General features: G+C 39.2%; 2 protein-coding genes across 4 annotated transcripts; one reads left to right on the top strand and one right to left on the bottom strand.

Moving 5' to 3' along the window:
- Window positions 1-20,151: 20,151 nt before the first annotated feature.
- On the top strand, window positions 20,152-32,309 carry RB195_015040 (uncharacterized protein; the record flags this gene model as incomplete). Its single annotated transcript, XM_064205561.1, has 7 exons — window positions 20,152-20,279; window positions 28,063-28,217; window positions 28,594-28,648; window positions 29,666-29,772; window positions 30,061-30,189; window positions 30,286-30,417; window positions 32,188-32,309. 7 exons carry the CDS (start codon window positions 20,152-20,154, stop codon window positions 32,307-32,309), a joined length of 828 nt encoding a protein of 275 aa, XP_064061442.1.
- A 1,863-nt stretch (window positions 32,310-34,172) lies between these two features.
- On the bottom strand, window positions 34,173-46,325 carry RB195_015039 (uncharacterized protein; the record flags this gene model as incomplete). 3 transcript variants are annotated; one of them, XM_064205560.1, is made up of 13 exons in its annotated part: window positions 34,173-34,352; window positions 34,977-35,000; window positions 35,089-35,145; window positions 36,191-36,318; window positions 36,385-36,494; window positions 36,705-36,832; window positions 37,449-37,550; window positions 37,653-37,749; window positions 37,860-37,960; window positions 41,015-41,076; window positions 44,513-44,727; window positions 45,916-46,017; window positions 46,099-46,169. In XM_064205560.1, 13 exons carry the CDS (start codon window positions 46,167-46,169, stop codon window positions 34,173-34,175), a joined length of 1,377 nt encoding a protein of 458 aa, XP_064061441.1. The 3 variants fall into 3 exon arrangements, with proteins under 3 accessions (XP_064061441.1, XP_064061439.1, XP_064061440.1); XM_064205558.1 differs by having other exon boundaries at window positions 34,981-35,145; window positions 46,099-46,325; XM_064205559.1 differs by having other exon boundaries at window positions 34,981-35,145.
- Window positions 46,326-71,733: the final 25,408 nt, after the last annotated feature.

Here is a 71,733-nt window from a genome sequence, read left to right as displayed (position 1 = left end):
CACGAAAATTTTAGATTTCGAGTGTCATCGATCTAATCCTGTCGACCTCTTGTGGGTAATAGCATTACTTTACCGAGAATCATGCTATTGAGCACAAATATTCTTCTTATCTCCATTAAATAATGAATATTCGAGATAAATCTCACCGGTAGACAGAAAGCGCATTTGTGCAATTGTGTGGACGTTTTGCTACAAAGTTCAGGGCAGAATTGCCAAAGCAAACTCATGTTCCACGGTCCGTGCATGCGGAAGTGGGATACATGATAAACAATTATGAACCCATTCATGGAAGGTTCGTCGTTCCCGATGACAGGGAATTAGTTACGGTGTAAAGGATGAAGTGCTTGGCGTACACGAATACTTTCCGACAACGCGTTCGACTTAAAATTAGAATCGTAAAGGTTTACGAGGTCGTATGTGTTAAATACAATGAGTTGCGGGGGCCAGCGAGCGTGTTTTGCCACCCTCGCAGACGAATTTCATACACCGAGAGGAAGAAAAGGAACAAAGAAAGGTGTTAGGAGGTGTTGAGTCACTAATCACGCAAACCTGACAGCGACATCTCACCGCTACACCACACCCGTCCAAAAATTAATAAGTAAAAGTTTGTGGTTGATGTAAGCAACGGTATCAGAATGTATATGCACGTTATTCATGTCGTGGGTGCAGCCGTGAGATTACGGGGGACAGGGAATCCTAGTACCACATTGGTGCAGCCAGTCCTGGACATGGCCCTAATCCTAACACACTGCCAGAAGCTGCGCGAGAGCGCAGCAAGCTATTGAGGCCAGTGCATCGAATCGATTAAGTTGCATGCCAAAGCAATACGTGATGCTGACGCATGCGGAAGGATCCCGCCTCCCGCAAGGACGACGCTTCAACTTTTCCGAAGCGTCCGCCCACCACTCGGTACTCATTTGTATTGTTTTGGAGCTAAATCTCTTCGAGATAAGTGATACTTGATGAGTAGGGCGCATTTGCTGGACATTCTGTCAAATTACATCTCTCCGTATGTGGAGCTGTAATGAATTCGAAAGCAGCTCCTGCAGTCGAGTGATGATTGATGCCTCGTTTTCTGGAGTACCATTTTTTGGCACTGTGAGACATCACTGGTCAAAAGTATTCTTTTTCTGATTCCTCATGCTGATCTACTCTACTTTCTTTTGTTATAAAGACTTCCAATCTCTCCTATAAATTCAGAAGACGTTCCTATAGACGCAATAGCATATTTTGCGTCCTCTTTTTCGTCTAATTTCGCACACTTGGTGGCGTTCTCGAATTACACACTCCCTGCAGCGAAGCTGTCATCGTGCTCATCCTCGCCTGTCGCTGCTTTAAACTTGTCCATTTCACTCAACGGAACGGCCCTATTCCATATCACATTAAGAGAGGGCGTCCTATGGCTACTAAAATAACCCACACATTTGCAACGATGCAATCGCATGCGTCCTTGGAGATTAAAAAAAAACAATCGTCGATTATATCTAGAAAATTCCCGCAAACACAATAGCGATCGACTAGAAATTGAGTGTACCACTTTTTAGTTAGGAGCAGAAATTCATGTGATGATTGTTCGCAATCCCAAAATCTCTGGAAATGTCCGGAGTGCTGATTTGGTCCTCGTATAAAATTCCATGATTTTAAATGGGATGAAATTTGTCGAAGTCCTCCCTAAGAGTTTCATTGTTAATTCTGCGCTTTGAAATAGCTTTTTGAGAAATTCCACATTTCTTGGCAATACAGGAACTTCTTCTTTGCGATTTTTATCCATATGAGCAGAGAAATGACTAAAAGAATTGGCCAACTTTTGGCAACTATGGAAGATATGGCACATAATGAATTCGCATTTATTATTCCAAGGATTTCTATGGATACGTACGAGGTCTGGAAAGATAGTTCAATCAGGAAAGAACTGCTTTGCTTGAGAGTTACCGCTGAGATTTTGATTTAGGTGGCGTCACATTATTCTTCAATCTTGACTCTTCCAAGCAACAGTGTGAAGGGAAAACCGTGACCTGACAAATACAAATAATAATCTTGACACAATCTGTTCAACGCTTTTTTACGCTTGCTCCGAATTGCTCAATCGTGTAATCAGAACCTGATTAGCTGCTGCTTTGTAAATGTTGCTAGATTTCTTTAACATTCGTCAATGTATTCGCATTCAGGATAACCCGTTTAGCTGCTCACCTGCGTAGTGATCCAACAAGTTCCACAAAAATCGAAAGATCAGCAAGAGGAACTAATTGGTAGCGTAACAGTCCTGCATCATATATAGTGGGCGCGGAATATGTTGATCCGGGTGCACGTGACGCATCTGCACCATCACACGATGGTCTGCTTGACATCTCCTTCTTTCTATTCTGTCTCTAGTCAAAATTACGTTCTCCTCTGCTGGTTAAACATATTTGGAGTTGGATCAAAAACATTCCTCTTCACACAGAAAACTCATCCTGCGCACATAATTCGATGGAAAAGGATAAAATATTGTAACTATTTTCGTTTTTTGTCACGGTAATCATTTTATGAATCCTATCTAATTTTATGAATTTTATTGTTCGACATCTATGGTGAGGAATAAATCAAAGCCAATTCGCTACGAATTTGTTACTAGTTGTGCATTACTATTATTATTACTATTAATTAATAACTTCTAACTATTCAAACAGGAAGAAACTTGCGTTTTCTCCTCCGCCTTCTTCTTCTTTCACAGACTGCTGAACTCCAAGTCCAGGAACGGATCGATTCTCATCCTCTGCAAATCTAAACTTCCACCCAACAAATCTCACACTCAGAAATCGTTTGAAGCTATTTTGTTTGTTTTTTTTTTCGCTCACTTATTCCGCAGCAAGTTCTTCCATCGATTTCTCTCTAAAATAGAAGATACGAAAAATTAGCTTATTCGTGGATAGGTAACTGAAAAACATTCTTTTGGAACTGAGACTGTACTCCACTTCGCTTTCAGATAATTTGAAACCCTTGCGGTCAATCACTCTTAAGCACATGTTATGGAAGTTTTTCTTCGAATTGTAATAATGTTATCTAAATATCGGCGAGTTTTCTCATTCCATAAGACCTTTTCGTTTCTTGGAATTTATCAGGACTTTCTTCTTCGCGAACGATGTTTCGGTTCTTTCCCATCCTCTTCTTTTTCTTCTTTATATCATCTGTTTTGATTTCCACTAATGTATTGTTCTATCGCATTCGTAGAGAGACCCGGAATATCCCAGCCGTGCCGGTTATTGTGTCCATAGGCAGCAATAAACTGCTCACTTGTAGTACGTTCTATTGTTCCTGACTGCAATGCAGAAACGCGTTCGCTCATGACGCCATTTGTTTCGCGTCTGTGCCCCCAGGTGAATAGATTTTCATTGCACCTTATTGACGCCTATTTCACTTTTCACTGCTCCATTTCTTTCGAATATTGCTGTGGTAAATATCTTCTTAAGCTGCTAGACCGAAGGACCACGTTAAACAGCGTTGGCAGCACCTTTTACCGCGTAACAACGAAGTTATTTGAAAATGTTCAGGAAAATGAGGTCTGCGTCATAAAATAATCGAGAAAGTGCAAGGGCATTGTGTAAGAAAGCTTGAGGCTGAAAAAGAATCTCAAGTCATCTGAATGTAAAGGAATCTGGTTCCACAGCTGGTGAATGTGATTTTAGCCCTATTTTTCCAGCACTGAAGTAATAGATGTCCATGTATACAATAGAGCGATAGAAGTGCGATAAAGCGGGGTGCTAGAATTTGTGATACACCCCACGAATCTGAGGTCGTACGGATTTCAGGTGGAGTATTCGTATGAGGGATAGTAAATTATAGAGGGGACGGTGATCCGTCCATTTGTTCCTAATTGCAGTAAAAAACGGCCCGGAAGATGCGGCGCCGCACAAGGCTGGCGCGCTCCAGTCGAACTCCCTGAAGGAAATAGTGCGCCAGAACGCCTGGAGCCGTATCTTCCGGGCCGTTTCTTTACGGCAATTAGGAAGAAATGAACAGAATCACCCTCGTCTCCGTAATCTACTATCCCAGCCATCTCAGATTCGTGGAGTATGTACGTAGGTATGATTTAATCCTCATGATTGTTCTGAGATTTCACATTATGATTTTTGAAGTGAACCGAATTACAGTTTGGTTCGGACAGATTCAAAGAGAGAGAACTGGACCACTAGCACTGTGTTTGGATAAATGATCCGTAAATTACGCTGCAGATGTGCGGGCAGTGCGTAACAAAACTTGGATCAGATAATTCTCGAAGAAAATTGTCCTCAGTCCATTATCCGAGCATGTGTAGAAGAAGTTCGTAAGAGCAGCGACAAAGACAAATCGTTGAGTTGTGGTTGATTTTTTTCGATTCTTTTTTTTAATTCTCTCCTTTTAACGTTGGAGTTCCATGGTTGAAATGGAGTTTTGTAAGTGGTAGTTTCCGAACACAATGCATACATAATTCCTGACAGAATGAACTAAGAAACCTTCTACTTTTGTTCTGACGGCAACCACAGTTTCCGATATGAAGCGTTTCCAGATAAGTGGTCTTTTTGAAGGCACTAACGATTACTTGAAAGTACTTCCATCGTTCCTCAGTTGTCGCCTTCCCCAAAGAACACTCCCTTTCCAGTTTTGTAGACGACTTCCATCCTGTTCTTTTCTTTTTGGCTCAGTTAAAGAGTATTTGTGATCATCCTAATCTTCGTAACCTAATCCACTATGAAAACATCTTATTTTAGTTCTGCTGTATGCTCAGGTCCTGTTGGTCTTCTCGGTTTTAACCACGTAGTTCTTCGTTGCACTTCATCCATCCTTGATGCTGCTTCTAAGTGCTCTTCCGAATTCAGGAGAATGCTCCTTTTTAGTGTTGTGCTACAAATTCCATGCATAGACAGCCAGGTACATTCCTTGTTCCATGAAAGTTCCCTGAAGTCATATACTGTTCGCTGGTGGTTTTTCTCAAATTAAGCGTGTTGGGGGTTATTTGGAGAGGGCGAATCCAAAGATTTTCAACTGTCCCTCTCAACTACCTGTGCATACAATTTGCGCTGGTCCGGGGCCCGGGATAGAGTTTGCGTGCGCGCCAGTATTTCAACCCTTATGCAACAATATAATTACGACAACGCAAGGAATGTGATCCAATCAGGGCGCCGCAGAAACGAAGAATGCATTCCCTGAATCGAGATGCGCCTCAAACGAAGCACCTGATTCACGTTTTCCTGCTCGGACAAGTTTTCTTTGCTTCACTTGCGCGAAGCCTATAGTTCAAATGAAGCCCGATTTTTTTTTGCAATTAGTACTTAATCCTACTAAAAACTACGTCCTCCAAGGAACAAGTCAAACTGCAAATCTTTGTCCAATCTTTGCAAATCTTTTCTTTTGAAAACTGTTTTTGAACACATTTTCGAAAAGGAGTGGAAAGACTGGAACATTCCAACTTTTCCTTCAAGACCTGCATTGGAACGTATGAGAATCTGCTCGGGAGTTTGTTAAGTTTTCAGTTTTCGGAACCTTAAGCGGTTGAAGTGTCAGTGCAAATTACACACTTATGGGTCTTTCCAAGAACATTTTGCAAGTGAGTAACCTTAGTCCTGTTACTGTTACCGTCTTTTCTCTGGATAAATATTTTCTTAAATGATCAGAGTGAATCAGATCAGAAGAATAGTGAATAATTGTTATTAGGTTAAGGTTTTAGGCGGATACGTGGCACTTTTGTTGGCCTGGAACAGTTATCATCCTTAAACCGTTGCTTATTGTGTAGAAAAAACATGGCAATTGAAACAAAGTAAAAACCAATTAAAGTCTAAAATCATTTTCTTCATTCAATCAGTAGATGTGAGAATTCTCTCGCAGTCGGTAAGATATTCCGTTGTCTGCACACTCGATCGGAGGCTCGAGTCACCAAACCCTTCATCCTTCCGGGGTCGACAAATTGGTACCAAACTTGTCTGGGAGGATGAAAACACTGGCTTGACACATCGGCCCCCGGAAGTCATTGTTCACGCCAGTCACACGTTCGCCAAACCTCAAACGATTCTGAATTGAAGTGAACGTGGGGGCGCATCCCAGGCGGATTGATTAACGCCAGACACTTTATCCTTTATCCTTATAATATATTAATCTCGCATAACTTTTGGCTGAAAGAGAAGGAATATGAAGTGACGACCACATTTTTCCCAATGCAGGAAACATTCGGAAAAAATACTGTCTACACTCCAAAAGGCTCTTACATTTCTAACTAATAAAAACCACGGCCTAATATAAAGAGTTGAGCTAATCAAGAACCAAAATTTGTCTACCCGTAGCCCCCTCCAGCTATTCATTTGAAGTGTCCCCACATAGATTGAGGGTCCTCTGTAGAGGCCTTCAAAAATCGAAACATCTCCCCTGTGGTAGCATTTGGCGCTCTCTTAAGTTCATCAGCGTTTGTCTGCGGCGCGACGGATCGGCGCCGAATCAGAAGATTCATTTGAGCGTGGGATTCCAAAACTTTTGCAGGATTCTTCGCCGACTTTTCAAATCTTGAAAACCAGTTGACTTTGTTGCGTATCAGTATAGAAAATTGAACTATGTATTGTTGGTTGTTATAGTAAAATTCAAAATGTGTCCTCGTGTTGAATCTCGAATGTTCTTTTCATTTCCCATAGACATCTACTAGTGTAAAAAATTTATGCGGTACGTACCCAAGTCGAGTTGAAAACAGGGACAATTTAATAAGAACTCCGAGAAACCGGAGAGTTATATCTGAATAACTTTTAAGGTAAGAATTCATGCATTAAATAGAATTAAGTAGAATCAATAGTGCCAAGAATGCAGCAAATACGAAAATGGTAGCATAAATTCACAATATTCCAGTCTAGGGGTTTTTGGAATTTTCAGCTTCTGAATTTGTATCCATCTTTGAGTGACTTGATGAGATCGCCGTAACGTGCTCACAAATATAAGTACATCTATTTCGAAGTAGAATTCGTGAAGTTTTCGAAATTGAATGTTTATAAGCTGTTTATCTGTCAAAATTAGTGAAGATGTTAACAATTTCTTAGAAACCAGGTCCGTATAAATTTTCAAATTAGTTGAGGATTGTCTTTTTCGTTAATTCTCGGAATTGACTGTCACTAGACTTTAAACTGCCATACATCCACCCACATTCGATTTTTTTCTGAAGAAATAGAATAAGGCTTTCCGTAGACAGCTCGTCAACTGCGCCCAGTACTTGTTAATCACATCACTAGCAGCGCTTCCGGTGCAAGTGAAGTAAACATACGACGGGGGCCATGGCACCAACGCCTTTGGCCATGACAAACACGCACGCTGTGATGAACGAGCGCCGTTCAAGCAATGCCCACAGCAGTTCTCCTCAAACTCCCGAGTAAAATCCATCGTTGTTCATATGTGAGCATTGACGTGTATGACTTCTATGCTTTCGTGTTCCTTTCTAAAAACTCCTATTTCTCAACTTTTTCTCCTCGAACTAATTACTTGTGGAACACCCTAGATCACTCTTTGGTGTTTGAGGACGTGAATTTCCTAGTGGTTCCCAACTACAAGAAATATCTTTAAAGAACAGCTTCACTCATCTGGAAAACATGCGTGAATTTGTTCGAGTGTTCGAATGTTTGCCAGATGACGGACTTTTTTAAAGGCCCTTCTTCCTCTTCATTTTCCATATATGTATCATTTTGGCACAACTGGTTTCTTCTATAAATAAGTTAAAGTCAACAAATACTTACCTAAATTTTTTAAGTGTGATATAATAGATGATTGCATACGCCAGTAGGGAGCTTCCGAACTATTTTTTCGCGGTTGCACAGCGTGTACTTGAGAAATTCTTTATTTAACCTTTGTTTGCCTCGCATGTAATCGTAGGTAATCTGATTTTCTTTCCAGTTAGAACTCTAACTGAGTAGTAATTATAATATATAACATAATTGATTTATAGCATTCGGCTTCCAAATCGCTTTGAAAAGAAGTCATGATTTTTTACACCCCCATTTTATTTGTTTTTTTCTTAATTTAATCTTAATTTAATTCTGTAACTTTAACTATTTAATTATCAATTATTTCTTTAATTTTCTCTTAATTTGATTTTTATTTAATCTTTATGTTTTACATAGAATTTCTATTTAGTATTTAACTCGGAAATAATTTATTGAAATATAATATGCCAAATAGTTTTGACTCCCTTGATTCTGGTCATGAAAGTGAGAACTGAGGAAAGCGTCCGAAAAATCACTCCAACAGATCAATTGGCAATATCCCCTGCCTTCTAGGAGAAATCGATTTATCACGTCTCATTAAGAATGGAATTCTTGTTGCATTAGCGCATTTACATATTACATTTCTGCATTTGGCAATTTCTGTGAGCATCGAATGAGCAGAAAAACAAAAGAAATTCCCAGGTGTGGAACTATGTGATTCTGCCTTTTACACGTGCGTCATTTTTTCTTAAGCAATCGCACATTCTCTGTTCTGTGTTCTCATAGCGTACCTCCTTTTTATCAGCACTTTTCCATGAAACGATCTTTGTTTCTGGCATGGCTTAGTGGTTTTTCTGCTAACCATGAGGTAATTTCGTTCAGCGTCATGTGTCATGCGCGCATTCGCGGATTAAATTATGTGTCGAAGGAGGGGGAAGGTGGTTACAAATATATGTGGGAAAGGAGATTCTAATTCCGCTAATGAAACTTATTTGACGAAAAATGTCCGTTTGAAACCTTGTAGAATTTCTGAGAATCCTGATACGTTGGAACGAAGTTGTCCAAGAACCAGTGGCGTTTTATTTAAATCCAGTCTTTTTTTTGAAGTTTATATTTCTCTGAAAAATGCGTCACTACATAACATAAGAGGAAACGTTTTCAGATTTCCTTCAACGAAATTTCTGGGAATTTCTGATCTTTAGCAAACTCTTTACTTCTGTTATGTCACCACGTAAATAAGAAGACGAGAGACCGTTGCTGCATCTCCATCCAATAACTGATCAAAAGTCTGTGTTAAGTTGCTGTTCCTCGTTATTTGTTGAACGTTGCTTTACCTGTTTTTTCTACATTACTTTTTGTTCACTTCTTTTACTTATTTCTTGGGATGATGACTAGCGTTATGACTGCAACTTTAGAACCTACGATGATCTATTTTTATGTGAGGATGGGGACTTTTATTGAGATAGTTGTGCTTTCTGGTCAGATCATTTTAGTCACAAAGGGTCCCAGGCAACAAGCCGCCCATCTTTTTCCGATGGAAACGTTAGTCATACCAGCAACTACTAACTTTGCTTCTTTTGTTGAGCTAAGTAACTGCTTGCAAAAAGAAAGGGTTGCTATTTTAAAATTTTCTAAAATTAGCGCGTTATCTTGAAATGGAAAAAGTTCGCAGCCAACATCGACGGAAACGAAAGTACGTGCAGCTCCTAACTATCACTTTAGTTTTTAAATATACTTCTAGGTTTCGGCAAAAAGTGCTTCTATTTTGAAAAAGTGTCGCTCTTGCAATTCAAAAGAGATTTAAACGTCAATAAAGTAGGTTGGAGAAGGAATTGTTTTTAATCCACCTCCGAACCGTAGATGTCTGACCTCACCCCACCCATTTCATCGGCCGTTATAGCGTTTGCATCCGCGTATCCATTAGTCATGCAACAAGCGTGGCCCAAAAATATCAAGTGGCACCCATCGATCTTGTGCTGCGAGAGTTCAAAACGTCGCCTCATTGAAACCACCAGAGACCCACCGAATCTGTTGACTATCCCTGCTCACATCTACTGCGAGGAAATTGGAAATGTTTGCTGCTTACTTGAAAGCAACAAGAAATTCCTCTGCGTCTTTTTCCAAACGAAACGAGGTTTCAAATAACTCTTCACAAAACCGAAGCTGAGTGCTTCGCTTGCACATCTTCTAGCTCTCTTTCTTTCTAAGGTTAAAGGCCTCATGGACGTATCCCAGACAATATCTTGCCTATTAATTCTATCCTTTCGTCGACGAACCACTAATGGGCAAAAATTCCTTTTTTTTTCCTGCTACTCATGGGTCATCCCAGCACAGCTTCTTTTAGATTTGAAACGCACTGCTTCATATTTATTCTCGATCTCTATGGAGTTCATCCATTTTGTCAATCACCTTAGAAACATATATATTCTCCTCTATAGTACTACTATATATATATATATATATATATATATATATATATATAAACTCTAAAGTATATTTTGATATGTCAAGCTTAGCAGAGGCAGTCCAATTCCAAGTTTTTTTCATCCATATAACATCTGTTCAAAGGCCTTCATCCGCCGTTCCTCTTGCTCTAAACTTTCAACTCAAACTGTCTTTATTATGATCATTCCAAAGAGGAAATTTCTTGCTGGTTAAATTTCAAGCAAATCTGAGATGAGAACCACTTTCTTTTTCATACTTTTCCTATCAAATAGTAATAATATAAAGAATTTCGACTCATTTGCTTCTTCTTTTGCATGTCGTACGGTAAGAAGTTAACAGCATTTTTTAATGTCAGCTGCTTTCACCTCATTTAAAATGTTTTTCCAGAGCTTTCTCAACCAGCAAAAGGTGCTTTGTCATTTTCTTCCGAACTCTTTTTGAACGACTTCATTAATTTTCTTCTCACTTCCTACTTCTCATGTGGAAAAAAACGGGTATATTGTTTGAGAGTCTCTGTTAAAAAGTGTTGTGATAATTCGGTAAGAATCGGATCGCTTAAAACTCTACGAGGTGCTGAAGCACTTCTGTCTCTCTTTTTTCACTCTATTTGAGTGCGCAAACTTGTTGGTAGATGGATGTACAATTTTATAGCTTTTTTTTCAAATAGAGGGTGCTAGTTCCGTGATGGAGGAAACCGCCGACTTCAAATAAGCATCTTTAACGCTAACGCTTAGCTTGAACTGGAATTGGTGCAGTATGTAGGTCTAAGTGACCATTAGGACCCTTGAAATTTTTCACATTCACTTTTAAACGAGTCTATCGTTCCGCTTTTAACTCGCATTTGGAAATGAGGGTTTGTGTTTCTTCTAGAAATGATTCTTAGGAGTTAATCATTTAGAGCACTAATTATTTGGTTCCATTAATGTTTATTAGAGTCAATTGTGACTCAAAATGGAACAATTGTGCTTCATTCAATTCAATTTGACGTTCAATTTTTTTCTACGAGTTAATACTTCTGATGATTTCGATCCTTATGGGGAATATTTTGCAAACACGTGCTGAAGGATTTTTGTGCTTACGATCACCAGAGAGGGAAAGAGGGACGTAGAGAGAGAACGGAACCGAGAAGCAACAAGTTCTCTTCTAATCCACTGAGGACAACATTTTTTTGCACATCTGGCACGTTGGACAAGCCATTCGACTTTTGCGGGCATCTTTTGTAATACAATACTCTGCATGAACATTGAAAAACCGACGGTAAGTGACGGTGCGGCACCGTCGGCCACCGTCGCTTGCTCATAACTGCTCATAAAATGGAAACTTCAGGACAACTTATATATCATTAGATTCCTCTCTTTGAGATCTATACAAGAACCGACATATTGTTGAAGAAGAAGCAAAATGACGCCAAATATGCGCCAAAATGCAATAATTGGAACATAATATAGCCTAAGGTCATAGTTGAAAAAGTGTTCAGAGACTCAAACTTTCACAGCTGGTCAGAACAGCAAAAAATTGTTGTAGGCGAGTACTTGAAATTCTTGATTTGTTATTTTTTGGTCATTTGTGCGTCATTTTTAGTCATTTTAATTGTTGTATGAAATAGCGGCTCGTCCTTACTTTGAACGCTTGTTGCAAGGAAAGAAGTAGTCAAAACTGCCTATAAAATCGCGGTTGAGTACAACAATTCCTGAATTTTGTGAGATTTGTACTGTATACTACTTCTTTCATTGCAACAAGCGTTCAAAGTAAGGACGAGCCGCTATTTCATACAACAATTAAAATGACTAAAAATGACGCACAAATGACTAGAACATAACAAATCAACAATTTCAAGTACTCGCCTACGACGCCCTCTTGCTGTTCTGACCAAATGTGAAAGTTTGAATCTCTGAACACTTTTTCAACTATAACCTTAGGCTATGTTAGGTTCCAATTATTGCTTTTTGGCGCATATTTGGCGTCATTTTGCTCCTTTTTCAACAATATGTCGGTTCTTGTATAGATCTCAAAGAGAGGAATCTATTGATATATAAGTTGTCCTGAAGTTTCCATTTTATGAGCAGTTATGAGCAAGCGACGGTGGCCGACGGTGCCGCACCGTCACTTACCGTCGGTTTTTCAATGTTCATGCAGAGTATTGTATATTCGAAGATTATAGGCCCACTAAACCCAAAAGAACTTCTAAAAAAATCAGTAAATCATGAGAAATATCCGTTGAGAAGTATGGGGCTCACCGGTGATCGTCGAAGGGTTAATAACGTTTTCAATTTTTTTTGTTCAATTGTACATTGTGCGTGTTGCTTATTTTGAGATGTACAGTGATTTAAGATTTATTTTCAGGTCATATATTTGATTCTGGCTTATTTTTTGGGCGTACTACGCCTTTTCTGACACCTTCTGAAACATAAGCAGAAATCCGATACATGTGCACTGTTTTCTATATTGTGTTGTATATTCCTGGACAACATTTTCTGTTGATTGGTTTTTCATTTGACTTTTACGCAAACATCGGAGTGCTATGTGTCAGATTAATCGGAGTTTCCACTAAAATAATCAAATAAAAGCTGATTAACATTTCTACCTAGCCGCGTGCCTTGGAAAGCCACTTTTTTTGCTGTGTGAGGAGAAATGGGTTTACCTTCTTTTTATAGAAATTGGTACTTAATTTTTTTCTTCCTCCATTGACAACAAAACGCTGCCGTCGTTTACATCACGTTCATATGGAAAACAATCATCGACGTAATCGCTGTGAAAAGAGTGCCCCTCGTATTCTCATATTTCCATGCTTCCGTCCCTTAGGCGGCCGTTTGCAGCCATTACAGCTGTACTACTTGATGGTTGTCCGGGCAATTTCATGCTAAATTCACATTCAATTCCTTACATCGCTACATCTTTTGTTAGAATCAATTTGCGTTCGATTACACTTTGGTCTGTAAGAAATTTATTAAAGATTCATAGCTGCTCTTCGCGGTATTTTTGCAGTATTTTCTCACCTGTAAACGGGAAATCCGAGACTTTTCTCACCTATTTTACATCAATTCAATTGTTTTACGACGGTTTAAGGAAAAGAATTTCTTTGTGAACATCCTTAATCAGATATTTTGATCAATTTTTTTCACAATATACATTTCAATACAGGAAAAACCTTCTTCAATAATATTTTAATATGTTATTTCATGTACTGTGCTAATTTCTTTTTGCTGCCAACATATTGAATGATCATCACAACTGTGACGACAGTCGAGGGAAGTACAGTTAGTGGGGTCAGTCGAGAAGATGTGGACGAGTTTAACTACTCCGTTGTTAACTTCTTGAACACGTATTCGATGACTGTGATGGAAAAGTTATTCCCACGCCTATTCTGTGACTTTTCAGTACCCCCACCCCTACATGCTCCGAGTAGCGATAGAATTTCATTTCCTGGTATTGTTATCTGTTTCCGACGTCAACGTTGAAAAAATCTCTACAAGAATTCTCAGCAAAATGTATCGCAACGAAAGAATTTTACGCGGCACTTTTCGTATTCGTGCGTAGTTCACATTACAACTGTCTTCAATGTGCAAAAGAAAGTGGAGGCTTTTTTTCGAAGCTTTGGCTACATTCACACCGCAAGGATTACTACATCTTTTGTGCTTTTTGTTATTTTTTTCCCATCAATGTGTAATATGCTCGGAGTTCTTCTGCTCGACTACATTCGTGTAGTGCTCGAAATAACGTGATTCGTATTTATCCTCGATCTCAGCATTCCTTTGGCTTAAAAAAAGACATACTCTTCATATAACAATTTCAGAAATCTGCCAGAAAAGCCTTCCCACCTAGAATCCTGCATTACCTCACGGATGCGATCTGCAATAAGGCTCATAACCCCTGGAAATTCTGATAGCTGAAAGTTCACCATTTCTTTGCCTTTCCGTCCACCATTTCTCCCTCGTTGGAATATATTTCGTAATTTACCTCATCGAAACATGCATCAGTTTTTTATGGCACCTTTGATGCGGTGTTGGTGACATTTTCCATTATCCAGATCCACCGGGGAAAAAAGAAGGATTGGGAGCTCGGTGTAAGGCATGCATCTTATTTCTAGTGTTAATCCACCCGGTGTTTATAATTCGAGAGCTCAGGATCAACCAAAATAATTGTTTTGCGTAAACAAAATTTTTGCCCGATGCGCCACGGTTTGGTCGAGAAATTACTGCTGGCAAAGCTACGCCTCTTTATATAACAATTTCAGAAATCTGCCAGAAAAACCTTCCCACCTAGAATCCAAGACGCCTCTTGTAGTAGTTCTTCTTCTAATGTACGCAGAGCTTCCATTTCGAATTCAGCTGGCTCGAATAATTGCTGTTTATGGAATTCACTGCGTCGATCTGTGGAATGTAATTTATGTGTTAACGTGCAACGTTGCTTTTAGTGTTGACTTGAATCATTATTCAAAATACCAGTCTGAACATCCGGCTAAAGCCGGACTTCAGACTTTTCTAGTGTTCACTTCGCTCGCCTTCACCAATCAATAGGAAATAACAGTAGCGACTTTCTTTTGCGAAATTACTACTGTTTTTTTATCAACCCTTTCAATTTTTTCTTCAAAAATTTAGGCATAGATGGGAGATTTCATGATTTTCTTCCTAAATGCGTCAGTACTATATTTGGAGAACAATCAAACTTGAATTTACATCTATGTTTCTCCGAAATCTCCAGAAATTGGAAACATTGATCGAAGTATGAGTTTCCTCCGCTCTCAAAAATTAGCACAGAATGATGTGCTACCATGAAATGAGGTGAATATCATCATCATAGTGATGAAGATAAAACTCTACGTCAGACTACGTGAACGTGTGTTGGCTTGCATTGTATCTAAGCAGCCGTTTGAAAGTGTGTTTCCAGCTTGGGAATAAAGGATGTTAGCAGCATCAGGGAAATATGCTTGGAAATAGATACGCGAATGAGTAATAGAAACCCATTCTGCCGTTGGGGTTCCCGCGCACCAATCCGAGGCAGTGCGAGCCGTCACACCCCACTCCATGGTTTTCTGGGTCAGGGGCACGAATTCGACGTCGTAGGACCCGTCCCACTCAATTTTACCTCGCTGGGGCTCTAGCTCACCAAACCGACGCCATAATAATCCTCCCCCTCTGAGACACACGCATACACAGACGCACACAAAATAAGTCAGTTATTATATAACATGATAGTTTGCAAATTTAGAAGTGTACACTCACGCAGAAGTTTTACCCTCACTAACGTATGACGGGAACTAACTTGGCCTATCAAACCCAACAAACATGATGATTTTTCCTTGGACAATGGTGGAAAGGTAGAGTTCTCCCCTATCAGGTGTACGGCCGTGGTTCGGCACCCCACCGGGGCAGAGTTTTGCATCATTATGGAGTATTTTCGTGACACACAGACAAACACCCACACATACACACACGGACTAAGCGCGTTATTGTATAGCATAATAGGAGCTCCCGAAGGAAATCCTTATATCCAATTTTTTTCAAAAGTATGTTTCCTATTGAACAGCTGCTCCTTTTCACTTCACCACTTCTTCAAAAGCAGCATTTCAGCAACCCCAAATAAGAGATACACCCAACCTAACGCCAATTACACACCTTGTTCGCATAACCATCAGAAAAAACGCACATTTTCCCGAACACCTCTTTACTTACGCACACAATTCAAGTGAAATTGCAAAAAGAACAACACACTGTTAACTTCCGTTGATCTCCACCACCTTGGTGAAGGTACGGTCGGGGCAAAATGGCATGATGCTCGGTATCTTTGCGCGAGGCAGTGCACTCGAAGCTAGCGGTTGGCATCTACCAAACCGTTGGGAGTGTGGCGTAGTTGGTAAAGGGTCCCGCTGCGGGTGCAACATAATCGATAGGAGGTTGGATTCCGCCCCAGTGTCAAGCAAACCCTTCGGGTTCGATAAATTGGTTCCAGACTCGTCTGGGAGGATATAAGCGGGCCAAGGCTAAATACATGTACGTAAACCTCAAACGATTCTTAATTGAAGTGAACATCGTCTCGCATCCTAAACATATTGATTAACACAATACAACTTTTACTAAACCACCCCACTCATTTTCCGCTTACAAGAACTTTAAACCCAAATTCTTCCACTAGGTATCCTACACCTCATACCCGATGCATTTTATAAGGTGTCCTCCACTGTATAGTAGGGTCAAGACGACATGAAGCATGGTGCAACTGTATGCGCAGCTTCTCTTGAAGCGGTGCTGTGTAGCGACGCGGAACGGAGCGTACTGGAACCTTTGCTGGCACCACCCATCGCTGCAGTTTGTGATGGTCACACCTCGGTTCCAAGTGCTGCCTTAAAGACATTATCCCAGGAATCTGGGGTGGTACGAGTTTCAGCCGCGTAATGCTAATATAGGATCGCAGATTGTGGAGTAGAAGGTGATTCCGTTCATCTCCCCCTTTATCGGTAGAAACGGACTACCCCGGAACGCTGTTTCTTACAGCGGCTTCTGTGCGATGCGCAATCCTTGTGACCCGCCCCGCCTGCGATTTGTCGAAAACCCAATTCCGAAAATCGCATGCACTCAAAAAGTACACTGATGCAAGAAGAGATGAATGGAATCACCCTCTTCCCCACAATCTACGACCCCGTATAGGCTTTACCCGCCTGAAACCCGTACCACTACAGATTCGTGGGGTAATGCCTTTAACCGCACGGTTTCGAGCGCGTATGCGAATGCACCGCGGTCCATATCGTTTTGACCTGACTACATGTCGGAAATATTAGTCCGTGCTACTCATTACACGTCTATTTCTTGTTTTTGGATGCCGTTAAACTACACCTTCCAAAATATTTTTCACTACTCAAACAACACCAAACATTTTATTCCATCTAGCTCTCCTGCAGTAGCTATTTGTTTCTATGTAGACTGTTTAGATGCCTTTGCCTCCGAATGGTGCTCTACATGCATCGATTTCAGCGCTTTGCTTATAATGTGAATGCATTCATTGTCCTTGTTATTTCATTAAGTCAACAAAAAGTGCGCATGCAGTGATGGATAGCAGATCAACTACATAATTTAGATTCTGGAGAGGGATTCACAAGAGGACGTACGATCATAGGATTAGTATCTACTTCCATTACCACTTGAACATTTCATTATTTGTCACATGTTTTCTGTTTTCCTACTGACTTTATTTATATTTTCTGTTATTGTGACCGTTTTAAACGTGTTCTGTTGTGTGGTGCATAAACCGCACAAGCATTTGTGTACAACACCTTGGTGGTGCACTACTTTTGCTGCTTTTGCTACCACGTTCCTTGTGCTCTTCCGAGGCTTTGGCTATAAACGCGAATACCTACGAAATGTTCGTCAACGACCATATGTTCCTTCCGTTGAGTTCTTAACACATTTGTTTTATTCTCCATGCTTGTCAACATCTGGTTTCTGCAGACGCTCTGACATTACTCTTTCTCCGTTATCATTTTCATTTACTGTTCTTTTTTTTGGAAGCTCATTCCAATAATATATGTAGCTCTTCAATTTACTCGAACGACTCGATTCAGTTGGTACAAACTATGCGTGGAACGATTCCTTTCTATGAATAATCGGGTCGATGCATTCTCCTTAATATTCAGTACACAGCACAATTTTTCCTGTTCTTTTCCAGATATGAGGTTTTTAAGTCTTTCCATATACGAAAGAGGAAACTTCATTAGTTGGTCTTTTATTTCCAACAGAATAAAAAAAAATGCTAAGAAGCTGACTGCTAAGAATGTTTTTTTTTCCGATCAAACGTAGGCATCATTTGACATTATAAAAATCCTCAATCTTATAAAAACAAATTTGAGGTCTAGTAGCACATATTATATATTATACCTATATATGTATATTATTTATTACATTACATTATTATATATCCTATAATATGTGCTCAGAAGGATCGGGAAGTTCCGATAACATGGTACCTCATTTCCTTGCGTTGACAGTTCAATGGAATTAGCTTCTAATATTTTGGGACACCGATTGGAGTAATTGTTTTTCCAAAATGGTCCAGGTTTTTGGATTCTTTTCTTTGAGGTGTGAAAAGTCCTTATGCCGTGGAATTCTGTATCCAAATACTAATAATAAATACGAATCCAGAACCTTCTTTTTGATTCTCGTACTAGTTTTTAAATGACCTTTTGGTAGGCGTTTAGAAAAGGGTCGGTCGAGCAGTAGATGGTGGCTCACCTTTTCTCTAGTTATGATAAGCAATAAAATAATGGAATAATGAAATGGTGTTGTTTTTTTAGAGGAAATCTACGTAAGGGTCTTCTACAAGTTCCCTCGCCTGTGTGCAGAGGGAAAGTATGGGACCTCATTGCACGATGCGCACAAATTCCATCTTAAACATACAAATAGTGATGCTCAGCTCCTTACGAATGAGTTACGTTGGAACAGTCCGTAACCCACGCAAATCAAGTTAGCGAGCCGTAATTTGTACTTATCCGAATTTACATCCATTCCACCATCCATACTTACCTTACATTGGTGAACATGATACAACTTAGTACACGAAGTGTTCTCATCCTATTTGCGGTCCTCTTCGTTCGCTCATCCGAAACATGATCGTAAGCCATTAGTTTGTTAGTGGAGGGGCGTATGCACTTGATTTGTTCAGGTTTTTTTTTCAGATGTCAAATCCAAGTTGACCTCTACATCCATCATTGACTACAGGAGTGACTTCCATTTGAAACTCATTCGATTTTGAATTTGATCCGACCATGATCCATATGATCCGTCTACACCATTGCGTTCTTCACATCCCATACCCAAGTAAAGTCTGAAAAATGGTTTTTGACACAAAAATTGACTCTGCATAAGACAAAATTAGCTAAATCTTAAAATTTAGACATCCATGTCATTGCAAAGCCGAAACGGGTTTCAAATGAGTTTATGTGTGGTTTATCCGTAGCATGTCGCATGTTCTGCGTTGACCAGAACCTTTCTTAAAATTGACCAGTCTTGAGAACGAACACGTGTGCACATAGTTTTTTGAGATCGTGCACTAAAGCGCTAACTAGCGCTTTCTGAAATAACTTTTAACAGCTGTTTCACGGCAGCAACTGGTTGACGCTGACCTGCTTACCGCTTCGAACCGAGTTTTTTAGTCGAGTGAGGGCTGAGGTATGTAGCTGCTTTTCGCGTTCGCTTTCTTATCAGTGATTGTTTATCGGAAGTATGATAGAGATGGTCTTTAGCGGAACTTGTGGCACATTTACGTAATCCCTTCCGAGACTAACAAAATCCTTAAATCGAATGCTAAACTGAGTTTCACCGACTTCTCGTGTCTGACTTGACCTCTCCCCGCGAGTAGGTGTTCTATTTACACAACACAGGTCTACGGCAGAGGAAAAGGGCTAATAGAAAGTGCATGAGTTGTGTTTTCTAGAAAATACTATTCTTTCGATGCTGATCCACGTAATTGCGGAAAATATCTGTTTTCTACGACGGAATTTCTCTCTGTTTGAAATTCACTTCCAACTCCTACCTAAATCCATATGCCTGATGAAAATCTCTTGCAGTTTTCTCCTCTTTTTTCATCTTTTTACTGGATCACAATTCACTCACAGGTGATCGCTGTCATCACAACTGCGAAAGCGTCAGGTGGTTGTTATCGCCGTCTAGTCACTGTGAAGAGGTGTTTTTGATGATGTGCTTCATAAATTCTTGGCGATTCGCCGCCTTTCTTCGCTTTACACCAACTACGTGCCACTTTCGTATGCTTTTGAATAAATCCTACGTTTATCGATTCTTTACAGCCACTCTTCTTCAGAAATTCGCGGATTTGCAGCGTTCGTTCCGCTGTCCTCATTACATTTCGGCCTCTTCTGCAAATGTTCGCTGTAGTCATTTGTTACGCTAGTGTTCTGTGTTGCTCTACTTTCTCTCTCGTAATTCTTTGCAAGCTCTCTGAATCGTGAATCAGTTCATTAACCAAAGTAATTTTCCGTTGTTTGGGGTGATTTAAATCACGAATTCTTGCAGGGATGAAGAAGTTTTTTGGTCGTAAAAAACTTCGAAAATCCAAATCGGAAATTGTGGAGAAGACGGAGGCGAATGTGAACGGTAGTGCGCCAGTGGAAATCCCTCAGTCGAAATCTACTAACATTGTTAAGTGAGTTTTCTAGAATTTTCAAGGAAGAATGTATTAAAGTAATCATAATGCCATCTTCAACTAATAATTCTTGAGGAAAGTAGGGTTCATTTCCAATTTTGCTCTTAAAGGCAACAAACCACAAAATTGATCATGTTGAAATTTATCTCGAATAAATAATGTTAATTGTGATTCACGAGCATGAGTGCCACCGCGCTCAGTTCTTCCAAGCTGATCTGATCACTTCGTGGGAAATCGCCTCGTGGACCGAATTTTCCTACGAGGTACCTAACGACATGCCACATAAGAGCAGGTATTTACCCCTCCCCTCCCCCCCCCCCCCCTTTCGCGGGAAAATGGGCACTTGACGGGCTGTTGGCGCTGTTTCTAATACAGTTGGTACCGTCGTTGTCTCGCAGAGAAAATGACGGTATGTCAAGCATTTTAAGGTTAAAAAAACAAGTAAAGAAAATAGGATCAATTCTTCTACGATAGGCCCAGGATTCTCAGTCGCTGGAAGGAACGAGGAGAAATGAGGACAAAGAAGCTCAGAAATACATCCTTTCATAGCTGTCGCCCTACAAATAATGTTTTGAAGGGTTTGAAAACGTTTTCCTAATTTTTTTCCCCGACGTTATTTCATTACCTTCTGCATCAAGCTAATGATTATGCATTAATGCCGTAAAACAGGAGCAACCTTGCACTTGTCCCGTGACGGTGGCCGGTTCAGGAACGGACTTACTGCTATTTTTTGCTAAAAGTGACACATATTTCCTGTATAGTTGAGGTCGTGCTCGTAAATGCGTCTCTGGATGCGTTTGGCTGTTTGCGAATTATACTCTTCGCTTCGATTACGCAAAAAAGTTCCACTCATACGACTGAAAAGTGCAGTTGATGCTTTTCAAAAAGAAGGAGAGCAGCTTCTTAAAAGGAACTGGCAAAACACCTGTGGATCAAGTTAACCTTTTGGTACGGTAATCTGGATTGCGGTACATGGATAGTATCGCTCGCTCACCTATGTAACATATACAAATATATGAAACAATGTTTCACTTCTCTTTTAAAGTGGACCATCTGCTTATATTTTTGCTGAAGAAGTGCATCATTGGAGCCATAACGAAAACTGTTTGTGACCTTTCGCCCACGCGTTTTCATGATCATGGAAAAGGAGATTAAGTGGAAATATTGCATAAAACTATCTTCTCCTGACTCAGTCACGTATTTAGTTATAGCACACAAAATTAACTGACAGTTCCTCGTTTAATAAGTCTCTGATATTAAAACCACGAAATTGACGTAGTGTGTAAACCTGATGGAGAACTTAGGGTTCGAGATGTAGATTAGGAATACGAGCGCGGGCCCGCTCGTTTCCCCCTAATCGTCCTGAAAAACGGAGTGGGAGACATTTGTTCCTACGAGGTACCTGGGAACACGTCACCCTTGCACACGCTCCGGTTTCCTCGGCTGCTTTTTCATTGGTTTGAATTGAATAGGCTACTGAGGTGACCTCATTAAAGGTAGCCATTATTGTCATTACCCTACGAACCTCGGCTGATGCGGGTTTCAGGTGGGTTATGCCAATACGGGGTCGTAGATTATGGGGAGGAGTGTGATTCCGTCCATTTCTTCCTAATTGCCGTAAAAGGGCCCGGAACCCGGCGCATGCCGAAGGTTGGCACGCTCTAACAGAACTCATTGCAGAAAATGGCGCCCCGGGACGCTCGGAGCCGCATCTTCCGAGCCGTTTTTTACGGCAGTTACGAAGAAATGGACGGAATCATTCTCCTCCCCTTTTTCTACGACCCCGTATAGGCATAACCCACCTGAAACCCGCACCACCCCAGATTCGTGGCGTGATGCCTTTAATGCAGGAACACTCGCTCGTGTTTGCTCGTGCGCGTGTACGAGGGTCGTTTTCACGTACCTCATAGGAACAGACGCCGTTTTTTGGGGATTGGGGGGGGGGGGGAGGGGGATTTAACAAGTCACATTCATAATCTATCTTCCGAACTCTATGTTCGTACATGGAGACCCCAACATCGTCAGTTTCTTGAGCTGCTTCAGCTGCTTTTTCAGCGCTGTTTTTGAATACAAATAGGACTCCCAAAGCCGAACATGTGGTTGATACTAAAAATGCAATATAATAGATTTTGAACGGCAAGTCATGTTTTGACTGTGTCAGAAGGAAACGCGAAGATGATATGAGAAATGACAATATTTTGTCGATTCTGTATCATCGATATCGATCATGTGTTGAGTCATCAGCATCTGTGGACTTTTCTCTGATGTATTCCAGATGTTAGCCGAATTTTTACACAGAGGGGATTCTGAGGTATGATTCTTTTCATGTGCAAAATTGACAGCCAACTGAGCTGGTAATGAATTGGCCTATTTTGAAGCCATTTCGGCTAACCATTACGAATGTGCAACACCGCTACTAACTTGTGTCCCAAAATCCGTCGCAAACCGTCGGAATTCTTGGAAGTGGTCAAAATTAAATTTTGAAAGCACCATTCGAAAGTAAATGAGCTGCTGATTTCAAATATGCTTCGAGAATTTACTTTTGACAAATGTGTGGCCTGAAAACGGGCAAAGTTTTCTCAAGCCCCGCTAATTACTTTCACACCTCCGCAATCCTTCCACTGGCATATCCCGCGGATACATCTTCATGGAAGGAAGGAATGTTCATAGGATTTCCGCTTATTTCTCGAAATTGGGAAAAATGTTATTACATGTTATGTTATTGTTATTACATCCGTAATCAAGAGGTTATTTAGAGCATTTTGGTACCTCACATCATATGTTTGTCCGAAATTTCCATTCTCCTAGTTTCGTCAGTCATTTTCCTTCCTAGCTGTTTCAAATTATCACTGCTGTTTTTACAAATAAGAACTGTGTAGAATTCTCGTCACCGTTCATTTATGTTCAAACATTATTGTCTCTCTGTGACGCCGAATCGCCAGAGGAGTCACCTATCGAAGGTGTGAGATGCCTGACAGACCGTGCCTGGGTCGCGATAACCATTCCAGCTATAGAATATCTCCTGCCCTATAAGAGGGTGGACTCAGTGTTGAAATTTTGAAGTTTGTAAATAAAAGTGGATTCAACATCATTCGAAAGAGCGTCTTTTTGTGAGAAGAACTGGGTATTTGTGGTACTGAAAAAATTCATAGAGGCTGCAAAAATTTCTGTTTTGTGAAAACAGACGAAAATTTCCTCAATTTGGTCACTCGAAAACCATGTCTAGCTCTCATCCAATGTTAGCGCCTACTTCTCTCCTCGTAAAGGAAGGAGAGTTCTAAGCAAGTACCTAAGCCGTTGACAGCTGTTCAAAAATTGGACCAAATAACGAAATAGAGTAAGTTTGGCACCGGAAAAAAACTAGACATTTTCGAAGCTAGAAACTTACAATATAAACTATTGTCAAGTACAAGTTGTTTGCTAATAAATTTTCGAGGAGATTTTTCACAGCTTGGAAAGCATATCGTTTTATTAATCTTCGATGGAGCACTTTCGTGAATTTCTGAAGAGAATGGAAATTTCGGACAAACATATGATGTGGGGTACCAAAATGCTCTAAATAACCTCCTGATTACGGATGTAATGAACATTTTGTCCAATTTCGAGAAATAAGCGGAAATCCTATGAACACCCCTTCCTTCCATGGAGATGAATCCGCGGGATATGTCAATGGAAGGATTGCGGAGGTGTGAAAGTAATTAACGGGGCTTGAGGAAACTTTGCCCGTTTTCAGGCCACACATTTGTCAAAAGTAAATTCTCGAAATGTATTTGAAATCAGCAGCTCATTTACTTTCGAATGGTACTTTCAAAATTTAATTTTGACCACTTCCAAGAATTCCGACGGTTTGCGACGGATTTTGGGACACAAGTTAGTAGCGGTGTTGTACTGTATGCTGATGCATCACAAAATCTTGACATCATTGACGTCTAAGCAGGATTCCGAAAGGAACACACTGAAAGTGATAAACCTAAGGAGGAAGTCTTCTGGTATTATGACTTAGTTGATGTTCTTGTGACCTTCCTGAAGACGGTTGTTTCCAATGCTTCTGGACCTTTGCGGAAGCAAATTTTTCATTTTTATTTCGCTAATTTGGTAGAAGATTTGGGAAAACGTGTGTTATGGGAAGTTTGATCAATGGAATTCTTTCAGTGAAAATCTGCCTTAAAAACTCAGAAATTCTGGGAAAATCTTTTCCTTTGGCAGGGACTTCCTAGCAGATTACGGAAGTTTCTGCTAGGAAATCCCTGCCAAAGGAAAAGAAGAAAAGAGAGTTTCGCGCCTTTTTTGTTCTCGTTTATACTTCGCAGTACCCGCTCCTCCTGATTTTGCTACCTGTTTTCTACGCGCCAATCTCTTTTAAACGTGATTAATACGAAGCTCTTCCGCAACAAACTGTGAAGTTTTCATCGATTCTCTTCGATTATTGCAATCCTTGTCTTTCGTGTGTTTTGCCTACTTGCTACCGTATTCATCAACTTGGAGGCTATCATCTATGCAGAGAAATTTCTGGAAATGCTGCTGCTAATAATGGGCATACCGCAATTCAAAACGTTCGGTGACAGAAGCGCTTCAAGTTGACGTATTCTCTTCGGCAAATTAGATAAGTGCCTCCTTTATGTTGCAAACTCTCTCCGATCTTTTTCCACACCTTTCGAAGACCTCAGCAAAATTGCTCGAGTCTAGCAAAAAAAAGCTAATTTTGAAATGATGTGTAGCCTCATCTGTTTATGAATTTACTCTGTAACTTTCTACGATACGCCGCCGATATTTGTTCCGTAGCTTCGTGGAAATTCTGTGCCTAGAAAAACCTTTTATTTTGTCCAGGCAGCACGTCAGGCACGTCGTTTGCGACGCATTGTTCAGAAAGTGCAAGGTCTTAGCTTTTCTCTATTCCCGTCTCATTTCTCACTTTTGCCTGGCCAACACTCGATTTTTCTAAGCATTTCTGTCAAGTCTCAATTTCTTCTCTTGATGAGAAATTACTCTGATCATCTGATGATGCGGAAAAGAAGAAACAACATTCGCCCGGTTTTCGAATGTTCTATGCGGAGTGTACTTGTCTGTTCTCTTTGGGAAAAGTTTAAAAAAGTGGAAATGATCCAGTCAAAAAGTGAAGTGATGTTATAAAATGACGGTGTAAATGATGGATGAAGAAATTGTGTTTTTTTAAAATAAAGAACAGTTGCGGATTGTTTTCGAGTAGCTCCCTTCACAGTCATTGCACGTACAGCACAAGTCGTTGCTTTTTAGTGTGGCCAAACAGTTTTTTTTTTGAAGTTCTCATGAATTCATGATATCTTTGCAAAAATCACATTATTGGATTATGTCGCACGATACTCAAAAGAAATATAGAGTTCTTAATATCTCAAAGAAAAATTCTGGAAAATAAAGAGGGAAAAGATTGAGGAACAACATCGAACGTTTTCTTCGAAGATTAAGTACTTCTACATAGTGGCACTCTGCCTGCTCTAAGGAAGGAAATCCGTGGGATCAGTATGAAAAAATAAAAAGCTCTCTAAAAAAGAGAGGCTTTCAATATCTTTGTATATGGTCAACTAAGCCCCAACATGGGCTCTACTGTGACCATCTGTAGCTACCTGACCACTTGAAAACAACCATATTATATGCGGGCACAAATCGATTTGACAAAATTTTCCCCATAAGCAAAATGAATTGCACAATTATTTCTACTTAATGTTGTAAACAAGAGACAATTACAAACAAAAACGTTAGAGCAGCAGGTAAAATGAGCAAATTTCCCAAGATAACGCTTTCAGAGTAATTGTTTATAAAATTGTAGGTCTTGAAATTCAAGAATTCACTCATCCTATAGTGGATTATTAGGTTTTAAACGTTTTTTATTTTCGAGCAAAGTGTAGACAAACAAATTCCACCAATTTATTAGAGAAAAGGGATACTTGCGCTGGAAGAAGAAAATGAAGAATTTTACACGAAATGCTTTGTGTCCAGCAGTTCTAGTCCGCGCTTACTCTGAACAGAAATGTTTCCTGTATATAATTGCGCAAATCCAAAAATAAACGGTAATTTTGTTTGTATTCCTGAAATTGTATGAACGTAGGAGAACGGGTGTCTAGAAATCAACATCGCGTCGTTTTTTTTCCTCAAAAAGTAGTACTGGGTAATCCGAGCTTTTCTCAACACTAGACCGGCGAGGATTCCACTTTAAAATAGCCTTTCTGTCCACATTACTTTTTTCCCCTCATTTCTTCAGATCTTCTTATTTCTTCTGAATGTCAGAGGTGGCGCTGGCTTTGTTTCTAAAAGCTTGCCGCTACTGCTGTTGGTTGAGGAGATTCCAAAAATGACGCTTTTTTTGTGCAAAAATGCGTCACTGTAGAGAAAATGAGAACACAAGGTCATAAGGAAAATGGAAATCCGAGGAATAAGTGCTTAAGCAGTAACAATGAAGAACTTTGTATGATGGTATTCGCTGCTTCTTAGAGCTTGCTTGGAGTAGTCCGAGTTTATGGCAAGTCGTAAGTTTTTCCCAACGTCAACTCGATTTGTAACGACGTTTGATGTGAAACGGCGCTCGGGGGCCTATCTTCATTGAGGCGTCACTTATACACCCTCGTGGGCATTGCTATGTCCGTTCAAAGAAGGTTTGACCGTTTCCTTCACTCAAATTTTACTGCGTTGTTAGCGTGTATACTTTTATTTTTGTTTGCAAATATTTTTCCTTTACCCGTAACGGGACGAACCCAGGGGATACTTCTGTGGTTTGGATAACCGCAAGTGGATTTCTTCGCTTCGAGTTTTTCCTACTAAGATATTGACTTGTTGAGTACTTTGTTTACTGCTATTATTTTTTGTCTTAAACTAGTGTATGCTTTTCTAATATTTTCAATCTTCAAAACACTCGCTGTTGGCATTTGTTGCCAACAATACAATTAATCTGTTGCACTCATACATTCCTCCATTATTCGCAATTGAATTTTTGCTCTTAAAAAACCTATTGCTTTTGACACAAAAGATTCATCACGTTTAATTTAATCAAAATCCTGGAGAGGAACAGTTTTGAAGGAAGTTCCATGAGAACTGTTCGAGAATGAAGGTGAGAAAGAGATCCAATAAGACAAAATCCTCCAAGTATGCTGGATGGTGGGGGATCTTTCTTCTCCTGTTTCTTCTCTTACAGTTTCCAAGTCAGACGAAATAGCGTGTCGGAGATCTTCTTTTTCAGCTTGACACTAAGGAAATTTCTTCATTCTAGATAACTCATTTATAAATTACTATTTATAATTAATATATCACTAATAATATAATTATAAATAGAAAATCTGAGGAATATTTGATAGAGAAAACTCTGTAAACCGTATAAGTGATGCTTTGTGAAATGGTAGAAAATTTTGACAATTTTGACGGGAAACTTTAAAAAAATGAAGCGACAGAAAGGAGCTTAGTGGAATTTTGCACGATTCAAGCAACTGCTTATTGCCATAAGCAGGGAAGAGCGCTTCGCCGATGTCATCTTTTTCCGTGATTTGTGGTTCATAAGAGGAAGATTTCTATTCCGTTATTACCCTCATAAAATCCATGAAACCAAGATGAATGGATTTAGATGGAGCGCGCAAAACCAATAAAACATTTTTGTGCAGTAATACTGTGGCAGGCAACGATAAATTAAGTGTACAAAAAACTACGGAGCAATCAATATAATTGAGTGCACCTTTTAAAAAAACTAATCGTTACAAAAACAAGAAAGAGGACTGTTTTTTTTTGCGTTGCATGATTTCAAATATAACAGATTTTTTTCCAGTCATGTCGCTTCTTCTTCGGATGATTGGGAAGCGGTATGCTCCTCGCACGGTGAGGAACGGATTAAGAACTTTGATTCCGAGTTGGATAGACACATGATGCAGACGATCACTGATGTGAAATACATGATCAAGAAAAGCAAATACACAGCGCTCAGTGAGTTCTTTCACATTGTCTCTTTTACCGAAATTTTTAAAGTAAAAAGGCAAAAATAGGGCAGTAGAGGGAAAGGGGTTGAAACGGCTATTCAGAATAAAAAAGATCCTCATCCTGCGTCCTTCTGTACACAGTTATGAAAATTTTCTCGCTCAGTTACCATTGTTTCTGAGACAAAGAATTTGAATCGCACGTGGTTATTCCATAATTAAGATATGAATGATAGCTTTTAGCATTTGTTTCGTGAAATGACAACAGTTTGTAAATTTTGTTAAAACAGACCACATTTTGTTATGTGCATCATGTTTAACCTCTCGTTGCTGACAGCAAATGCTTGACCGATCGTACAAATTTCAAAGTAGTGGTATCTTTGCAGGTGAAGTCAATTTTCAACGGGGTTGTCTTGATGCTCACAACGAATTACGACAAAGGTTTGTGTTTCTCTCTATGAAGTCGCATGTCACGTCTTTTTATACTTAGTTTTTTATCGTTTTTTTCTGAAGTATGGAATGATTTTGACGCTAAGGGTTGTACGTACACGTCGGTCGCTCAGAAATTCAGGTCTTTTTAAATTTAAATGAAGTTTAAAGACTCTTTTCTTGGGACTTTGTCTTTTTTCTGAGGTTAAATAGTCAAAGATCGGCCCTTGAGTTTGCTCGGTCTTTTAAAGCACTTGATTTTATTTGATTCTGACTATTTATCTGATTTGATGTCTTTTTTTTTATTTAAAAAACCAAAAATTTTTGTTTTCTTCCGAATTTTTTGATGTTGTTTTCCTGCATTCAGCTACATATTTGCTCAATTTTAACTATGTACATATAAAAGAAATTCCGTGATCTTGATGGCAAAATCCAATCAAAATCAAATTAAATGATTGCACCTTTTTTGATCTGCTATTTCATATGCAGGATCCGAGAATAGTACAAGTATTTCCTGCTCATTCAATTGCTTTGACACCTCCCCTAAGCACTAGAGCAAAGCAATGGAAGGGAGATATCGCGTTTTTTCTTTGTTCTTTTCGGAATAACTTTGTCGTTTTTGGATTAAACAGGAAGTAAATAACTGTCAAGTATGTTGATAAAACAACTGGTAAAAATAAACACGATGAAAAATGTTTCATTTAAAGGGAATAAAGGTTCTTGAGAAACTCGAACAAACTTGAAGAAAAAACATGAAATCTTTTGTGAATGATTTCCAGAGCAGGCTCTTCGAAAATTCTGCAGTGAAGTGTTCAGACATGTGAAGAAGTATACATATAGGAAAAACCTTGATGTCCTCTGGAAGATGCGGTTGCATAATTTAGTCAAACTTGCAAAAACAATTTATTTATGAATCATCTCGAAAAATCTCATGTAAAATTAGACGTTTAGTTTGTGCGGTCGATGCGCATTTGTGAGCCGGACAAAAAAAAATAGTTGAGGGTTTCTTTGAAAAGTTTACGTTCATAGGTATGGTATTGCGCCGTTGGTATGGTCGGCCGAATTAGCTGACATGGCGCATGCATGGGCTGTCAAGCTGTCCGACAGAGGAAGAATGCTGTATCCAGAATTACCAGGTTCGTGCATAAAAAACTGATGCTCTATGTATTGTCGAACTTGAATAAGCAGAAAAATCTGGGGTTGTCTTCAAGAGTTCAAGTGATTCTTGAAATGTGTCACATCTTCCCAATCTCATCAAAAAGATGCGGATCGTATTACTCCGTTTAAAAACTTAAAATTGGTATGAGGTGGTTGAAAATGGTAAAAATCAATTTTATTGAATTATGCTTGAACACTCCTTATCTGCATACTACGATAGCGCTGCTTGTAATTTATGTACGAAGTCAAAAGAACTACATTTTAAGGAATTGGTGAAAACATTCTGCTAACCGAAGCCAACGAACAATCTCATCTTCCGACTGGAGCAGAAGTTGTGGCCAGCTGGGAATCGGAAGTTGAACAGTTTGACTTCGATCGACCACGATGGAATTCAAGTATTTTTTCTTCCTTCTGCTTTGTAATTTCTTGGTGAAGGCAGCTTTTTCCGTGATTCCAACATTAGAGTTTCGCGAGAGTTTGCACCTGTTAAGAGTGCCAGCGTTTCTCACAAATGGTGTGGAGGGACACGACGGAGCTCGGAGCAGCTCGCGCTTGGAATACCGCAAAGAACAGCGTTGCTGTCGTATGTTTCTATCGACCAAGTGGGAACTCAAATGCTCCAGGTACATATTTCTGTGTTGATACGTGCATATCCTTTAAAAATGAACGATGGGGAAAAATCGAGCTGGAATGGTATAAAAACGTTCTTCAAAAATATGTGAAATTAGCCGATGAAGTTTTATTGAAGGTTTTGAAACCTAACTCGTAATCTTTCAAAAAAATAAGAAGCAATGCGTTAAAGTGTTGTTTTTCTAATCGAATGTAGAAATAATAACATGTTTTTTTAATTGATCTCTTTTTGAATTTGTGGTCATTGGATTTCAGTCACTTCCCAGAAATGACAAACACACAAAAATCTGCACTTTTATTTCTTATACGAAAATGGAATTCATCCGAGGCAAACACAAAATCGAAATCCATAGTCAGGTTGGCAAATTGCACTACGTAGGACGTTTACCAACTTTGTTCCATGATGGTCATTCAACAGACTTTCTTCGAGTCTGACGTTTCAAACTGTTAAGAGGACTTTTGTGAAAATATGGAACTGTAGCGGAATTCAAAAAGTTATAAGAAAATTGCGGACGGAAATGATTCCGATCAAAACCTATTGAAACCTGCTCTTTCTCGTTTGCTTCAAAAGAAATTCACATTCAATTGATCATATTCACATTCAACAGTGCATTGTAAAAAAACATCAAGTTGACCTTCCGAAAAATTTCGATTTATTTGGGTTAATTATTTTCCATTCCGATTTTACGTTCATTTATATTTGTTTGCTGTGATTATTGTCACTTGAAATCTGCTCAGTACGCCGGAGGAAAACGCTCAGAAGTGGTGCACAAAATTTCTTTCTTTTCAATCTATGTATGTAGCCTTGCAGTTAAGAATTTTAGAGATGTGCCATCATTACTTGCTGCTTACATAAAGAACTTCCTAGGAGGAAGAGGGCACAGAGCAAAAATCTGCCTGTATTTCTCGTTCTTTTGAAAAAGGTGGTAGCATCTTTTAAACAAATCTTAGATCGGCAAGCATCTTATTTGGAAGATTTTTTAAAATATGTATTCGAAAACGTCAGGACCCACATTCGAGAATTTTCGTTTTCATTCTCATCCTTTGAGACGATTATATGGACTAGTGGGACATTTTTTTGCCTTCCATTCTCATGTAACATGACATGGAAGGATTATTTGCTAAGAAATGAAGGTCCATAATGTCTGTCTGAAATAAAATGACGTAGCAGTTGCTCAGAAAAAAAAATGTAACCTATAGATATTATAACAAATGGGAACGAAGATATTGCACGAAAAATTCTGTAAATTTATGGTGTTAAGTTTTATCAAGTTCATTCAAGGAATATTAATTATAAATTAGGGTTAGACCGTCACTTTTCAAGGTGCTAATTACAACTTTTCGGGCCTGCAATTTTGTCTTTAATTACGAATAGAAAAACAAAACAACGCGAATGAAGATGGGATCATTGACCCCTGTGTTAATACGGTTTGCTGTGCTAAGTGCTGAGGTCGAAAAAAAGTGAAGTTTAGAGATCAAAGGGTTCACACTATTACGCTTATCCCAAAAACGTATTTCTTGTTTCTGTCATCAATGAGTTGGACATTTTTTATATAATACAAAATATGAATTATTTCCCGGTTCTTTACAAAACATTCCAACTCAATCAAATATGTTTTCTTCTCTTCTTCTTTCCTTCGGTGCACTATGGGAGTATATATGAATAAATAAATAAATGAATATATTGTTAAGTAATAAAACATAAATCTATTATGAAAGATGGATATGTCGACATTGAGGTCTGTGCATAATTGTGTTTCCAGGTGAATTCGCATCGAACGTACCGTCAAGAGACTGCTCGATGTCTCCAGCTCGTAGTCTAGCAGGTCAAATCAAGCGCTCTGTCACCATTAGCGCACCGCAGGACCAAAAACGAAGCGCGTAGACCGTGTTGGACGATGCCTTCAAGATGATGCTTCCTTTCTTTGCCCTCCCAAAGAATTCCTGCATTTCTGACGATCCTCGACGATCTCTTGACATTCCTCGAACGCTCCCTCGTTGACTCGAATTCCACTTAGGAGCGCTATTCCTAGCCTTACGGTGATTTTCGTCTAAACCCGCGTGCTGCCGTCTTTGCCGCCTCACTTATTCGACTTACTTTCTGACACTTCCCTTTTCTTCTCTCTTTTTTTTAAATTTTATTTATATTTTTGCACCTTGATATTTGAGGTGTGATCTACGCGTTGTAGGTGACGTTTCATTCATTTATAGGTGTTTTTTTTTGTATGGATTCTATTACGGTCGATCCGTTGGTTGCTTCGCACGCGCTTTCTGCTTTTTCTGCCTGTATTTTTGCAAACAAGAAACGATGCATAGAAAAAGGTATTGGATATTGTATTACCTTTATTGTAATTGGTTGCTTTCAAATGAATGTAAACTCATTAGATGTACATGTATCTTATCGAGTTGTATGACAATAAGAATCAATGACCGATTTATTCAAATTTCGTTCAAGGAATACAGCTTCACATGCCTTGAGCTTAGGAAATACCCATCAAAGTGCAGAACATAGTAGTAAATGTTTTGAAACCAATGAGAAGATCAAAGCATTCACGGATCTTTTATTATGGATGGCGCCGCAATCGCTAGACCTGCGCAAGCGCCCACTAAATCAAGAAAAACGTGGGGTCGACCTAAATGAAGGGAAATTGGGATACTGGGTGATTTTAACGTGTATATACTGTGCTACATTGACTAAACAACTATGAAATTGGTTTGAAAGTGGGGGTGCTCCGAACGAATCGCATGATCGTTGACACCCCTGAGTTCGACGAAAAAGACCTGACTCGTGGTGCAGTGCGATGTAAGCGGTTGTGACTGAAGCGATCTCCAACTGCCCGCAAGTGACTGCAGTGCACTCCGCTGGGTCCCAATTCGGGTCCACGTCTAAAGCTATGTGAGGGTCCCACCCCGCAACGGTTCACAATAACTCTGGAGGACCGCCGTTGAATGTAGCGCTCAGATAGAGAATTTTGGATTGGACTACATCTATTAACACGTTGACAACAATGTGAGACAACGCCCTACGATATTTTTTCTGGTCGCCTGGGACAATATCCTATAGCGTTGGTATAAAAAATATTTTACGAGGCGTTGTCAAATATTCACTCTGTTCTGTTATTTATCCTCCGAAAAATTGTCCGACGATTTAGTCGGCCAATTGGCGCGGGAAAAAAAAACGCTCCGTCTCACGCGGGGGATACGTCAAAAACTGCTTGATCGTCAGATCATCAATGTGTTGAGAAAGCATTGAAAACTGACAAAGATAGAAAAGAGCAACGATCTGTATTGATTGGCACTAAATCAGACAAATAACAATCTCGAAGAAGTCTCATCCGATGAATATCGATCAACCCGGAACATGGCAATATACACAAAACAGCAAATAAACAATCAAATTGACAAATGCAATGAAGAAAACCTAAACAAGAATAAGATTGGTCCTGAGATTAACAAAATATGACTTGGAAAAATGACTCAATGAATTTCTTTAAAACTGCAGCAGTTTCGTGTCTTTGAAATTCTATAGACAAACGATAGAATTTGGAGGTGGACGTCGTCCAGAAATTTTATAACTCCGACCGGCATGCACCTAAGAGGGCTACCAGAATTTGGCAGGCGCGAGATCCTCGCATTTTTAAGCTCCTACAAATTTTTTGACTTCGACTCAAAACCAGCACCACAGGAACGCGAAGCCCTTGCGGCCGCAAACTATTTTGAAACCCTAGGACCCATTCTCATAACCTTCCTAAATATTTTTAAACTGCTGCTCTCTGATGCTCCCGTTGACAATAGCGTTCTTTATGGTGATAAGTCGACTTCGTTCATCATCTTCTACGCCATGCTCGTCCGGCGTCGATGACGTGTAGCCCGGTGAAGGTGTCACACGTGATATCTCTGGACGACTTGAGCTCTTCTCAGGTACCGTCTGAAAATAAGAGTCAATCTCTCTCTTTATTTGCTCCCATAATAAGACACCCATATCTGCGCTATACGATTCTAGTCTAGACCAAGTTTGGATCAAGACGACATGAAGCTCAACGTAGTTGCCTCAGCGGGTGCGCTCGAAGCGGTTCGGATCGGGAGGGACCCGTGCAAGCACCTGCAGTTCGCGATGGTCCCCCTCGATCCTACTCACTACACTCCCCCCCACTTCAAGCGCAACCGCTTACGCAACTGCGCTGAGCCGTATACCGTTATGTATAGTACCCGACTACAGTACGATCCTAGATAGTTTCCTTATTTTCTTCCACATCTGCGGCTGCACGCCTGAAACCGGTCTGACGCAGCGCCGGCAGAGTAACAGCTTGGCCGGCTCTGCAGGTTGTGATTTCGTCAGAGAACCGGGTACTGCGATGGGCGATTATACAAGGACAAAGTTCATTCTTTCAGTTTGGCGTAAAATAATTCACTGGAGAACAGAACAATGAATACCTTTTACTTATGTGCATCTATGTAACTCTCTAAAACTCGAAAATTCTTATGGACATAGATATAGATAGTACTGTTCTTAAGGAGAAGTGAATTACCTAAAAATACATGTAAAGCTTACCGACCTTGGCGTGGCTCGCTCTATCTAAATCTGAATATGATGACCCATTTCCATACATTTCCGTTGGTTGCAGGTATGACATTTTCGTGTATGTATCGGATGGTCGTCGCACCGAAGTCGACCGTTGGGAGCAGTTTAGAGAATTCGGGATGAAGACACGTCGGAATTCCTAAAAAGAGAAGAGGGGAAAATTTCGCAAGTACAACACAATCCTCTTCCAAATCCGAATTTTGCTACGTACATATTTTGTTACTTCTCATATATTAGCTGTGTTAGAATTCATAAAGCGAAAAAGGTAGATGGGAAGCTACGTTATTAACTTCTCCGAATCATTATCAGTCGATGTATCCAGGAGAAAAAGCCATTGCAAAGTGTACGAAAGCATTCAAAGTTTGGACCTGTCTACTACAATAACAACAGAAATAAGCACCAAATTTTTCTTTCGTTTCCATGATTTCCTTTTCAGTTCCATTTGCGAAGGCAACCGTTAATAGTTGATTCAATGAAGCTAGTTTAGCGGTTTTACAGTCGAACAGAAGATGAGCATAGCCTAACGTTGCATGCCACCGTTTCAGATTAAAGGTGGAGTTTCTGGGGATTTTCAATACTTGATTCATTCTAGCAGAATATAAGTTTCGTGAGGTATTTTTAATTTTTTTAAATTTAATTTCAATTTTTAATTTTTAATTTTAATTTTTTACTTTTTATTTTCAGTGAAATTAACACCTAGAGGTCTTAATTTCGATATTGAATCTTAGTCTTCTAGAATGGATGTGGGATGGTGCTTGGTCGTGCAATTTTAATACTAGTCAGCTGTTTTTAATTTTTCTCATTTTTTGAGAGGAGGTGTATCGGCTGAGAGCTTAGGGCGTCTCTGGTGCCTTTCTTTCCTTCGCGAGGAGGACGCGTAACTTTGCTGACACTATTGAGGATTATGTGTGTACGTCTTGAAGCGTACTTACTAATGAAAGGTCGAAATAATGTAATATATTAATAAAAATAGGTGCACCTACATTCTCTGCGAACAAGAACAAAAATTATTATTGAGCAGAGGGTCTGTCACTGCAGGTGTTCGGGAGGATAGTTGCGTTGGTTTAGGCTATGTATTGTTACTTATGCACACTTAAAAGTACCTATTGGTAAGGGTTTTCTTGTGTCAATCGTTAAATTTCTCAAAATTCATAAATAAGCTCCTTAAACAGTTATAAACTAACGTTTCTGAATTGTCCGCTCATGGAACAGTAGATGATAAAAGACATACACGCCTCGCACAACGAAAACAGATCGAGCAAATCTCCAAGATTATTGTAGACATGACGCCGAAACTCCTGCGAGATCATACCTGTAATCAATCGTTAATCAATAAAATATGGGCACCAAATTTAACTGTAAGCGGCATGTATCTTACCTGAAAGAAGGGCCATAATCCCCTGTGGCATTTCTGTAAATAACATCACGAAAACTATAGCCAGCAACATATTCGTCGTACGATCCGTACGCTCTCCTCGTCCTGGCGCTCTAAAACAGATATAATCCGGGAAGGGAAACAGTAAAAACTTTGGAGCTCTATCTATTAGGTAGGGAATACGTTACATTTTTTTTGTTACAAGAAATAGTTATATCATTCTTGCTCTGAGACGAAATCAATCAATCAATGACGACAAAAAGTAAAATTATTCTTTGTTAAAACAAACAAATAAATAATTATCAAATAGAAACAACTATTACCGTATACTAGAGCTTCGCTTGTGGTGATCACTCGTCACTAGCGTAACTTTTCCATTATGTGATGGAACACTTGCTGTACACACACTTTGACGAGAATTTTTAAGTAGCCGTTGTCGATTTGCTTTTACCTGAATTTATAAAAGTTGTAGAGATAAAATATGGATTAATATTGATTAATTAATATATTCGTTGTTGGTTGACGTAAAAAGACAGCAAAAAATACATAAAATTAAGAATACGAAAATTCCTAAGAATTAAAGAAGGGTTGCGTGATAGAGGCAAATACCTCCGTCATATTTTTGGTATTTTCGTTTACATAGCAAACCCCTCAGTGCTATTCACAAATACACAGTTTCTCTCTATTCCTCAGGTAGCAACGAAACTAAATAAATTTACCAAGATGTACTTCTCCAACAGGATTTTTTCTAAGCTGTTTTCTGGTCTTTCGTTTAACTTCTCACATTTTCTTTACCTCTTCGTGTAGAAGCAGGGACTCTTTTCTTTTCTGACATTTTGTTCTTTCCTCAAATACAGCCAAAAAATTAATATTTTCTGATATCTGCCCAAAAATATTTTCGGAGATATTCATCCTGCATGTCTTGAACTCAATTTGTCTTCTGCGAATTATAAAGAGAAGAGTTTAGAAGAATTCTTGGAGATATAGGATTTCTTCTAATTCCTCCGAAAGAAAAATGAAAAATGTGACAAAACCATTGAAAGCGAATGAAACAACACAAAACCAACCTCTTTCAAAATCCCAAGCAGCAACCAAACGAATAATGATAGGAGACAACAAGGTATTACTTTGAACACAAGACCCGAAATCCAGAAGACTAGTCGGAAGACCTAAAATTTATGAAATTTAAGATTCAGAATAAAAAAATGAGAGAAAAACTGAGTAATTCTCATTTGTTTTTTGGTGGGTGGTTCGTTTAATGCTCCACTTACTAGGCAATGTTTTGCAAGTGCGATTTCCGCGATTCCTGGAAGGTAAGCGGCTGCTCCAAGTAGGTCCGGATCCCTAATGACGCACGTGTCATTAAGCCTAAAACCATTGCGATTTATAGGCTTGCGCGAAAAAAATGGCAGAGATTCTCAGTTGAGGGGAAAACTGCTGGCAAAAAGTTCAACAGAGAAAAAAAAGATGACGTTTACCTAATCTCGAGTATTTTGTAGGTGAGAAAATTCGGTGCGTTCACAATCGCTACAAAACAAATTGTTGCTCCAATTGCAAAATACGAGTGCTTGAGACCGATCTGAAATAAGCGACGGTCAGGAAGTAATCACGATCTGAATTCATAGTGATATATTTCCGTGAAGAAATTTTACTAAGAAATATTATTGAAAGGTTACAAAAAAATTGAATTGAGAGAATTGAGGAAAAATTTACTAACAGGAATAAGGTTAGGAATAGAACTTTTAACAACTTTTGACAAATCTTGTAACTATTGAAAACTTTTTGAAAAAAAAATTCTCTACCTTCGGGGACTGAGGGGTGCTTATTTATATTAGGACGGATTTCTGAGCACCCTAGTATTTTATCGTCTATAAGATTTTGTATTAACTTAAACATACCCAAAAGTACGCCACCAATAAACAAGAAAAACAAGCACCGAGCTAACTCCACCTATGTCTTTTGTGTAGAGCAAGGATGTCTCCACACATCCATACATTCATTGTAAATTGCTAGTTTTTTCGATTTACCCCTCCCTAGTCTTATTGAGATGGGTTCTTGAAGTTAAGAGCGCTGTCGAATAATACAATCTGTTAAAGGGAATGGAATTAACTTTCAGATCCATTTTGATGTGAACAAAAACAAATGAACAAGAAAGGGATTGTTCACTTGCGCACGCAAATTTCGCAAAAGAGCATCCGATCGTTGCAGAAAGCTGAGATATGATTCTTCTTTCTGATTGCACTTGACGCTTGATGAGAAATTTGCAGCTTCATCAATTGCAAAGTGCTCCCTGTCCCTCCCTTTCTACTTCTTTTTTTCGTTCTCTTTAGTCCTGAGTTGTAAACATAGTATGGATGAACTAAACAGTGAACGATGCCACACTCTGGCCTGACAAAATAAACAACAACATTCTCCAAGGAAATTTACGAACTTTCGGAGGGAGGGAAGGAATAAAACATTAAAAGGATAAAGGATAAAGTCATTGGCGTATCAATCCACATGGGATGCCAAAGCGTTTCACTGGAATTCGTGATCGTTGAGGTTTTGGAACGCGTGTTGGCCTATACAATGACTTGCGGGGGCCAGCCGATGTGTCAAGTCAGTGTTTTTATCCTCCCAGACAAGTCTGGTACCAATTTATCGACCCCGGAGGGATGAAAGGCTTGGTTTGCACTAGGGCAGTTTCGAACCCTCGACCGTGTGACTGGCTACAGCGGACCTCTAACCGATATATAAAACATTGGAACTCAGCAAAATGGTACTTCTCGCGAAAAAAAATCAGAGTAGCAAGACATTAATTTAGAATGAAATAACACTTTGTTCACAGAAAAAAAATGCAAGAGAAACGATCTGGTTCAAATGAGTGCAACTCTGAAGTGTGGGTACCGGGCGATCAGAAACATTTTGAGAACTACATATGCGGAAAGCTGTAATAGTTGTCAGCCATCGTTTCTACTTCCTAGATTCTCATAATCCACAAAATGATAAGACGTAACCTCAAATACTTATGAGCACTCACAAATCAACTTTTAGCTTTTCCCAACTATCGTTCCTACATGCCAAAGAGTCCCGAATGTTTTTGGAATGCACTAATCAGGGTCTTTGTTACCTTCGAACTCCCTGAAAAACTGATGCTGACTAACAAAATGTCTTGAACTCAAATTAGTGATACACTATCAGTATTGGTCAGTGTTATGGACATCCCTACAGCTAACATTTGAGATGACCCAAACTATTCAACATCTTCTCCGAGTTTAATACTAGTCATTACAGCGTAGGTTTAATAATGGAGATCACGTGCTTAATGCTAATAAATTATTCATTTTATAATGGTATCTCAATGATAAGAGTGATACTTGAAAGAACTTTGGTCCCTGTTTTCGACACACGCCTTCCTATTTCGCCCACTCGCCCTGCCCTCAATTTGAGAGGTTCGTTTTCGCAATAAATATCTAAGAGTGACTGTCGCATAACATAGAAAAAGATGGTGACGAAGGGCAATGTGAAAGTTCTATGCGGCATCATAGAACACTATCGCAGAAAGATTCAAAATAACAGGATATTAGTGCACTCTGCGGAAATGAAACTTTCATGATTATTATACGATTCCGAGCCGACGACTTCCAATTCCCGACGTCGTTGATTCGGTGAAAGTTAGAGGCGAAATTCTGTTGTTGACTAAGTTAAGGAAATTATCTGATTCACTTTCAGAATGTAAAAAAAAATTAAATTGAAATGGCTACAAAGATCGATAGCCACATGTATCATCAGCTCTCGAGGATTTGTAGCCAATAAAGACATGATTTTTGGCATTTGAGTCTGAAGTGTAGGAGATATAGAAAGAGAAGAAGGTTCTATTCGAAGTTCTTGCTCATTTTACTGATTTTTTGATGAAATGACAAAGTGAACAGTTTTGCTCGAAGATTATTAGATGCACTGTTACGACTTTGATGAGGTGCACTCATAGAAACATCAGCTTTACTTTCTTTTTTCTACTTCTTTCGTTCAATTTTGCTTGATTTCAAAAAGGCGATATGCAGAAATGCGATTTCCGTAATTTATCGTGGATGAACAGCTTTTCTAGATACAATTCATGTGCAGTTGTTCTCTATAGAATGTTTTAAGGCTTCACCCTTCACTTTAATTTAAAGGTGAGGATTTCAAAGGATTTTTCAGTATTGCTTCCCTTTAGGGATAGAAAGCAGTGAATGAAAGTAGGGAATGAAAGTTGGGATGTGAAAAAACAAAAAAGCCGAAAGTTCTTGGGAAACTTCAAATGTGTTTCACTCTCAAAGCTCAATGATGTATAAAGAAAAAAAAAAAAACGAAATGAATGAACGGAACAAATAAATCGAAATGATTACATAATATGATGTATTTTATGTTTTCGTACTCACATATTTTTATTGTATATTACATATCATGCATACATATTTTTTACTAGTTATATCAGCAAGACATGTGTCGTGACTGTAGAAAAGTGACTCTGCTTTAATTCTCGTAACATTGATGTTGTCTGGATTCAAGAGTGCTGTAGAGGACCAGACCAGAGAGAACTCGGCATAATCAAGTAATCAACGACGTAACAACGACAACGCAAAATAATTCCAGGAAAAGAATAATTGATAATCACCTGCATACCACCGGCGCTCCCACGACTCCGTAACGTCATATATCGAATCAATGCGAGCATCACTGAAAAGATCGAAAAATTTCTGAGGAATTTTCCATAAACTATGTACATGCAGTATGAGTTCAGAAAATATGTGCGAATAAAAAGTTAGTTATTGTCGAGTCAAAACGAGCTGAAGATGATGCACTTGCGCGCAGTGGCACCTCTGGCTCGGTTGAATATGAGGCAAGGCCTTCCCTGCTCTGTTTGGTCTGTATGGATGAATAAGCACCCATTTCGATCGCAGCCGTTTGTGCAAATTCATCAGGCTGGTCTCGAAGTTCTCGTTTTCGCTTTTGAATTCAAACTTAAATTTGAGTTTGAATTTGTCATGTCGTGTGATTGAAAAAGTACTTTTAAATCACTTTAGCTACTGTTGGACCCCCTCTAGGAGAGAAGCGGCGACACCACACATCCGTCTTAGAGCCGTAGGCTTCATCTGCACCTCGTCATCCATCTTCTTAAGTCTGTCATCACTTGTATTGCTCACATACATCCGTTGTTGTTGTACAGCCATGTAACCGCTTTGTAGAATTGATGCATTGAGTATCAACCATCTACCACAATTACTATGTTCTAAAGAGCGTTGTTGGGCAGGGAAGTGAGAAATGGGAGGATAGCCTCCACCTTAAGGAAGGATAAGGGAGTGCACCCTCGATACGTAGACATAGGGGTCCGAGTGGGTTATGCCGCCAATCAGGTGCTTGGTGCCAGCTCCTGTAGATCCGGACCGTCGTTTGCGGGTTACAGCAACCAGTGCCCGCAGCTCCTCCGAGCACCAAGAGAGTCCAGGTCATTTGAATCTGCTACCTTCTCTTACAAATCGGAGCGAACTGGTTGGAAATACAAACATTTCAACTATGGCTTTGTCATTCAGGTAGAAAACAAAGCAAAAATATATCCACGAACAGGTAAAATACATCCACAGATATACCCATAAAATATATCCACCAAATATAAGAGGAGAACAACTCGAAGAATTTTGCCCTCAAATTCTCCAAGCTTTCCCGCTAAAAGATGCTGAAGTGTTCAAGTAGGTGAGCGCGACGCACCCACCGCGATACTTTTTTCCCTCCAACACGAATGTAGCCTTCTCTTTCCCGTGCCCCAGTATCGGTATTTTACGCTCATCGGGCTGATCTCGAAAAAAGTCGACTATACTTCTATCAAAGTGTGCATCTTATTTAGATAGGCCTATCTAAATTTGATAGAGGTACAGTGGAGCTTAGGCTTAGGCTTAGGCTTAGGTAGAGCCCGGTAGCTTGGTAGCGATCCTGTGATAATTTTATGTTTCCTGGTAATACGAAACAAACTTTATGTTCTAAAGTCGGGAAAAGCCTCAATTCAACCAAATTTTTGTTAAATCAAAGTCATTTCTACAATCTGCCGGAACTTGTCGTTTGTGTATTTTGTCAAAGGATCTAAAGAAAATCAATTGAGTCTCATCGTCCCCAGGTATGATTCCGATTTTCGGTCAACACCCTGCAGTTTGAGCGAAGGCCATTAACTTTTTGGCTGTAAGAACAATCCAGCAGAGATTTACTGCCGTTCACTTACACCAAATGAGGGATGCCATAATTTTACGAAAAATTATGGAGATAGCCCACATCTTTATTGCCGACAAAAATTCCACGGATCCTACTCAAACTTCGTCTGGCTTCATCCCCTTCAAAGGCTCATTCAAAAAATTACCGACTGCTGCCTCTTATTCGAGCGAATTAACGTAGGAAATTCTTGATGAGAAAAGGAAGATTAGGAGAAAAGGAGAAAAGTCTCATTTAATTGAAGGACAGTACACATACATAGTAGGGTGAATTCATGCGAATACTATATTGTTCTATTGCCCCGAAGTTTACAATTTTTAAACGTTCGGCTCTTCCAGTGCTGTAACAAAATCATCCTTAACAACAGTGCCAAAGTAGGACATTTTGAGAGTTAAAGGAAATAATTGTTCGAAAATGTCATTTTCTTCCACCACATACAAGTTCCCAGACTGTGTCAATCTTAATTTTTTTTTTTGAATTGCTTCAATTTTAAATCTAGTGGACGAAGTACTACTTCTGACACAGTGGGGACTATAAAAGAAAATGTCATTGCTGTTTATCTAAGAAAAGGCTTTCTATTGTCCAAAGTGGGTGGGTAATTAGCGTAAATAAATAGAGTAAACAAAATGCTAATTCTTTGCTGCTTTTCTTTCTTTCTTTCTTCCTTTTTTCTTTTCTTCCCCTTCCCCCTTTTCCTTATACTGTACACTATTCTTCAGTTTTAGTACACAAACATATCTAACCAAGTTTCATATACCCAATGATTGGGATAATTAAATGGGAACGAGAAAGATGATGCTAATCCAAGGAAGTGCATTCCAGTTATTTCCCGAATTTTCTCTTCTTCTCTTCAATGCGCATCAGTTTCTTCTCTTCTCACTGAATACAGGTTTAGGCGCGGTTTCAAAGAACCTCTTAATGGAACCAGACAAGGATCAGAACAATGAGAGTAACTGGATTTCTGATCGAAACACTCTGTTATGTAGGAACAAACTGGGAATGTCAAGAAAAATGAAGAATGAAGAATGTAAAATGGTTCCTGCATCAATGCTTTATAATTTATAATGATAGTGGCTTCCTCGGTGGAGATGCTATTGAACAGACGGGGGTGTTTTCTTTTCAAAATAATTTTTATCGTAAAATTTCAGTTCTTCTAGTGTTTTAATGGGTTCCTCAGATAATAGAAAGTACCGCAGGAATGCACTTCTTCAGTCAAATCACCCTGGGCACCCTGGCTAGGAATTATCCTTCACAACCTACGTGGAAGCTTCACACATGTAGCAAAACGACTGACGTCTTCCACATCTCTTAGCCTTCAAAAAAACTATAGTTTTTTCCCGAATAGAAGAACAACCTCCCTCTCGATAAAAATATGTCAGTGACTGCTCGAGAACGGCAAAAGAAGGAAAAAATGAGTTACGCTCACATTATGGATTTCTTTGAAGAAGCTTAATAGCAATATTACCTAGAATTCTGCGCCGATTAGATTCATTGAAGTTTTGTTATTGAACGAGCTCGCACATATAATCTCGAAAACATATTCACTGAAACTTTAAGCTCTGCTTCAGGCCTAGTTTTTAGAAGAACAACAAAAAAGGAGGAAAAACAAAAATGAAAAAGTCATGAGCGTCAGGAGCATGAGAAAAGGAATTCCGCTCTCTTGAATGCGAATCTTTCACGAGTGTTCTTTCGTTATTAAGAGGAAGTCACAGCCTTTCATCCTCCTACGCCCTTTTCTACTTTTTTTCTTTTTGGAAATCTCCAGTAGACACATGTTTTTCAATCAAACAACCAACCAACTTTATTATTATTAACTAACTTTCATTATTCAATGGAAGGAACTGATCAAGAACGATACGACATTAACGAGAAATCAAATAAGACAAGGCACTACTGAAGATTGTTTACAACCAACCTGACAACCATACTGACGAACTATGCCCGACAAGTGATAAGTGAGCGTGAGCAATCAGAAACAAAGCCCATCCATAACTCCAATGTCGTGGATGGCAATGCTTGAAGGCGACGAACGAATAGTGTGTAGTGTAGATGAGGTTTGAGAACAATACTACAGTATCACAACAGGCCATTGCCGTCAGGATCATGTTCACCGGCGTACGCATTTGTCGCCTAAAGAAAGCATAGACTTGATCCTTTACAAATTAATTTTTCTACATAAGCATAAGATTGAAGGGCAAGACCAGAATTATGATATATGAAAGTTTGGTGAGGTGAGGTGAACGAAGCGTGAGGTATCAACTTCAATTTGGTTTTTGGGAAGAGAAATACTTAACGGAAGGGGATGAGGGTGATGCAGCGCAGTGGTAAGACGTGCTCATTGCGTCCGATCGGTTTGAAGCCGTTCGAGCATAATCAAAGCAATGTTTCATCTTCGCGGAATCCATGCATTGGTTCCAGACTTGCATGGGAAGACAAGGAGATCGACTTGATACATCGATTATTAGCTCGAGCTACAGAAGGGATCATGAAATTCTATGATTCTGAACAGAAGTCGAACCCACTCCAATGGAAACGATCAACGCTCAGCGCTTCATTTTTAAAGGCATCACCCCACGCATCTGAGGTGGTGCAAATTTCAGGTGGAGTACATATTCTTATAAGGGATAGTAGGTTACGGAGAGGAGGGTGATTCCGTCCGTTTCTTCCTAATTGTCGCAAAAAACGGCCCGGAAGATGCGGTGCCGCACAAGGCTGGCGCGCTCCAGTCGAACTCCTTGTAGAAAAAAGTGCGCCACAATGCCCGAAGCCGTATCTTCCGAGCCATTTTTTACGCAATTAGGAAGAAATGGACGGAATCACTCTTCTCCCCATAATCTACTATGCCGTATACGAATACTCCACCTGAAATCCGTACCACCTCCGATTCGTGGAGTGATGCCTTCAAGTGCACTGCCCTCTGAGTCTCTCTGTACGCGATAACTCTACACGAAACCAGGTAAGGAACACAAAGAACAGTTAATGACGACACTGGATTTGTGTTTTTTTCTCACCGTCCAATTCGGTTCAATTCAATTCATCGTTAACATTATCATTATCACATGACTATTGTTTAATTCTATTTTAGTTGATGATATCCAAACGTTACATTTCTTTTTGCAGTCAAGAAGAACTCGCAGTAAAATTTGTACGGACTAGAAAGACCAAAATTGGAGCTAGAGAATCTGGGAAATAAACCTGAAAAAGATGGGGAACTAGAAAAAAGTACACTAAAAATTTCTGGAAGAGAATAGATCAGCGATTTCAAGAGTGACACTAAACAAACAAAACATGCCGGAAATAAGAGCCACTGTCACTCACCGCGTCAACACAACAATGTTGCAGAAATTGGCTACAGTGCCAAATATACACATAATTATTGATAAATATGTGTGGATTGGTTTGTAGAACAAATGCACTTCTCTGAAATTGAAACACTTTTTAGTGGAATGAAAATAAAATAAAATAAGGGAGAAGGAGGGCTGAACGAGGAATTAGAATTACCTGAAAAAGTCGTAAACAACGCTGTGATTGGGCAAATGCACCAACACAGTTTGACATTGGTCGGTGTCCATTATTGATCGCTTTTTCGGTTCTCTTTGTTTATGTTTATGTTTATGTTTATAGAGGCATCTGCAATAACGAGGAGAGGTTCGATATTTGAATCGACGACAATCAACAGCGAGACGACAATTGACGACGCTACCACGAATGCAGACGAAAACATGCATAAGCATAAAATGTTGTCAACAAATAATCAAGATATCTGTGTGTGTGTGAGAAAAATATCCAGACGGAAATGATTGATGTCATCAAGAAAACAGCCCCGCAAAATGATGAAAAAGCGCTGCAGGGTCAAAATTTTCAGTGTCACCATCATCAGAAAAATACCGGCGAAACAGCGTCGAAGTCAGGGAGCAGCAAACCACCTGCCGCGGAAAGAGGTACGAGGTTAGGTCGGAAATGTTGTTGTTATTAATGTTATTCGCGAGTAAGATGTTCCTACACCACACAAAAAATATGTGTTGACTCTTATAGGGGTGCGTGTGAAGAGGGTCCCGCCGGATTTTCGAACATGCCCCGATCAACAAGCGATGATGCGTATCCTAAAGGGATCCACCTTCGTTGCTGCCTAAATAGGTGACCCTGCTTAGCCACCGCTAATCGTACGCTGCATCACTGGCTAGGACCTAATTCAGGAGTTACTAAATTGTTTTAGACAATCAGACACATCAACTGGAATTTTGTGGTGTGAGGTGATCTCAAGGTTGTAATCGTAGCGGAAGCTGCGTATATTAAGTATGACAGTGTAGTTCTTTGCGGCGATCTTATGGGTCTTATCTCAGGGCGACGCAGAGAAGCTGGAACTGCTTTTTTCAAAAGAGAAAGTCTGAAAAGTTTTTACTACTAGCATATGGTGACTTTAGAGATCAAAACAGTACATTTGCAGAGTGAAGGTGGTCTCAGACCCAGACCAACTGTTTGAGAAAAGATAGACGAACTTCTCGAAATTAGATGGGCCCTCTAATGAAAGAAAACATACAAAATCTTTAATATCCAGAAATTGAGAAAGAATTAACTGCTTATGTGAAAAATTATTAAGACTTGGAAAAGGCGAAGAAGTGATCCCGTAAAGGTAAAATTCTCAGTTCTGGTAGAGCTCAGAAAAGTCAAAAATAAATCGAAATGTGGCTTAAGACAGCAAAACAAGCAAAGATATAGAAATTCCGAGGAATATAGGGCAGAACTAATTTTAACTTTTTTTATTCGAAAGAGGGGACACTCGTTTAAGTATACAGTATAACAGCAGCTAATCCTCCTTTACTTTACAATGATTAAAAATTCATAAATTTTGAAACCCTGGAGTATTTCGGGGGAAATATGGCAATCCGTCACAGGTAGATCAAGAATAAGGAGACATACAGAATAAGCAACTATTCAAAACAATTAATATCAGGTCACCTTCAGAGTCCCAAAATTTTATAATTAGAATTTTTTAGAAGTAGGTTTGATGAGCTTGGAATGCTTGTCAAAACACTGCACTTAGTAGAATGTCTCATCAGTTTTATTCCTATTTTTTCCTGGAATTGACGGTCTTTTTTCTCGAGTGAAAGAGTGAGGTGCCCTTCATTAATCATTCATCGGATACTTTTTTCTGTAAAATTGTAAATGTGAAGAATGTAATGTGATGTTTCCATACGACTGGATCATAACGAGAGAAGCTTACTCGAAAAGAACGTATTCAGATGAATTCATGCTGAACTGCATCGCCGCGTATTAACCGCTTCGCATCAACGAAATCAGCCATACACATGAAGTATTTGAATGTCAAAATGATGAATGGCTCTATGGCGGAAGGAATAAAGCAGTTACTATGAAATAAAAAATGGTCTGCACCTATTATTCGAAAAACGAAAGTGTTACGCTTTTTAGAAAAGGACATTATGGTAATTGAACGAATGAACTTGTGAAAACACACGTCCATTCTAAAGAATTCTGAGGATCTCCAAGAAAATTCACATATGTTGATGTAGTCACTTCGACTTTGATCCCGACATTTAGGTAATGCAAATCCTCGAATGATAATTTACGACCTAGCAACTGTTCCCGGTCACGACGAACTCCAAGCAACGCAGTTTCAATAGTCCTACAAAAAAGTAGCCCGCAAAAGAAAGCAGACATTTGTCTGAGTGAAATATTTCTTGATCTGCGCTGAAAAGATGCTGAATGAACAATCATTCTGTTAAGTAATCAATGCTAATTAAACAAATAACGTAATAAATCAATCAATTACTTAACCATGTAGCTATAACCAACTGGACAGCCGAGTAAATTTGAACGTTTTGAAGAATTGATGTTTTTGAAAAGTTTGTTACTTCTTGGCATTACAACTTAGCTCTATTAATACGAAGATAAAATATAATGCATTAGGGTTTGATCACCTAAAAATTAGACTGGCAGAGGTTTATCAACGCGTATGGCACCTATACAAGGACCTACCGGAGTCACCCGCAGTAGTAGTCAGTGTAGTTATGCTCCCACACATGTCAGTGGGACCAAATTGGACCAAGCCGAGAGTGATGAAAGGCTTGGTCGGCCTAGGGCAATATAGAACATCGACCGCCCGAACCTGTAGTGCTGACCTCTTATCAGCGCGTTACTCACGCCTCTTGGTTAATAAAGAGGAAAGCAGCTAAACAACACTGCAGTCAGGTCAAGGCGATCTGCGGCGGCGGGTAACATCCAGGAGAGCCCTTGTGTTAGCTACCCTCACTCCTGCAGTTCGCCATGGTCTCACCTCGATTCCAACCGATTTCTCCACCGTGCCGCTTTGAGCGCAGCCGCTTACACAAGAGTTTCACGTCGTTTTGAAGCGACTTACCAGTATCTGGACAACATTTCGCAGCTCCCGGTGCGTCGCATGCTATTTCAGTGCTGTTGCTGTTAGTACCACAACTGACGATTGCAACCGTCAGGGATCAGTTAACGGTAAAAAGAAAATGCACGGCATTGAACAAACACCTTAGGGGGATGAGCCTGCGCGTTAGCCTTCGACTTAGAACAATTTCAGGTTTATGAACCCGCGTGCAGACCTATAATAAACTTGTAGGTCGATCCAATGTGTCAAGTCACTCTTTTAATCCTACGGGAGAGGTATGGTGAAAGTTTATTGACCCTGGAGGGATGAAAGGCTTATTTGACACTAGGACGGCTTTGCACCACAAGAAACCCATTAGGTACATTTCAGGGATACTCTTGTAGGATCTTGGCCGCGGTTGGAAACTGCGCCGCGGTCAACGCTTATCAGATGGTAAATCGAAACGTTTCGACCGGAGTGTTCATCCTTTCCGTCCTTCAGAAAGTCAGTTAGTGGTTCCTCTCAGATTTTTTCCCTGGTTGGTGAAGACCTCATTACAGCGCTGAAAGCGTTTCGGAAACGGAAAAAAAATTGAAGCGAAGTGATTTCGACATGGGAATAAGCCATCCTCTTGATGAAAGAAATGGAGGTAGAGAGGAAGCGGCAGCATTTAGAGTTTTTTATACTCATAATGAAAGAAGTCTCATCTCCATAAAACCAGAACTTTTTTCCTTGAAAAGATTCAGAAAGACGACGAGAGCTGACGCGAATGGTTGCCGCCGACAGTGTTACTTCGAGGTGCTTATTCAGTGAAAAAATCCTTTGAATGAATTGTTTTTTTCTATATTTCTTCGATGTTGACTCGTTTTCTCGTCGTTCCTCCCTGGATTATTACGACAAGTAATAAGAGAGGAAGAGTTTTATTGAATATCGGAGTCCATTAGTTCTATGATCGACTTCCTTTTAAGCAAGAAACGTAAACGTCTTTTTCTCAAGTATTCCATTGTGTGCCTGCATCATTCCTTATAAAAACCGGATGCCACGATGGAGAAATGAGCACATATGTCGATATACGCCTAGTCCTCAATTATGTCATCCGCTGCCACCAGTACATGATATAGCGGGCTCAGTAAAGGCAAAGTCAACAAAAATACATAATCCTGAACGTTAAGACGTAAACATACGAATGCAGAGCTCATGGCAAAGTAAAAGAGCAACATATTGTGCTGATTTTTCATATTCATATGATCGAGTGAACCCCTGAATCCCTGAACAGAATCCCATATTAATTCATTTAGATCTGATCTGACAGCAACAAATTTTGCTCGGTTTCAAATTCCGACCGTCCTTATGCTGAAACAGTGACTGATAGGAAAGTGTATGTTGTGAATTCGTTCGACTACACGCTTACAGTGTCTTCGAGCTTCGTACCACTCTACCTTATTCCTGCAAATACTCTACTGAAGACTTCAATCTAACAAGTCCTACCCCCAAGTATGCAAGGTCTTCAAAAACTAAATAAAAAAATTAAAAAAAACATCTTCTGCCTTCTTAATCTCTATCCTTGATACGAAACTATTTATGTTCTTAGAACTCACTTTGCTTCCTAAATTCAAAAGGTGATTTTTGCCTTCCGAAAACGAAAACAGCAACAATAAGGAAGGTTAGTGGAGAATACGGAAGAGTCCTCAAATTTTGCAAAGAATATCACGGAACGATGAGCTATAGTCAGTACTGTGAATAGGGCAGTAGTTCTTAAGGCAAGGTAAGCCTTGGAAGGATTTCTGTTTAGAAATATGAATTCTAAATTAAAATTCTTTAGGCGACGAACACAAGCATAAGAATTGCAGGAATCGCAATAGATTCGAGTATTCAAAAACTGGAGCTTTACGATGTTCTGCTTGAACCAGTACTGTATCTCATAAAAAGTAGCAAATGCCTAGTAGACTTTTTGAACTGAAATTGCTTTCCTATTGTGCTTACTACAAAGCACTTCAACTGCCTGAGCACAATGCGCTCGAGACCAGTGTGAATTGTTGCACAAACGGCGAAGAAATAACAATAGCGTGATTGGAAGTTGACTACGACGGAGCGGAAATCTGCAATCGTGCCGTGAAACGAAAATATAACCAGAGAGAAGTTATTGATGGACATTTTTTCTACGCTAACGAGAGAAGAACGAATGTTATTGAGTATTCTTTTTGAAAGCTGGAAGCGCCGGTGTCATTTACAGGAGAAAAATTGTGAGCCGCACGTCAAACACATCTAATGGAACTTGAAGAGTGCAGTCGAGACCAGAATATCGCTGAAAAAATCATGGGAAAAGGCAAGGTTTGCATAGAGATTCACAAGAAATGTTGTTAAAATAGAGAACATCCGCACAATAAAAAGAGATCTTAAAAATAAAGTAAGTGGATGACGACGTTATTAAGCTTCCAAAAAAAAAGGAGCAATTAAGATCATTATTTCTCTGTTTGAATATTAGAGCAGAACTCGGAATTATTCCAATCATAATAATGAAAAATAGCATGGATAAGTGGCATAAAATATTATAATTCAGGATGTGTCTCACTATGAAAGAAGGACTAGGATACTGATCGTATTCCGACGCAATTCGTACACGGATGGTATCTATCGATCTTATAAAAATTGACATCAAACGTTGAGTGCAACGAAGTGCTAGAAAAAATCCTCAATTGACTACCATTTGCGGAAGACCCACACAAATGTCAACGAACGGTTTTCCTAAGAAACCAAGGGAAAATTTGCAAGGCTGCAACGTCGAAATCGCAAAAAACTATATTGGGTCTTTGTTGAGCGAGGGAAGATCGCATGAAGCCGCTAATGAGCTATTGATACTCTAAGGACAGAGACGAGAAACACTGTGTAAAAAGTGCAAATGGATCACATTGAATTCTGAGCATAGAAGTTTCCCGAACATAGTTGAAATATTCGATAACTGTGCAGTCGAAGATTTTTTCGAGAGAAAGGTAAGTGACCAGCTCAGCACCGCATACTGAACCGTACTGATAAAGTATGGAGAGTGTAAGGGCCTGCTCCTGATTTCTCAGAAAATTTAGAGCTAATGCAGTAGTCAGAGCAGAAGGAAATCGTTGTCGTCCACAAATAATGTTTTCAGAAGAATTTGCAAAAATTTAGGATAAAAATGAAAAGTAGGAATTTATCTTCCCATCTCTCTCGTACATTCGAAGATTATAGAATTTGAAAGCGTTTCAAGCATCAATATACAGAAGAGAAAGCTGCGTTTCGGGAACGATAGCATACATTTTTCATCAGAACTGAGGCTAGCTACATGTGGGACCCACTTCATCCTCTACTTTTTTCCAAAAAAGCGAAGACGAAACATTTTTTAAAAAAATTGTTCTGTTATCAAATTGAGTACTTTTTCATTTTTTATTAACTTAAAAATTGAATTGCAGACAGAAGACAGAACAGCTGCACAATAACATCGCATACCATTAAAAGAACGGTCTTTTTTATTCACAGTTGTTGTTTATATTAACAGTCAAGCAACTATTAACCGAAAAAAGACAAAACGTGAAAATCTGGCTCGTTATAAATACGAGTCACATTTTCGTGCGTAGCTTCGAAGGATTAACTAAACAATCTGTAACGTTCATCTGGAAGATAGAAGGCGGACCCAACAGGTATCATTAGTGCACCGCGGGGGCTTGGAAGACCAAGAAGTACATGACGGAAGTGAAGTATGACGATGACTTCAGTGTTCACGTCAGAGAAAGGATCTCATATGGTGAAATCATAACTTCTCTATGCGCCCAGAATCTTGGAATGAATTAATATATAAAAAAAAACTTTTCCTCGTTGAAGACGAAAGATTTCGCAAAGCCGCATGTTAGCGAAGCAGAGAAGAAATCCATCAAATAGTTGCATGAAGAAAGAGGAAAAATAAACTAAGTTGGAGAGCTGACGTCTAGATGAGTGAATTCTGCACTGAGCGGGAAAATTGGCCTCATCCGAGTAACGAACCGACGATGTCCGAGTGAAGATAATTGGCCTCGTAACACTTCCATGTGGCTCCACCTCTTCGATAACAAGAAGCGGAGCGTAAGAAGAAATTAAAGTACTTTTTTCATTAAAGTCACTTCACTGGGGGGGGGAACAGTACGTAGAGAAACTGAAAAAAAACTTAACACTCGTAACTAAAAAGGGAATAACACAGCGGGTTCTGTTGACACCGTGTTCTATGAACATATTCCTTGAAATTCGCTTAAATTCTTGTCGCTTGCATTTGCAGAAAAATATGGTCAAAATTTATGTCGTGTAATTTTTACTGCATATATATAGTATATATATATATATATATATATATATAGATATATATATACTATATATAAGTAAGCGTATGGATAGTTCACTGAAACAAGCTACGGGAAATTTTGAAAAAAAAAAAGAAATAACACTCTATTTCCATGAACACTAAATTGGAGAACAACTTAGTGAGAACAGGAAATTAATGAGAGATAATGCGCTGAGGAGCATATAGGAGAAACAGACAGAGAGATGGAATTTTCTAAGCAAGATATTATTATGGAAATTATGAACCAAGACAGAAATACAGTGTCCAATCAGTACTTATTTTTTCCTCGATGGGTATGATAAAAGTAGACGACTAGTTTTTGAATGCGGCAGAAGTGGGCGATGTAAGGACCTCGTCGACAGAGATTTAATTTGCAATCCCACTTCTTTTCATGAAATCACAAAGGAAACTGGATGTATGGCAGAAACTGAACAACAAGACGCTTTTCCTTTTACTCCTGATTCAAAAAGAGACGAGCAAACAAAGTAAGGTATGTTGTAAAAGAGTAAAGCTAAAGAAATTGATTAGTGGCCTGTAATTGTGATCTTCGGAGAGATTTTCAGAATTCTGGAAGAATTAGATCCTCGCAACGAAGTGAATAGGCATTGTTTCGACTCTGTCAGAATACCACCTTCTTCCTCTTTCCGCGCCTTTTCAATGCATTCGAATGGCCGAATAAGTAAAGGAAATAAAGGAAAGAAAAAGCGTACTTTGATTTTTGCTACTTTGATGATATCTGTCGACTAAGAAGGCAAATAATAGAAATGAAGACGACTAAGATGGGAGTGAAGATACTGAAGATGAAGAATATAGAAAAATGTAGAAAAACGTGCTCATTTCTTGGAGGATTAGTGGAACTGCTGATGGAGTGGTTGGAGCTAATTCTTTCCAGCTTGACTGGAATTGCTACATTTTTTTCGCATAAGAATTAGGTTGATAAAAATAGCAAATCAGTGGTTCAAAAAAAAACGGAACGATACCCACAAAGGATTGAAAATACTGATGAACAAAGGAGTGAATTGATGGAAGGGATCGACAATCCATGACGTAAATTTCTACCTTTCATCTTCGAAAATCAATTCTGAACTGGTGGTCGTATTTTATGTGCGCTTCTGAAAACTCAAAGGTTTGACGTTACGGTTTATAATTTGGTGATACCGTGACTGCTGAAGACTTGCTGCTCTTTGATAAAGCAACGTTTCTAGAAGACGTTTCGTTCCTTCTAGGTGACCTTCTTGGATACACCAAAAGATCAAGGATGAGGCCTTCCAATACTGTACTCTCCTGACGTCTATCTCTCAACATTTTTTTGCTTATAATTATATCGTAGCGTCGATATTTTTTTTGGCAGGAAATTTACTTGGAGATCAAACCTAACGACAAGGCATTGAATTATTCCTAGATTTTCGTTGGCCAATTGCCCACCTAAATCAGACACTATCGTCATACTAAATCTATTTCTAATTAAAATTAAAGTCAATTGATAGAAGAGCTTAAGTGTCCTGAAGAGAAAATTACAGTAAAAAAGTATTGAGTTGAAAATTGCCGAATTGAAGAGATCTGGGTGGGGGAAAAGAACAAATAAAAATGAAGATGCATGAGAAAAATCGATTAAAATGCAAGTTAAGTCCTTTTTAGAGTGAGAAAATAAAAATGTTGTTTCATGTTAATGGAAAAGCAGAACCCAGCCTCTAAGCTTGAAACATAAGCAGCAATGAGGTTTTTCATTTCGCTGAGTCAAACTCGACTCAACTCTTGAAAGCAGTGTTTTTCTAGCCCCGAGAGACCCGCACAGCACCTCTTTTCAATACGAAGTGTTGTCGGAATATTTGTTCTGGACACCAGCTAGAAAAAGCACTTAAACGGAAACGTTATGTTTGAGCTCAAATCGTTGAAGTGGAGTTACAACATAAATGCATCGAATGCAATGCATACGAAAATTCTGTTTGAAAAATCGTTAATATTGCAAGATCAAGTCATAATCCACCGAAAGCTGGGTTTTTCTACCGATCATAATCTTTTCCCATCCTTATCGTCTTAGACAAATAAACTTGAGCACTTTGTAGAAGTATCGAAGAAAAAGGACCGAGGGGATTTCTTATTGATATCAAAGCGTAGATGTGGGCTACTTGGCATTTGCATTTGGGGACAGGAAGAATGTCTTGAAGTAGCGCTGTTCCCGGATATTGATCCTTTTCATGTTAATGACGCCAACTTCGAAATTAGTCCTAGGTCCGGCCTTGAAAGTACTCCACTTCTTGAACAAGCCATGATTTTACAATACTTCAGCCTCGACGTTTGTTTCCGACGGTTGTAAATAACCCACAAAAAAGTGCACATCAGATGAAAAACTTCTGTTTTTTCTAATCATAATAGTATTATATGAAGTTTTCAGTGACTGCTAATATGGAATTCGTTCTTTAAGGTGAATTTCATTGTGCTTGTTTGAGTTTGTTTAGATGTAATCCAAGCCTGTAATCCATTTTAGTCGTGGTGGATTCATTGACTAAGATTTGCTTTTCAGATAAAGTATCTGAAGCATGTGCAGTGCGGCATACATTTAGAACGCTTGCTTCGAATCCTTTGGGGAATTTTATCGATATTCGTAAATGCTTCTGAAATTTACTGATGAATCTCATGTTATATGCTTTCTGTATCTCGCAAAAGATGATACTACCAATATTTTTTGAGACCTCAGTCGAATATTCCCTCTTGAGTTTGTCCTCCCTTCTTGAAGGTGTTTTCTAAACGTGCTACTTGTTTTCTTTATTTTTTGGTTTCCTAAAGATTTTCCTAGACATCAACATATGGTAGGTTCTAATTCATTTACTTCCTTTTTTTAAAGAGATTTTTTGTTGCACAGTGTCTTACTTAAAGTTAGAAAAATGAAGGTTGCCTCTGCAAGAAAAAAGGTCTGTCTTGCCAACTTTGTTTTTGGAACGTCCGCTTTCGACTTTCGATTACTTCCGAATGGGACTCCAAAATTCCGAATTCCGAAATTTCAAAGCCGACTTCCATTCACCTTTGGTAAGTCATCGAGTGACCCCACAACTCACTGCGTAGGTCGCATACGTGGGCGTTATTCTTCGTCTTGCCGTCTTTATTCATCACCATCCTCATTGTTATTCCAACCGAAAGTCGAGGTTCATACTTCATCATTCTTTGCGCTACGCATTTTTCACTGAATTTTTTATTATTCCGTTTTTTATCAACATGTCTAAAAAGTGTCTATGGGCAGAGGTCCTTCATCTCAGCTCTTCACTACTGGTAGAAGTTCGACGTCCTCTACTAAAAGCACTATAGGAAAGCACAAATTAGAGGAGTTTCAGAAGTTCAACGTTGGTACTAGATCTCAACGCGTCGCCTAACGATAGACTGCTGAAACACAAATTTGGGCAAATGCAGTGGCGAGCGCTAAAGAAATATAAAAAAGTAACGAATTTGTGCCGGGTAGCCATGCTACGAGAACGGATACGTTTCAATAGTAGATAATTTGAAATTAAGCTTTCCTAGAAAATGAGGAATTTTGTGACACGGTCTAAAATTCAGATGCGAACGCATGATTAAAATGTGAGTTGAGGAGACCATTATGGGAAAAACAGGTTTTAGAGCAAACGGCTCCTATAAAATGCATTCACCGAATCAACGGAACAATCGACTAACAACGAATAATTCCGAAAAACGTCCTATACTTTTATCCTGAAGCTGGCATTCCTAAACCACAATCTGTAGACCAAATTGCCTTAATCGAAATTTAAATAAATGTGAAGAAAAATGTGGTGAATTAGTGACAATCAGAAACAACAGCTATTCATATCCTCATTTCGGAGAGCACAGTGTCGTGTCAGATCTACTGGGAAAAATCTGCTTTTCAGTTGTGTATGTGCCTAAGGATATGTCAACCAGAAGTCACGTGTGGAATATATTCTTTGTTGCTTTTTTTCGTTTGAAACATCATTTTTCCCGGTCAACAATTTATGTTCTTTATGTTCTAACATCCAAATAGATAATATTAGATTTGAGATGAACGTTACAATTGAATAAAATTCCAAAGAAGAAAATGTGAGAGAGCGAGGAGAGCACGCTAGTGTACGGGGGCGTTTCTGGATCGAATCGTGCCGGAGCTGTGGTTTTTGTAATGCGCCATTCTAGCAGCAAATTACTATATGACCAACAATTTTCGTGGCCACCTTGTCATACCCCGCAGAGTTAAGTGAGGCTGCTAAGATCTTATTACTTTCTAGAAACACTGCAGGAGGTTGTCCATGACGCCACTATGAAATTAGTTAAGTCATAACTAAAGGTTTTCAGGGTAACAGCAAACTAATCCCGAAACACTGATGACGATCTCTTACAGAACTTGGCGTCAAAGTTTAAAAAAAAACACTGAACACATTCCTAAACTGGGACTCCTCACATAAATTCAACACAATGTCGTTTCAGAGCGAAATGTTGTTGAGAGGAGTAGGTGGAACTAAAAAAAAGGCGTGTTTCCTTCCCCCGCACAAATTTGTTCTCATTATCCTAACTACAAATGAACAACAACAAGAAAGTTGAGGAATGTATGTAGAGCAGAGTCGAGCACATTTGTAGTCAAAGAGAGAGATATGTGTGTAAATTACGAAGTTAGACCGGAACAGAAAATAAGTGCAATGCGCTGTGAGCCGGAAAAATAACAAACTGGGACTAACTAAGCGTTGATTGGCGCATGAAGGAACATCACTTGCAATCAAACGAACCCAAATTTGCGCTCAGTGCCCTTTTTGAAATGTTTCTGAATGCACGCTACTGAGTTCGGCAGCGACATTCATGAAACCTCGAGGGAAAAGATGGAATAAGCATCGTGAATACAGCGTTGTTCGGATATTACGGTCTATTTCAAAGGCAGCTTACTGCGAACTTGACGGATTCAGGAGAATTAAGTGTACTGAACGTGACCGTTCTCGTCTTTTCTACACTTTTAACCTTGGCTTTCCGTAGAGAGTTTCCGACCTCGTCAATTTCGTGGGGCAAGCTCCCTTAATAGAATTCAGCGCCGACTATTACTTTCTTCTGGAACATCAACCAGTCGTGTAAAAAATTAAGATGAGAGTCGGAAGAAAATCAGCATGACTAGTATCAATATTACAAATTCAACTAAAAATACTAACTGAAAAATATACAGCTAAAAACAATCAAACACAACTCAAGAAAAGCGAAAATGAATAGAAGTGTGCAAGAAAAATGTTCGTAGAGCAGTTTTCAGCCCCGTGTGAGAATCAGACAGTGATTTTGCAGTAATAGCGCTATCCTTCATAGAAACATAACTTGAAACAATACAGTGAGACCGTTCGAATTAGGAAGAAACCGGAACATTGAATATTCAGGAGTAAAATCTCGTGGAAATACGCATGGGAAAATGTAGTCACCGAACGAAACGTTCAACAAGCGGCAGTCAAAGGCTAATGGGCGCTGTCGACGTTGACATAATTGCATGTAATTGTTTTCTCTGCACATTCAGACACAAAGTTTCTCGAGAAAAACTTCCTGCTCCAAGATGTTTTTTGATCAAACGTTTATCGAAGATCTAATTCAAGATATTCTCACCATTCTGGATAGGAATTAAAAGTTATCCACCAGACAACTACACTATTTTACTAACTGAATGTCGAAAATGATTATAAACGTCGAGACAAGAAGAGAATACAGAAACTTCCAGAAAACGCTTTCCTGGGTTGATAGGAAATTCGGATGAATCTGGGTTCATTTTAAATCAAAAAAAAGTTCATGAGTCGAGTCTGCTATCAGTCCGATATTTTATTCTGTTTAACGTGTTGTTTTTTCTTCGAAATTAGGGACGAACGTGAGCAGCAAGTGAGGAGATATTGCTTCCAGACGCATTTTCCAGAATTATTCACAGGAAATAGAAGTTAGAAAACCATTTTCAAGAATATGGTAGCATGAATATTGTTCAAGATGTGAAGTCGATAGAGTTATACGAAAATATATCAAAAAGTGACTAATGTACATGAGTGAGTGGTAAACTTCACTCTTTTTGGTCTTTCTCCAATTCCCTTTATCTTTCCTCTCTTTTATGTTGTAAATATGTGATTTGAAAGATTCTTCTCCTTTTTCTCAAGTAAAAAATATTTCATTTTTTCCTTTTTTCCTTAACCTTTAATCACACTTCTCCACTTCCTTGTTCAGGCATACGCACTTCCGGCCTATTCCAGAAACCCTGATTTCTTCGCTATTTTTTGTGCGGTTATGTAAATCTAAAATTAATAAACTTCAAAGGGCGCCTCGCTGTTCCACCCAAGCTATCCTTGCTTGGGTCAATTGTTTTGAGCTTGGTCAATGAATTTCCAAGAGCGGCATTGAATTCACCTCATTTCCTACAGGAAGAAAATCGTTCGGTCATCCAGAAATATTGCTACGTGCTTACATGTCTAACAAACAACATGAACGATATATTTTACGAATGAAATAGACAAGCGAATAGTTCTGAACACATATTGCTTGGAAATCTCACTCATGAAAAACTGGTAATTTAATGATGCCTTACCACATTATCGAATAACAGCCGCAGTCTGTCCATAGGTGTAACGAAAAAAATATTTTTCCTCTTTTCGAGTAGTTGTTCACCGCCTATGCAAACCTTATTATGTGCTCTATCAATCTATGAAAAACCAACAACAACCGTAGACAAACAACAACCGCAGCAGTGTGCGCCAAGAAAACCACCTCGAAGCTGCTCCCATTTGAGAATTTCTCTAAGAAACTGCATTTCATGGCACCGAATCTGTATATATTTCGATGGATTTCACGCTCGAGATAGAGTTACTGGCTGGAACGTTACGATAAGCGCCATAGTCAACCAATTAGGACATTGACATAATGCAGTAAACTTTTGCATTTTCAACGAAAACATGGAATTCAGTTAAGAATTTCCCGTAATTATACTTATTTGTGTGTATACGAAGGAGTTAAAACCGCTAAGCAAATTAAAAGGTCCCAGTTGCGTCCCAGTTCTTCAGTGAAGGTTCTTCTTCCCGTGTCGTTATAAAGCTTGTTCTCGCTTATGTGAGAGGTGACGACTGCGTGAAGAAACTACACAGAAAGAAACGTGAAATTCGAATGAAAAGGAAGAAATGAAAGAGAATGTAAGTAAAATGGCCAAAACTAAAAGTTATTGTGCATAGTTAGGTCAAGTTGCTATTTTATATTGTGAGCCTAAGCAAATGTTATAAAATTATCACTTTGCTAAAATGTATTGCTGGTGAGCCTAAAAAAGTCCTCATTTACTACAACGGGCCAGCATTCGAAAATAAAGAAAAAAAATAAAGAAATACCTACAAATAGGTTAGAATGTCGAATGATGGCCCGTTATAGTAAATGAAGGCTTTTTTTAGGCTCGCCAGCAATACATTTTAGCAAAGTGATAATTTTTGCGTTCTAATGCTGGAGAAGTGTTAAAATGACAGGAAGAATGCTTCGTTCGCTGTGATAGTTGGCTATGGGTGTTTCTATCGGAAGTGTTGACTTGATTTCCTTTATTCTCGCTGCTCGTACATCCGTCGCATCGAGAACACCACTTTACAACTCCTTCACTCACTGGTGAAGGAGCAGACGTGGTGGTAGTAGTAGTAGTCAAAAAAAGAAGGAAGCATAAGCTCTGATGCTTCCCATTTTATAATGTCGCATGTAGCGCACTGGCAAGGGGTCTCCACAGCGTCTCTACGGTCGATGGCTCGATATTGCTACAGAACACTCAAGGGGTTGAGTTTTCGCTGTCGAAATATTGCTATCAGATTTGTCAGAAAATGAATGAAAACACCACTGAAATGCTAAAAACAGTCGGCTCCCGCGAAACTTTTTGTAGATCTCACATGCGTTTATTAAGCTGTGCAATCCTGAAATGAGGTCGGAAACGTCGCCGCATTCCTGAGGGATTGTCGCATATCGTTTAAGTAAATTTAATTTATTGCTGAGGATTATTAAACTAGCGAACCCAATCAATTAAATTGTTTTTCTAAGCAATTTTAGCCAGCGCGGAGAGAGCTTTCAACATGCCAAAATTAAAAAAGTAGTTGATAATGCTGTCTTCAGAATTCATCATTTTAAAGACACTCCGCAAATAATTATGTACAGTTTGAAAAATGCAAAATAGAGTAGCAAGTAGAGCAGAAATGCATTCATCAGCAGTCAGTTTGTGAATCGTGTGCGGATGAAGTGTGTGGTGCTAATCGCTCTGTTCGGGATGCGCAAACGCGTTCACACCAATTCAGAATCGTTTGAGGTTTACGAACGCATGTTTAGCCTATGCACTCAATAGGAGAAGCGGGGGTAAACGATGTATATAGTCACTATTCTCAGACAAGTCTGGGCCCATTTTATCAATCCGGATGGTTGGAAGACTTGGTTGGCACTAGGGAGTTTCGAACCATCGACTGTGCATACAGTCGCGCGGAACCTTTTGCTAACCTCCCTGCACCAGCTCACTGTTCAGCTCATCTATGGAGATGATTCCACCACAGATCATCTTAGATCAAGAGCTATCTAAAGGTTAGAAGAACCCCATTCGCTCACAAATCCACCATTAGGTCCATAGGTGCGATAGGGAGGAGCTGGACCCTCTTCACATGAAGGGGGTCTGGCTCATGGAGTGCAGCTCTTCGCCATCCGGCCAGAAGCGAAGGGGGAAAGAGCACCAGCTTCGACTATCGCATGTATGATTGGGTTATCGAATTCATTGAGAAAACTTTACAAACAAAATGGATATTCAATAAACATGGAGAAAGGGTGTTTAAGAGCAACTTGCAGTACAAATTCAGTAGTTAATTAGCAATTTATCTGTCGATTCCGAAATATGTGGATGAAGACGTCATATAGCTCTGTTTGATATTCAACAATATCAATTTGATTGTTTATTTCATCTGCGTTTACTGATGGTACTGGATAACGCAATTTGACAACGTCAGCAAACGCTTAAGAAATACCACATGAGCCACCATAGATGGGAGTTCTTCTCTACTTGAAGATGGAATAAAATTAAAAAGAGATCTTTACAGTATGCGCTGTAACGATTTGAAGAAATGTGTCTGTATACTCAATGTGGTACTCCACTTTAAATGTTTCTAGGAAGTAAATAAGTAAGTATCTCTAAGCACAGCAACATGAAAAGAAGATCTGAAGGAAAAAATAATGTTGGATATAGTTAAGAGGGCTGAGAATATTCTGCAAAAAGCTTCAAAATAATCTGAACTAATGAATCGGGATTATTGACCTTAAAATCATTTTTTTGAATCTAGATGGGAGGTCTTGTCTCATGAAAAACTATGGTGATGACTGAAAGCTACTTGCCACGAACTTCTGCTCTCACGAAGCATGAAAATCCATTGCAGGGGCTCTAGGATAAGGCGAACAATCCACATCAGTTCGTGGATTCGAGGGCGGCATTAGCGGAAATTTTTGATATTGGATTCTTTGAATAGTTAAGTAGAATAGGGTGATTTTCTTTTCAAGAATGGCAACGAAAAGAGAGAACAAAAAGAACAAAAGAACAGTTTTGCAAAGAGAATGATGGAGGGCATCAGAAACATCCGAGTGCATCAGTTCACCCAACGAGGCAACGTTATGTGCACAAGGATCGGTGAAATGGAGGCGCGTAAAGCATGCTACATCACCTGCAGGACGTGAACAGTAGCTTCGTCAGCTAATTTCATCATTTATCCGTTTTAATTCCTGACTGTACTTCGAAAGAGATTAAATGCTCTGGAAAATATTGCTTCGGAGTCTGTTTTGTGACTCCATAGATACAAAGAAATAATATTTTCGAAACGTGCATACTTGTCGGACTATAGCGATTTGGATTTTCTTTGAAATTTGAGCTCATCCAAAATTCATCTGCAGTAATAACTTGGCGCGGAACGTTGCAAAAGCAGTAAGTAGGATGAACACTGTTCAGTAACGAGAAGAGCTTTCTCAGCTGATGGGGTCGTCAGCCGTAATTTCTATGGGAGAGAATTAAGAATTCTAAAATCCAGCGGAGTTTTCGAATAGACAGAGAGCACCACAAAACGGATTTCTATAGATGAAAAGAACTAGATGAAAATCAACCACGGGGAAGATAGGGAAAGCAGGTTTTAAGCCTTTTTTTAAATTTTTCATTTGATTCTCGCATATCATTTGCGTTCGTAACCGTTCATTACTAAGATAGAATCTTCAGATCAGGAGATGGTTGAATATTTTGCAAAATTCCCATATTTTAGGAAAACCAATAAACCATTCATGACAACGAGTCTCCTGTTAGGGAAGGGGTCCTGGAAGTTCTTGCTTCCGCAAAAATTAGGATAGATGGGTTGTAGGATTGAAATTATTTGAAAAAGCAATGGAAACGCTGTGGAAGGTTTGCGGATCTGAAAGGTTGTAAAATTGATGACGTTGACCACTTCGACTTTGCAAAAAGATACATAACTCAAGTTTGCTGAATTTTCTTTACGATAAAACTAAGCATGCCATCGCCCTCCTCTCCTGCTTAGGAGTACATACGGTAAGATCGGTTTTTCTCGAAGTGCTCCTAAAAACTTTGCATTTTTATCTTTTGCGCACATTTAGAAAATCAGGTAAATCCTTAAACCTTCACTTTCTTCCATGTCTTAAAGGAAATTTGGCACTCTTTTAACGAATCTCGAACGTTTTGGTATTGGCACTAGTTTCTGAAACTAGAATAACAAAAAGTTCATCCGAAGTTCTTGGGAACACCTCAGAAATATAATTAATTGTAATTTTTTTTCTATAACGAGCACTGGAAAAAGAAAACGGCAGTAATGCACACGACATCGATCGCGCCCAGCTGAATGAAGAAAACAAACAAGCGTGGACATCAAAAATGAGACCATAAGAGGAAGAAGAAATAAGAGGAAGTTGTTTTGTGCTCATCTCATTACATGCATCGAGTGGAATAGAGATAGTCTTAAGGGAAATTCGCCTCCTTTTTTGGTGCTCTTTTAACAGGAAAAAGCTGAAAGGATCGTGTGAAAACTAGGCGATATCTAATAGAACGCAGGTCCAGCATATTGATGGACTATGCAGTTCGACAAAACTATAAGGACCAACTAAGGACTCACTTTCATGATGTGAAAGAAAAACGTTCTCGTGTACTGGGGGCGTCAAAGAGCTCCAATTTTGAAGAACGTTTGGAGAAACATTTGCACATCCACGCTTTTTTGGATATCCTTAGTCAAAATTCATTTATTTAAACCTACATACATGAACTGAACATTCGCTTAAACGTACATAGTGTGTGTGTTGTGACTGTAAATTCGGTTTCCGGTTGGTCCTGTGTTTTCGGAAATACAGAAAGGGGCTAGGAGCGTTTATGGATCGAGAGTCCCACTTGGCACTTTTTTCTTCAGCCCAAATTTTTTTTCTGAAGGTTATTTAAATAGGAAGCGAACAAGTTTCTCCAGTGCCAGGGGTCGACTGGTGCACTTGCGTGAAGGAATCGTCTTACTTTCCTTCGCTGATTCGCTGACCTACTTCTTTCGAACATGCATGTTGATTCCACGAAATCTGACGATGAGACAACGTGTCAACGAAAAATCCGCGAAAAAAACTCTGCGAAAACAAGAGCATGCGTTGTAGGAACAGTTTGTTCATATACTTGAAAAAGACCAAGAACAAATATGGAAACACAGCGATAGGTTGACGTAGCGATGATTTTGAGTAGGTGTGTGGACGGGCGCTGAATTATTCCTAAGTAAGGATTACGCAAGTGGTTCCTGAGTGGAGGGGTGGGTGACGAATACGTCGACTTGAAGATGCTGTGAATAACAGTGGGCCCAAATAGCGTAACAACTCTAAAAATCAACAAAGGTAAATAAAAATCGTGGGTTCGTTGTTTCAGCAAAAACTGTTGATTCAGCAGCACAACTACTCATCCACAATCAAATGCAGGAGAGTAAAATTTGAATCCATTTGAAAAATCAGAAAATTTTGGAATCAAATCCACACGAAAAAGAACTAAAAAAATTACATAAACAAATAAATAAATATCTCACTAAGAACAAGTTATCCAATAGGGACTACTTATATTTTACAGACGACCGAACATAGCAACGGAGCTCCCAGAAATTCTGGAGATTTAGCGAATTAACTGCAAGTGAACCATCGTATGGAAAAGATGTCAAAAACAGATCACTCCGTGTGAAAACAAACAAAATAGTTAAACAAGCACAAGTATCCTCACTTATTAATTAACTGAAAATCAATAAATTTGAAATAGTTACGAAAGTGGTCTTGGTAAACTGTACGGAATGAGATTCGATGCAAAATCTATAGAAAGAACGGGAAAGCATTATTCTCCGTCAAGCTGCACATTCCTTTTTTCTGAATGTTCCTTAAAAACTCACGAAGATACAATGCGAATAGAAAGACTGTGCACGTAGTTGGACAATTTCCAAGTATGCTAAGCGGTGGATGCAGCTGTGGAGAAGAAAAACCTCCATGAAAAATCATTTTAAGACGTCAAGCATTAATTCACATCAGATTTGCATAGTCGTTCTGCTCAATTCAAAATATTCACAATCCTAGCAGTTGAAAGAGCGCTTTGAAAAGCCGAATTGTTTTCTTTACGAAATCCAACAACTGCGATTTGCTGATCCACGGATACCTTTTGATGTTCTACTACTAGAAAGCAACTGCAACACTAAACGGAAAAGCCAACCATCAGAATAGCTTTTGGAAGCATTCACGACGAACTTCACTGTTGCTTCTCGAACTTACCTCGGAAAACTGAGATAACCCACAGAGAGTTTCAGATTTTTTTGCGGTAAAAGACCGAAAACGACTCCTATACAATTCTCACCGATAAAATAAAATCAGGCTTTTTATAGCGCCATTTCCTCCAATCCAATTTGTATGTCGAGCATTTGCACAAGGAATACGGTATGAGAATTTAAAAGAGCTCTGGAACTGCGTCATTAAGCCAGGTTTAGAGTTTTGAGATACTAAGAGAACTTTCGACAAGGCGAAGTGGATGAGATGCTCGGTGCCTAACCCTTTGAGAAGACAATTTGGACTTCATCAGATCCGTTCAGAATGCACCAACGTGTTCGACTTCAATTAAAAGTCGTAAACGCATCGGGAACTCGTATACAGAGTATAAGTACAAGGATTTGCAAAATCCAACCGCTGCGTCAAGTCAGTGTCCTTCTTTTCCCGAACAATTCACCTTCTCTGGGAAGATTGAAGGCTTGGTTAGCTTTGAGCAGCGTCGAATCATCGACCGAACTCTTGCAGGTGAAAAAAAAGTTTAATATGGGCGACATGTGTTTGGCAGTAGAGGAGCACAGTGAATGAAACGAGCGGCAAACAAGCGACACGGTTTGCTTTAACAGCTGATAGAAAGAGTTGAGCAAACAAATTGTGGAATTCTGGAACATTGATCCCCCCAAAACGACCATTCACTCAAGGGAAAGCTGTTGAAGACGCAAAAAAATAGGAAAAACAGAAATGAAAAGTTGCTACAGTACGCTTAATTTTACTGGATTATTAATGCTATAAGGTTGGGTTAGCGCAGTCGATAAGTGGTAAGTGGTTGCGCTGCGTCTCCAAACTCGATCGATGGTTAAATCGGCGAGGTGCTAACCTCCATTTTATGCCTTCGAGGTCAATATAATTTTATCAGACTAACCTTAAAAGCACTGACTTGAGTCACCTTCTCGGCTGACCCCCGCAAGTCACTTTATAGGCTAAGCGCACCTTTGTAAGTCACAGACGATTCCGAATTGAAGTATGGTGCATCCCAAACGGATTGTTTAACGCCAAATACTTTACCACTTATCCTTTAATAATGCTGTGTTTTGCTTACTAGAGGATTCACGTAACAGCACTGAAAACATTTCACAAACTTTTGCACCTTGTAGGCTTCTCATCTTCTACAGTATTCATTTACTAGGGATTTTTTCTTCGATTGTATAGGGTCCAACATGGGAGTTAATTAGCGACCTCTTTTCTGACAAATATAATGTGAGAAATGCTGCTAATTGCTTGGTTGCAGCAAACAACTCTTGCGATGATTTCGGAGCGCGTGATTCGAACTCGGGATGCGGCAAATAATCGGATATGGAGAGAGTTTAAAGGCATCACCCCACGAATCTGAGGTGGTGCAGACTTCAGGTGGAGCATTCGTATACGGAGTCGTAGACTATGAAGAGAAGGGTAATTCCGTTCATTTCTTCCTAATTGCCGCAAAAAACGGCCCGGAAGGTACGGCTTCGAGCGTTTCGGTGCGCTACTTTCTACAACGAGTTCGATTGGAGCACGCCAGCCTTCTGCATGCGCCACATCTTCCGAACCGTTTTTTACGGCAATTAGGAAGAAATGGACGGAATCACCCCCCTCCCTCCATAATCTACTGTCCCGTATATACTCCACCTGAAATCCGTGTCACCTCAGATTCGTGGGGTGATTCCTTTAAGCTGAACAGGGAGGGCGATCTCCAGCGGACGCGTTGCGATCAACCCGTATTAACGTAGTGTGGGCATACTCATTTGAAGAACTTTGACACGAAACCTTTATTTTATTTCATTTTATTTTATTTTATCAAAATGAAATTTTGATAACGTTGTCGTCATTGGCCGAAAAGGAAAAAAAACCAAGTTTTACTCCTGTTTATAGCAAGGACACACAGGTATATCATCAAACCCATAAAATGAATGCAGTAATTAATATAACCTCAACTTAAATAAATATTAACAATAAATTCATAAATTCACCCATGCATTGCAAAAGGAAAGCACAGGTTGTCTCTTTCAAAACTTTCTTCTCAACACTTTTGAGTTGAAATTTATATGAAAAAAACACCTAAAAAGGCTCGAATTTCAACTTTTCTAGGTAGACTTCAAAAGATATCGCATTTTTCAAGCCTTATTGTGAAGTGCATGGTTTAATATAGAAAGAAATATTTAAAAAAAAAGAATCGAAAATGAAAGAATACGACTAAAAAAATTACGCACGCAAGCTCACATCTAAAAAATAATGGTACCGATCAGGAAAAGCGAGACAACATCAGGACATAACATCGAGTTAATGAGCGATAACATTCCATAGCAACTGAGCTAATTATTTTGTGAGCGCCTAGGAAAGCATCATCATCTTTTCTCATCTATAGAGCAGATGTATCTGGTTTTTCTAATATTTTCAGTTAAAAGAGCTATCTATTCGAGTTCATCCCTCTTATTTTCTCCTCCTATAAGGATCAGCCTTTACTCGCCGGGAAAAGGGAAGAAAAAAGAGAAGAAATTATTAAAACTTAGAATTTATTGGATGTTGTCACGATTTATTTCTGGTATTTTTAGTAAGGATGGTATTTTTACATTTTTCTAAAATTTATGTGGATTTCCTCTAAAGAATGGAACAATTCTCTCAGAATGAAATTAGTTTAAAACCATGTGCATGGACGAGAGCTAGAGCGTCCTTAATAGACTTAACAGAAGTCTTAGTTGAGCAATGTATAGAAGTCTTCCTCCTAACTACGTAATCCAATTAATAGACCTCAAATCTTCATTGTGAGGAAAAAGCGAGGTGTGGACGCGTAGATTAAACTTGATTTCAGCTTTCCATGCTTTGAAAAGCCGACCTCAGGACACTGGCCGGAAATGAAGTTTGAATCAAATTCGAATTAACACAAAGAAGTCTTAGATCATTGAATCGAAGTTTGCAGAAAGTCGTATATGGAAAGTCCGGACGTTAATTGCGAGTATTCTTTATGTTCAAAGTATATTTTTACGCAACCATTTTTCTGCGAACATTGACGGTTGATATCTGCACAGATTAGAACAAAATTCCGTCAAATTTCTTTTTTTTCGGAAGAAAAAGGGAAACAGGAGCTACAATAACGGTAGATCCATAAGCAATTTCGCATGAATTGACGCCCCTGCGTATTTGATGTCCGATATGCGACGAATTCATATCTAACAGCAAGATGTTGCACTCTTGTTGTCTTGCAAAACCATCTGCCACAAAAAAGACAACATTTGCCTCTTCTGTGCGATTCTACGCCGGCAGAATTTATGATCCGCGCTCATTTTATGGATATAATCAGTGTGCGCGCCTTAACTAAAAACAATTACACTTTGTTTTCTTTGCTTTCTTTTTGTAAACGACAAAAATGTGATTCTAAATTTATTGCTGAAAAAGATCTTGATAAAGGTAATTGTTCATAACCAATGTAAGTTTTTTATGAATAGAATGGGACTTTCTCTGGTAGAGCACATTTACAAGTGTTTTTTTTGGAAGAACTCTAGATTGTGGTGCGCCGTGTAGTGTGGTTTATCGCATTATATCCTCGTTTTGCGGAAACACTTAAAAATTTGCATTGCTGGGTAAAAAAAAATTAAGCTTTGATCAGCATGTGTGAGTGGACCTCTCAAAGACCTTCGTTATCGTCTGCGTCGATTTTTCATCTATTACGTCCAAAACATGAAATAACAAAGAGGAGAACGCTACTCTAACACATTTTTTCCAAATTTTTCAAAAGAAACTTGTATTTTATACATTCTGCAGGAAAAGGTAGTTTGATATTTTGATATTTACCCCAAAAAAGCGTGCAACCTTATTTCTTGCAATGAAGGTTCCGGAATTAAATCCTCCACATTTGTAGCTATGCAGTCAACTGCTACGTCAACGTAGTAACTGGTTAGACAGACAGATTTGATTGAATGTAGACAAAAAACAACGCGATTTTTTGCCGGAGCCAGTAAATTCGTACAAAATGTGCGTTTAGTCGGAGGTGAATGTGTTCAGATGAACGCGGCGCTTCTGCTACAACACACGGTTGAACACATTCGGCATCGACACATTGGGCGTGGCTGAGGTATAAATATACAACAGCACCAGAGAGATTTCAGTGACACGAATGTTTCAATAACACGTCTCGTTCGCTTAATTCCGCTGTGGAATTGCGGAACTTCTCAGAATTCCCGCGTATTTCATTCTGCGAAGCGCATTTGCAGAGTAATTTTGACATTGAACGTATCAAAGTGGATAAGACTAGATGAGATAACTCGAAGCGAAAAAGTACATTAAATTTTATTACAGAGTCGCATTTGGCAGTGGTAAGAAACTCCGTTTCCGATAAGCGAACACTTCCGTAAAAGATAAGACTTGCGCCGACCTTGGACATTTATTATACAGCCCGAATGGGTATTGATCGGTAGTCAAAATTTTCGAATGTATTTGTGAATAGAAGGACACATATAGCAGATACAACTATTACAGAGTCGCATTTGGCAGCGGTTTCAAATTTATTGTGTAACACTTTTGCAGTTTTCTGAGAAAACGGGAAGTGTCTTCAGAAATGATTTTGTTAATCATATCCGATGCTCCCTGAGGACAAATACACAATTGTGCATCGGGACTGACATCAAGACAGGAAACACCACAAGAATAAACGCTTAATTAGTTGAAATCATAATTATTTAAAATTAAAAACTAGAAAAATAGAAGATTCTTGGAGATCCAGCTATGTGAGTTTTGTTTGATACATAAAGAATGAATGAATTGAAAGAGTGTTGAAACAAAAAGCTCATATTATATAACTAAGCAGAAGGAAAAGAGTTTCACTTCATATGATTAGATTTTTCCGGAAAGTGCAACGTTTTCTCGGAAGAAATGCATGCATTCAGAAAATGATGAAAAATGGCTCTACGTCACTATTCTCGTCTAAAAATGCATAAGCTTCATTTTGATAACTACCGTTCCTCTGTTCATTTTTTGTTCGCAGAAATTTACCGCTTTTAAGGGGCATGGACTATGTAAGAAGAACTTCAAGTATTCTTCTTCCCAATTATTTCAGGAGAAATTATTCCTCATCTTCGCCTTATCAATTTCCCTCAAAACGGTTCTGTAAGAAGTCGTATGGTTGAAAACACTTATGGTGGGCAAAATTAAGTGATGCACTCCCTCGATGGAGAATATTGCGCCGGAAGGCGAAATCAATTTGCGAAGACCTCGAAACTTAGGCCGGATGTTGTCGAGAAGAAATAACGAAATCCCTGTTTGCCAGAGCTGCAGGCGTGAGCCGTAATGAAAGAGAACTTCGAAAATAAACAGCAAAAACGTGTGAGGATCAATTGTGCGAGGGAGGGAAGAGAAAACAGCAAAAAAAAAAACACACGCAAAAACATCACCGCGAGAAAGTGGACGGTAATTTATAAGCATGTCCGACACATTCCACCTCCAAACCTTGGCAGACATTAAAATCCAGCGCGGTGACCACAGCAAGACAATTTGTAACCACTGTCCGGTAGAAGTGCGACTTTTTTTTAGTCGCAGAAGCACTTATTAGCTCTGTTGCCTAATGGCTGACGCATGGGGCAGATAGGAAATCATGAAAAGTAATTTGAGACAACCACCCTAGATTATTCGTAGTCGCAAAAAATTAATTTTAAAAAACTTA

Source organism: Necator americanus, chromosome V (genome assembly GCF_031761385.1).
Source record: "Necator americanus strain Aroian chromosome V, whole genome shotgun sequence".
NCBI lineage: Eukaryota > Metazoa > Nematoda > Chromadorea > Rhabditida > Ancylostomatidae > Necator > Necator americanus.
The sequence above is the reverse complement of the archived record's forward strand: the minus strand, read 5'-3'. Positions and strand labels throughout refer to the sequence as shown.